Source organism: Podarcis filfolensis (assembly GCF_964270895.1).
Source record: "Podarcis filfolensis genome assembly, chromosome: 15".
Taxonomy (NCBI): Eukaryota; Metazoa; Chordata; class Lepidosauria; order Squamata; family Lacertidae; genus Podarcis; species Podarcis filfolensis.
Window position 1 is genome coordinate 15926972 of NC_139618.1, and position 71222 is coordinate 15998193.

The 71222-nt window shown below is 45.4% G+C and overlaps 2 protein-coding genes and 1 long non-coding RNA gene across 4 annotated transcripts; 1 reads left to right on the forward strand and 2 right to left on the reverse strand.

The window, feature by feature from the left end:
• Positions 1-22367: 22367 nt before the first annotated feature.
• LOC310749889 lies at positions 22368-27051 on the reverse strand. 2 transcript variants are annotated; one of them, XR_014541859.1, is made up of 4 exons: positions 27012-27051; positions 25471-25527; positions 24396-24519; positions 22368-22762 (listed from the first exon to the last, which is right to left on the reverse strand). It is a non-coding gene; the product is annotated as an uncharacterized lncRNA (long non-coding RNA). The 2 variants fall into 2 exon arrangements; XR_014541860.1 differs by lacking the exon at positions 27012-27051 and adding an exon at positions 26747-26827.
• A 2567-nt stretch (positions 27052-29618) lies between these two features.
• LOC310749919 (eotaxin-like) lies at positions 29619-42417 on the reverse strand. Its single transcript, XM_083587234.1, is given in 7 exon segments — positions 29619-30756; positions 31605-31627; positions 31631-31639; positions 31643-31725; positions 32190-32246; positions 41476-41528; positions 42249-42417. Coding segments are annotated over 6 exon segments (327 nt in total). The 5' UTR covers position 41528; positions 42249-42417; the 3' UTR covers positions 29619-30653.
• A 9233-nt stretch (positions 42418-51650) lies between these two features.
• Positions 51651-54709, forward strand: LOC310749895 (C-C motif chemokine 5-like). Its single transcript, XM_083587217.1, has 3 exons — positions 51651-51863; positions 52840-52951; positions 54119-54709. Exons 1-3 carry the CDS (start codon positions 51788-51790, stop codon positions 54204-54206), a joined length of 276 nt encoding a protein of 91 aa, XP_083443343.1. The 5' UTR covers positions 51651-51787; the 3' UTR covers positions 54207-54709.
• Positions 54710-71222: the final 16513 nt, after the last annotated feature.

Here is a 71222-nt window from a genome sequence, read left to right on the forward strand (position 1 = left end):
GCACCCACAGTTTGAGCCAGTGATGCTTCTGAATACCAGTTGCTGGAAACCACAGGATCCTGCTTGTGGGTCTCCCATGATAGGGATCTGCTTGGTCACTGTCAGAACAGGATGCTGGACTAGCCTGCTTTGGCCAGATCCAACTCTATGCAGGTTTCTTATGAATGGCCCAAGGTCAACCAGTGTAAGTTCCCCTCTACACTTGACTCTGCTATCGTTTTGCAAGGGCATACCAGGAACTGTAGGTTTGCTCAGTTAAAGTGGGTTAAAAGGCTCTGTTGCCTTGGCACCCGAAAAAAGCACACAGAAGATGAGAGGAGCTAGACTTTCTGTGGTTGAGAAAGTGGTGGGGAAATGCAATGAGAAGCATATGATGAAGGCATGACTAAGGGCAAGATGCATAAACACCCCACCTGCAAATCACGATGAAGGATTGTGGTCATGTAACCTCCCCACAAAACAAATCAGAACAAATGCTCAGTATGAACAGAAGAACATAAGCAGAGCCTGCTGGGTCCGGCCAATATTGGCCCACCCAGCCCAGCATCCTGTCCTCGCAGTGGCCACCCAGATGCATTTTCTGGAAAGCGGAACCCAAGCACAAGAGCAGCCTCCTCTTCTGTGGGTCCAGCAACTGGTATTCAGAAGCACTGCTGTCTCTAACATGGAGGCAAAGCCAAGCCATTATGGCTAGTAGCCATCAGCAGCCCTCTTTGTCTAATTCATCTAGGTTGAAGGCCGTCACTGCCTTCGTGGGAGGGAGTTTCATAGTTCAACTATGCACTGTGTGAATACGATTTTATTTTACCTGTCCTGAGAGGCCATAGGATGTGTTCACATTAGGCACCAGAGCACAGTGAGGTGTTGTTTCTTAGTGCATTTCAATCCTCACCCCCAGCTGTTCACATCAGGACAGCTCAATTAGCCTCAGGTTCATTCCAGGGGGTGTTGGCTGGGCTGGGGTATCTTTACCCCATGCAGAAATGTTCACCCCTTGGTTAGATACAGATCAGGAATGGCTTAACCCTACACTTTGGAACTCCCTGCCACTTGACATCCGGCAGGCACCTTCAGTGTACTCTTTTTGGCGCCTGCTAAAAACATTTTTGTTTTGGACAAGCCTGTCCAGTAGTTTAGAAAGTTGACATGGGTTTTAATTTGTTTTTAGTTTGTTGTTATTTTAACTCTTTGAAAGTCTTAAATTACTGTTGTTCATTCTCCTGATTGCTTCATCTTTTTCGCGAACCACGCCTAGCTTCTTTTCCCACAGTCAAATGTGAATCTGATGAAATAAACAAATAAGGACCCCAGTTGGTGTGAAGCTGGGGTGAAAAACAAGGAATCAAACCAGTCATATATTATAAGAAATGTAAGGACATAAGAATGTAAGAAGAGCTTGCTGGATCAGACCAATTGCCCGTCTAGGGCACCATCCTGTTCTCACTGTGGCTGACCAGATGCCCCAGCAAGCAGGACCAGCCTTAAAGGTCCACCTTTAAAGTCATCTGGCTTTGTAGCCATCACTACCTGCTGTGAGAGAGAGCGGCAGAGTTCTAACTCTGCTCTCGGTAAAGTGTTTTCATACTGTAAACTGCTGTGTGATCCTTGGATGAAATTTAATAAATAAATGAATACATTCATCCATTTTGCTGCATCGATTAAACTAAATTGTTTTATTTGGATATTGAACAAATGTGCAATAGATTTGTTACTAGGTTTAATTTTATTATTTTAGCTCAGTCGGTAGAGCATGAGACACTTAATCTCAGGGTTTTGGATTCTAGACCCATGTTGGGCAAAAGATTCCTGCACTGCAGAGGGTTGGGCGATCAGGGTTTCCCAAACTTGGGTCTCCAGCTGTTTTTGGACTACAACTCCCATCATTCCTACCTATGCGGCCCAGCAGTCAGTGATGATGGGGACTGTAGTCCAAAAACAGCTGGAGACCCAAGTTTGGGAAACCCTGGATTAGACTACCTTTGGGGTCCCTCCCAGCGCTACAATTCATCATCTTCCTTAGCGGGTTGTGCAAACCGCTCTTCTGAATGATGCTTTCTATAGGCGAGGGTGGGCAGCACTGAGGACGAGTTTATGGAATTAAGGAGGGGTGGCCCCCCAAATTTTGAGTATCACTGGGTTAGAGAAAGAGTGTTGCTGCTGTTGTTTAAACCTGAGGCAGACGACAGAATTTATTCATTCTCTTTTCTCCCTCGTATTCTTTTTTTTAGAAAGGAAAAGGGGAAAATACAACATATCTCGTGATTCCTGCTGGCAGGAAGCAAGCTTTGCACAGCTGCCCTGGAAATTCCTAGCTTTTAATGAAATGCAAGGGAATGGAAAATAGTCTGATTTCACCTACCCTGTATGTTTTATCGCACTGGGCCTTATTTTTTTGCCAATGAAGCATTTGAACTGCATTCTCATCAGCCCCAAGATGGTGTCCCATCCTTCTAAAAATAAGATTATGAGAAAAGGGAAGAAAGAACCGGAATTGAGCAGCGGAAGAAACTCAACTGAGATATGATGGAAGTTCTATTTTCCCATTCAACGCTTTAGAAAAAAACCATCGGAATAGACTCAAATAATGGATTCTGATGCAAAAATTCAATGAAAGGGCCTCCTTAGCAGTTTCCTGCTTTTCTTATTGTCAGGGACCGTGCTGAGGAGGGCCACACTGAGGAGGAATGGTCGGAGCCTCCCCATCCCCCTGCTCCTGATCAGGATCCTGAATCTTCCCAGGAGCAGGAGGACAGTATGGATTTGGAACAGTGGTTTGCAGAGGGACATAGTTCAAAAGGCAGAAGCTGGGAAGTACTGTGTGGGGAACAGCTAGGAGGAGAAGAACTGGGAGAGAGAGAGAGTAAACAGACTCATTGTCGCTGGAAAGCATCCATCCACTCAACCCAAGGTCAAGGAGAACAGATAAGGTGGCAGCACAGAAAGCACAGTGGTTGTGAGATCAGGTTACAAGACGCAGAAGTGAAGTGGGTGACTAGGGTGAAACCCTTAATTGGGAGTACCTTCATTCCTAGGAATGGATTCTTTGTTCTCTCACTGTGATCATTAAAATTTCGAACTGGCGAGAGACTCCTTTCGCTTTGTTCTGCTTATCTCCTACCAAAGGGAGGAAGCAGCCGAGTCCCTGAAGCCTGACACTTATGCTACCATTTGCTGGAGTTTAAGGCTGGGGATGCAGGTGGCGCTGTGGGTTAAACCACAGAGCCTAGGACTTGCCGATCAGAAGGTCGGCGGTTCGAATCCCCACGATGGGGTGAGCTCCCATTGCTCGGTCCCTGCTCCTGCCCACCTAGCAGTTCGAAAGCACGTCAAAGTGCAAGTAGATAAATAGGTACCGCTCCAGCAGGAAGGTAAACGGCATTTCCGTGTGCTGCTCTGGTTCAAAATAGAGAGTATCCAAAAGGAGGGATGTATCATGTATGCCACCTTGAATCATAGAACTGTAGCATTGGAAGGGGCTCAAAAGGACATCTGGTCCAACCCCCTGCAATGCTGAAACTGTGGAGCTCCTTGGAGAAAAATGTAGGCTATAAATGCAAGTTTTTATTAAAAGGATTTTAAAAACCCCAGAGAAAGTCCAACATGCTTCCACCAATTATTGTTTACTGGTCTTTTTCAGCCACTGCCCAAAGCAAAAACAGTATATCACATGAATCACGTATACTTGACATTTAAAAATAAACTAAATGGAACATATACAATTGCATATGAGCCTACATAACAGGGTCTTTTGAGTGGTGGCTCCCTGGTTGTGAAATGCCCTCCCTTACAAACTTTCAGGAGGAATTAGAAAACATTCCTGTTGACTGAGGTGCATTTAGTGGCTGTTTCCTGGAAACTCTGATCTCACTGGATGGCAGAATGCTTTCAACTAACTGCGTTTCAGTTTTTTAAAATTGTTTACAGAATGTTTTAATCTTCTCTAGAACGTTTTTCCTTTGTTTTCCTTTTTAAATTGTATATATTTCATAGAATTTATACATTGCTTGATTGTAAAACAATAACACCCAGAAAGATAAAACAGTAAAATCAAGAAAAATTCAGAGCAATAGTTTGAAACATACAAAAAGCTAAAATGAAAATATTTTTAATTTCATAAAATTTATCAAAATTTCACAAGATTGTGCATCTTTTTTTGCCACCCTGGGCTCCTTGGTGGCGTGGGGTGGGGGCAATGGTGGGATATCAACTCAATAAAGAAACATTTTTTTAAAAAACCCAATATGTATACCGTATTTTTCGCTCTATAAGACGCACCAGACCACAAGACGCACCTAGTTTTTGGAGGAGGAAAACAAGAAAAAAAATATTCTGAATCTCAGAAGCCAGAACAGCAAGAGGGATTGCTACACAGTGAAAGCAGCAATCCCTCTTGCTGTTCTGGCTTCTGGGATAGCTGCACAGCCTGCATTCGCTCCATAAGACGCACACACATTTCCCCTTACTTTTTAGGAGGGAAAAAGTGAGTCTTATGGAGCAAAAAATACAGTACTTCAATTTGAAAACAGCCCATAGATTTATTTCCCATTCTCATTAACTGGTGACTCAAAATATGATCTGAAGGCAAGAAATGACATGTTTTATAAAATTATCATACATATGTCTTGTTAATTGGGAAAAAACTCAACGACTTTCGCTTGTAAGGATGACGGCGCAAAAGCAGCTCCAGGCAGCATATTGGAATCTTCTAACCCTGGAAGAGAGGAAGCAACTCCCTGTCTTGCCAAATCCTTTGTTTTTTCCAGCGTGTTTTGAGACACATTCTCTTTTGCTTTTCGGGAACACAATTAACGCCATCCCATGTGGGCCGGGGCAGCGCTTGTTAGAATAAAGTTATAAACTGGAACAAAAAGGCAGCCGGTTCCTGCCCCCTCCCCCCTGCTTAGCCCTCTTAGGCCTGGGGCAAATGTACCCAGACCCCCCCTCCAAATCTGCACAGACTTGCTTTCATGGAAAGTATATCCATGGAACAAATCCATCTAGTGAAATGGGGCAGAGGTGCGCACAGTCTAGGGAACAGGATGGGGAAGATCTGGCTTGAATCTGTATGCAACTTCACACCAGCTTCTGTCCTGCTGCAAATATATATATTTTTTAAGAAGATCCTCATTAACTACCACCCCACCTGCTTCACAGGTAGCTCACCTGAGCTTAAGGGGGAATGTAGAGAGCTAGTGTGGCATAGTGGTTAGAGTCATAGCGGTCAACGTTTTCCCTTTTTAAAGGGAAATTCCCTTATTCCAAATAGGATTCCTCACAAGAAAAGGGAAAAGTTGACAGCTATGGTTAGAGTGTCGGACTAGGGCCTGGGAGAGACCACAGTTCAAATCCCGTCTCAGCCATAAAGTTCATTAGGTGATTGGGGACCAGTCACTGCCTCTCAGCCTAACCTACCTCACAGGGTTGTTGTGAGGATAAAACCAGGAGGGAAAGAACCATGTCCATCACTGCTTGAGCTCCTTGGAGGAAAAGGCAATGCAATACAGGTAACTCACAATTTTGCAAAAGCATTGCAGGAGATCTTGGGGTCCCTACCAGGCCCCGGTGGTGCAGGTGGTTCCGATAGATTGCGAACCACCTGAAAAAGTCTTGTGCTGCTGTTTTCTGCAGATGCAATGGAGGCGGCGAAGAAGGCCCTCTTCGCCGTCGCCATTGCCACTTGGTAGGCTCGACGTTGAGCCTGTCCGGTCTGATTCAGAATGAGTTTTCTGCCACCGGCGCTCTAGCTGTCTCAACGATTGTTTCATCGCCCTCAGCTCCGGGGAAAACCACAGGGCTGTCTGGGCTCCATGCAATCGGAGAGGGCGCTTCGGTGCCTAAGCTGGGATAGCTCAGTCAGTAGAGCATGAGACTCTTAATCTCAGGGTCCCGGGTTCAAGTTCTACGTTGGAAAAAAGATTCCTGCATTGCCGGGGGTTGAACTAGATGACCCTGATGGTTCCTCCAGCTCTACAATTCTGTGAATTTGGCTTTACGCGCTGTCTCCCGGAACATAACCCCTGCATAAGTTGAGAATCGGCTGCACATAAGAGAGGGGCAAGATGGAGGATGACTACATTTTCATACTTGTTGCTTGGTTGAAGAACTACATGCCAAAATTAAGAGGAAAGGGGGTGAATTTTGGTTCATCCCCAGAAAGTATGCATCACGTAAGTCTGTCTTTAAGTGCTGGCTGAATGGACTTTGGGCTACTCTTGCAAGACTTTCCTTCTAAACTCCTCCAGTTTTGGATGCCTCCCCATAGCTTCTTTTTCCACGACAGCCAACTTGTTGCATCGTACAAAACTTCTGTGCAGTCTTGACTCACACTCAGAGGGCTGCTGTAGTTGATGAGCAGGCAGAAAGCAATTTCGTGAATGGAGTTAAAAATTCATTGAAATCGGCGGTGACTGAGCAAAAACGTGATTGGTGAGTCACTTGAAACTCTGCATTTCATTGAGAAACAGGCAATTCACTTCCCATTCAGACCTCAAGGGCTATCCCGGGTGAGGCTTGTCGGAAGGAGCATCAATGTTTCCACAACAGCGTCTTTCCCCCAGAATTGGCACCATTTGCTTACACCTGAATTCTTGAGTGCTCCGACAATAGCACTCTAAAGATGTTGCGTTCCTGGGGTTCTCCTTGCTATCACCCTGTCAGTTCATCCCACCAGTCTCTTCTAAGCACCCACAATTCCCTCAACCCTTCTTCATAAGGCTTGGTTTCCAGGCTCTTATCACAGTGTTGTAGAGTTGGAAGGGAACCCGAGGGTCATCTAGTCTGACCCCCCTGCAACGCAGGCATCACAACCAAGGCATCCCTGGCAGATGGCTAACCAACCTCTGCTTAAAAACCTCCAAGGAAGGAGAGTCCACCATCTTTTGAGGGAGTCCATTCCACCTTCAAACAGCTCTTACTGTAAGAAAGTTGCTCATAATGTTTGGTTGGCATTTTCTTTCTAGTAATTTGAATCTGTTGGTTCAGGTCCTCCCCTCTGGAGCAGGAGAAAACAAGCTTCCTGGCTGTAGCCCTTCAGATATTTGAAAATGGTTCTCATATTACCTCGCCAGCATCATCCTCCAGTATACCTGAAGGAGTGTCTCCACCCCCATTGTTCTGCCCGGACACTGAGGTCCAGATCCGAGGGCCTTCTGGCGGTTCCCTCACTGCGAGAAGTAAGCTTATAGGGAACCGGGCGGAGGGCCTTCTTGGTGGTGGCGCCCACCCTATGGAATGCCCTCCCGTCAGATGTCAATGAAATAAACAACTATCTGACTTTTAGAAGACTTATGAAGGAAGTCCTGTTTAGGGAAGTTTTTAATGTTTGAAGCTTTATTCTGTTTTTAATGTTCTTTTGAAAGCAGCCCAGAGTGGCTGGGGAAACCCAGCCAGATGGGTGGGGTAGAAAATAATAATAATAATAATAATAACAATAATAATAATAATAATAATAATAATAATTATTATTATTATTATTATTATTATTATTATTTCCATCTCCTCTTCTCCAGTCTAAACATTCCCAATTCCATCAACCATTCCTCATAAGGCTTGGTTTCCAGACCCTTGATCATCTTGCTCTCCTTTCTCTGCTCACCTTCCAGCTTGTCAGTATCCCCCTTGAACCAAACTGGACACAGGACACCAGGTGTGGTCTAACCAAGACAAAAATGGATGGTGCTATGACTTCCCTTGATCTGGATACTAGACTTCTGTTGATGCAACCTAGAATTGCATGAGCTGTTTTTTTGCTGCTCCTTCACACTGTTGACTCATGGTCCACTAAGACCCCGGCCTAGATCCTTTTCACACATGCTGCTGTCAAGCCAGGTGTCCCCGATCCTATATTTGGGCATCTGATTATTCTTGCCTAAGTGCAGAAACATAAGTTTGTCCCTATTCAAATTCATTTTGTTAGTTTTTGGCCCAGTTTTTCAATCTGTTACGGTGATCTTGAATCCTGATTCTGTCTTCTGCAGTATGAGCTACTCATCCCAGGTAGCACATGCAGAAGGATCTCAGGTTCAATCCCTGATAGCATCTCCAGGTAGGACTTGTAATGCCTCTTGCCTGTAACCCCAGAGAGCTGCTGCCAGTCAGAGGGCCTTCTTGGTGGTGGCACCTGCCCTGTGGAAGATACTGAACCTAGATGGATCCCAATGGCCTGAACTCAGCACAATTTGCAGCTTCCTACAGCTGATGTTCTTGCCGGTACCATGACGGCTGTGGAAATCCAGAACAGGTGCCTGGTGGAAGTTTGGGGGATTGTTTGATCCAGTGACCCTAACCTGACTTGATCCTAATGAGACATTGTGGATGGGAAAATGTGTTGATCTGCATGGAAGTGGGGAGCAGGAAATGGGTGCTGGATGGGCCTAGGTGGCCCAACTCTTGGAGGTTTTAAAGCTAAGGTTGGATGGTCACCTGCCAGGAATTCTTTAGCTGTGATTCCTGCATGGCAGTTGGACTAGAGGACCTTTGGGAGTCCCATTCAACCTTACAATTATCTGTTTCTATGATTCTCCCCTCCTTGGGCTACTAATCTTTCTCTCCCCCACCCCTGGGGCTCAGAAAGCTCTCAGGGTCCCAATTTCACCTCCCCCATCCTCATCCGGGGTTCTCCAGCGCCAGCTCCCATTCAGGATCCAACCACCCCCTCCATGACACCTCCATAGGGCTCATGAAACACCCACATATTGTCAGGGTGACAGGGGGGAGGAGGTGATTCAGTGGTCCAATGGAGATCTCAGAGACCGGCATGTGTCTGATTTGAAGGGTGAGTCATCGCCACCACAGCTGTTTCATTCCAAAGGCATTGCTCTCTGGAGGGGCTCCTGTGAGCCCTGAAAGGATCCTCACACCTGGGTGGCTTGGCAGCCTACAAGCAGGGAGGTGGGGTGCAGGACAGCAATGCCAGGAACTCTTCCTCCCACTTGGATTGTGAATGGCAGCACTGCAAAGGACCCATTGTTTTCCTTCTGACACTAGACACCCCCTCACCAACCCTATCTCTCAGAATTCCAAGCAGGTCTGCCAGGTTTTGCTATGTGGCTCATTATTCCTAGTCATAGCCGGAACAGTGGTCCCAAGAAGCAACGATAAGGGCAAACTGTCTGGAATTTTCCCATAAGGAGGCCAGGCTGGGGGATTTTCCCAGGGATGCAGAGTGCTGCCAGAGCAGTCTGAAGCCTTCAGGGTGGACAGAGAGAAAGATCACAGCTGTAGACAGGGCTTTGGGGAGAGATGTAAGGCCCCACCTCGAATTCTCAGCTCCTTCTCTTTTAAAGCGAGCTTCTTGTGCTTTTAGTGGGACAGAATCATAGAAATGTGGAGTTGGAAATGAAAAGAAGTGAATAAGATAAAATAAATAAATTTCTGCAGCTTGCTGGCACTAAGGTGAGATGACTTGTTTAAAAAAAGGGATTAGCGACATTCACGGAGACAAATTCTTGTGCTCGAATTCTCCTTGCAGGTTCCCCATAGCGGGCATCTGGTTGGCAACTGCGAGAACAGGAGGCTGGACTAGATGGGCCATTGGCCTGATTCAGTAGTGTTCCTGTGTTCTTATGTTTGGAGGAAGAGGAGGATTTTATCAATGGTTGTTAGCAGTGATGCTGCTATGGAACCTACATGTTGAGGGGCAGTCTACCACTGAATGGTGGTGGAGAATATCAGAGAAAAGGTGATGCAGTCATGCCCTGCTTGTGGACTTCCCAGAGACCTCCTGTTGAACAGTATGGAATATATAATGTTAGACTAGACTGGGCTGCCATCCCCATCACTACCAGGTAGTGTGGCCAACCTGTTTACTCTAGCACAGCTGTGCTGACTGCAAGGGATGATGGGAATTGTAGTCCATACGGAGCAGGCTTAATCCAGATGGCTTAATCCAGCAGGGCTCTCCTGAGGTCTTTTGCTTTATTATTATTTATTTCATAAAAAATTACACACCACTTGATTTACTAAAAGATGTAAATCAAGAAAAGTTTGCAATACTTTAAAACATACACAAAGTTAAAATACTAAAAGCAGATTAAAATTCACACCAGCTTTCTAAGCATCTGGGCAGGCTTGTCTAAACAAGAATATTTTTAACAGTGAAAGGAATATGGTGAAGGTGCCTGCTTCAAATCAAGAGGCAGGGAGTTCCAAAGGGTAGCCACTGCCACACTAAATGACCGAGTTCTTACAAATGTGGAATGGGCGTTCTGTGACACCTGCAGTAGTGTCAGTTCCGCCCATTGAGGCAGCCTTTCCATTACGAGGCAAGTAGCTGCTGCGTTTGAGATGTCATGATGGAGAAAAGCGGACCTTCCCCTCCCAGGAACTTCAGAGCCAATACTTTCCGGAGGCCAACTAGCTCATCGACTGACTGATTGGCTTCCTTCCTTCCATCCTTCCTTCCCCTTTTTTCTTTGGCCTGCTCTGGGGGAATTTCCATGGGTCTCTGGTTAGCTGCCGTGATGCTGACCTGGCAATTCATGGTGTCTGCTTTGAGCTTGGCTGGCTGAATATTTGATGACATACGGGATCACTTGCCAGGATGGAAAAAGTGAAAAGAAGAAGAAGAAGAGCACTGCACACACAAATAAATTAAGTGACCGATCGTGAGGAAACTCCAGTTTGTAGTATGGTGAAACAGAGAAGCTGTTGCAAAAGATGAAACAGAGAAGCTGAATTAGGTATTGATACTAGTGCTACTTTAGATAAGAACTTACCTATTTGTATGATGCTAATGACTTTATCCCTTCATGGATCACTGCCTTGTTGTGGCGAAAGGGGCTTGAATAACTTCAAGAAGCTATGAGCTGTGCCATGCAGGGCCACCCAAGACGGACAGGTCATAGCTGAGAGTTTAGACTAAATGTGATCCACCTGGAGAGGGAACTGGCAATCCACTGCAGTATTTTGCCAAGAAAACTCCATGGACATAAAAAAGGAGAAACTTTGAGAAGAAAGTGAGAGTTTCCAGGGCATGCTCTGGTTCATGGGGTCATGACTAAGATGACGAAGATGAATAAACAAAATGACTTTATTTGCCCATTTTGTAGTCCTGGTGATTCCTGCTCTCCTTTTCATATTCCTTATTTTGTTGTATTCTTAGCTGCCACCCCAATCTCTAAGTGGTGCAAGATTTCAGGGGTTCCCGATGCTCACCCAGGGTTCGGTCTCCTCGAATGAGGAACAGTGGAGACTGTGGTATTTTTAGGATATATGGTTTTATTTACACGTATATACAACCTGAGCCGAAGACGGATGGGCTCACAGCATTAACACCCCCAAAAGCCTTGTTTTCCCCAGAGCCAGAGCCTTGGAGTCACACGTAAATCCAGCATGCCTCTGTATCCCAGCATCTCTGCCTGCAACCTACTTTTAGCTCAGTGAAGCTGAATGCTGGAAAATTCAGGGCAGATAAAAGAAAGTCCTTCTTCCAATAAGGTAAAGGTAAAGGGACCCCTGACCATTAGGTCCAGTGGTGGCCGACTCTGGGGTTGCGGCACTCATCTCGCTTTAGTGGCCGAGGGAGCCAGCGTACAGCTTCTGGGTCATGTGGCCAGCATGACTAAGCCGCTTCTGGTGAACCAGAGCAGTGCACGGAAATGCTGTTTGCCTTCCCGCCGGAGTGGTACCTATTTATCTACTTGCACTTTGACGTGCTTTCGAACTGCTAGGTTGGCAGGAGCAGGGACCGAGCAACGGAAGCTCACTTTGTCGTGGGGATTTGAACCGCCGACCTTCTGATCGGCAAGTCCTAGGCTCTGTGGTTTAACCCACAGCACCAATAGCGCAGAGTTAAACTGTGGAGCTCACTTCCACAGGAGGCAGTCATAACCACCAAGCTAGACGGCTTTAAAGGAAGATTTGACAGGAGGGACCAGTTGGTTAAAGGGATTCAGGTCGGAGCCAAACAATATAAACTGAGAGCATTTGCAGATGACTTAGTACTTACATTGCAAGAGCCAGAAGCTAGCACGAAAAGAGTTTTGGAAATAATTCAAGAGTTTGGTCAAATGGCAGGATTTAAATTGAATAAGTCTAAGACAAAGGTTTTGGAGAAAAATTTGACACAGATAGAAAAGGAAAGGTTCCAGAATGAGACAGGGTTGACTGTGGTTAAAAAAGTGAAATATTTGGGTATAAATATGACAGCTAAAAATGTGAATTTGTTTAAAGATAATTATGAAAAAACTTGGAGAGAAGTGAAAAAAGATTTGGAGATTTGGTCCAACTTGAAGCTTTCCTTGTTAGGCCGTATTGCAGCTATAAAGATGAATGTATTGCCAAGAATGTTGTTTTTGTTCCAAGCATTGCAAATAATTGATAAAATGGATTGTTTCAAGAGGTGGCAAAAAGACATATCTAAATTTGTCTGGCAGGGCAAAAAGCCCAGAATTAAATTTAAGATACTAACGGATTCAAAGGAAAGAGGGGGGTTTGCCCTGCCAGACTTTAAACTTTATTATGAAGCGGCAGCTTTCTGCTGGCTGAAAGAATGGCTACTTCTTGAAAACACAGACATTTTGGATTTGGAAGGTTTTAATAACATTTTTGGGTGGCATGCATATTTGTGGTATGACAAGGTTAAAGCACATAAAAGTTTTAAAAATCATATTGTCAGAAAAGCACTACTAAATGTCTGGGACAGATATAAAGACTTGCTGGAAAATAAAACTCCAAGGTGGCTGTCGCCAATGGAAGCTAAGGCAGTTAAAAAGTTAAATATGGAGCCCAAGTGGCCAAGATACTGGGAAATTTTGGAAAAGGAAGGGGACAAAATGAGATTGCAGAGTTTTGAGAAATTAAAAGGGAAGGTGAGAGATTGGTTTCACTACCATCAAATTAATGAAGCGTTTAAACTGGACAGTAAAATTGGCTTCCAGGTGGAAAAATCAAAATTGGAGACAGAACTGTTAGAACCCAGTACTAAGAACTTGTCCAAAATGTACAATCTGCTGCTGAAATGGAATACACAAGATGAAACGGTCAAATCGGTCATGATAAAATGGGCTCAGGACATTGGTCATAATATTTTGTTTGCTGATTGGGAAAAGTTGTGGACCACCGGGATAAAATTTACGGCATGTAATGCCTTAAGAGAAAACATTATGAAAATGATATATAGGTGGTACATAACCCCAGTCAAGCTTGCAAAGATTTACCATGTGCCTGACAATAAATGTTGGAAATGTAAAGAAACTGAAGGTACATTTTTTCATCTTTGGTGGACCTGCCCGAAGATTAAGGCATTCTGGGAAATGATCTATAATGAACTTAAAAAGGTATTTAAATATACTTTCACCAAGAAACCAGAGGCCTTTCTCTTGGGTATTGTCGGCCAAGGGGTGTTAAAGACGGATATAACTTTCTTTATGTATGCTACAACAGCAGCTAGAATACTCATTGCGAAGTACTGGAAGACGCAAGAACTACCCACACTGGAAGAATGGCAGATGAAGGTGATAGACTATATGGGCCTGGCAGAAATGACGAGCAGAATCCGAAACCAGGGAAGAGAAGCAGCGCAAGAAGAATGGAAAAAATTCAAGGACTATTTAAAGAAATATCATAAAGTTAATGAAAGTTAGAATGATGTTGGACTGGAAAGTAAATGGTTACTATTAGCAATGGTTAAGACAAGGAAAATAAGGAAGAATAGTCTAAATTTAAATTAAAACAAGGGAAGATTTGCTGAACAATCGATAAGAATTTGGAATACAGAAAGGGGAAGCATGAGGAAGTCGGGGAAGATAGGATATGAAATTAGGATATGAAATGATACATTTTTTTTGTTTTGTTTTTGTTTTTGTATGTTTATGTTTGTTGTACTGTGTTTTATGGAAAAATAAAAATATTTAAAAAAAAAAAAAGGAAGATTTGACATGTACATGGAGGAGAGGGCTATTGATGGCTGCTAGCCATGATGGCTTTGCTCTGCTTCCACAGTTGGAGGCAGCAGTGCTTCTGAATCCCAGTTGCTGGAAACATCAGGAGGGGAGAGGGCGCTTGTGCCAAGTGTCCTGCTTGTGGGTTTTGCATTCAGGGAATCTGGCTGGCCACTGTTAGAATAGGATGCTGGACTAGATGGGTCATTGGCCTGACCCAGAAGACTCTCCTTATGTTCTTAGGTTCTAATGAGTAAATTGAAGTCAGTGTTGGTGCAGGCTGGTGTAATCTACACTGACTGGCAGCTCCAGATCTTTCCCAGACCGACTTTGGGATGCCAGGGCTTGTCTGGCCTATTCTGGGGCCCTCTGCATGTAGAGGAAGTGCTCTGCCAGGAGGGAATGGGGCAGGTGGGAAAGAGAAATTCAGTTCAGTCTGCATTTATCAGCAAAAATTCCAGATTCATACTTTAAAAAATAAAAATGCAAACTGAAACACTGGACAAGCATGTACGACGTTACAGTCTTTTTGTCCTTTTTAGTCACTCTCTGTTCTATATGTTTTATACACTTTTTTGTTTCCTTATATATATATATATGAACAAACCAGAAACACAGAACCACCCTGCAAATTTCATACTGCTCTGAATTTTGCAGTGGAGCTCTCCAGCCGAAGAATTATTTATTTGTTGCATTTGTGTCCCAACCTAACCCTTCAAGGAGCTCAGAGTGGTGTACCTCCCCATTTTATCTTCACAACCACCTTGTGAAGTAGGTTAGACAAAGAGGCAATGGCTGGCCCCCAAGCTAACCACCTAGTGAGCTTCACGGCCAAGTGCGGGGATTTGAACCCTGGCCTTTCCCAGGTCCTAGTCTGGCACTCTAACCACTGGCTCTCCAAATGCATATTATGAATATAAAGCATGCCTAATTATGTATATATTCATGATAATAACACACCAAAATGCATTATATAATGGGGAGATTGTGGGGAAAAATTGCACGCAAAAGTATGTCTAATAGGAGAAATTCACTGCTGAATTCTCATGAGGAATAGTTTTTTTGGTTTTTAAATCGTAAGCAGATGTGGAAATGCCGAGAACTGAGCTGGAAGACGAGAAGAATGAAAAATGGGAAGAAAGCGAAACAGAGAAGTTTTGCCGCTCCCTATCTACTGCTGAGTCACAGCCCTCTCCCCAAATCTCCTCTGCTTGGCTCCAGGCACAAGCTGCATCCTCCTCCTCTATCCTGGTCTCTTGCTCTCCTGGTTGTTTTTCACAGCTGCTTCCTCTGGTGAGCAGCACCAGGTCACTGAGTCAGGAGGCCATGCTCCCTTTCTGCGGGATTTTCCCAGACAGCCTCTTGCCAGCGAGGTGTAAATAATTCAGGGCAGGCAGCGGCTCTCTTCAAAGCCGCAAACGAATCTGAAAGAAAACCCCGCAAAGCCCAGTCAACAAGCCCCTGTGTAGGAATAATAATTTGCACAGAAAGCCTTTGTTCTCCCTGCCCCCCCAACCTCTTTATTTTCACTTTGGAGCCTCCGCTATGAACCCAGCGAGTAAATCAGGCTTTGTGACAATCCTGGCAGCTCCAGGGAAAAGGAGGAACGCAGAGTCCTCTCCTGTTTCAGACACAGAGGCCTCGTCTGCATTACGCATTCCCCAAAAATCCTGGGAACTGTAGTTTGCTAAGGGCACTGAGAGTCTTTAGGAGACCCCTATCCCTCAGACAGGCCCCCAGGGTGCTGCTATTTTCCCAGTGAAATTCCCTCACATCCTAGCCAATCCGGGTTACCCAATCCATGCCCACTTTGGTGCTTTTGCGCAAGCAAACCTTGCCCTCCCAATATTTCTATGGAACTGATAAACATAACTATGTTCCTAGATCTGCCAAATGCCTCTGGTCGCGTCATTCTTATGACAAGCATGATGGTGACATTTCCAGGAAGCAACACCTGCCACTCAGCGCCTTGGAATTTTTTAATAGACATTCCTTAATCACAACAGATCTCTGCAGCTGATCAGATTTCTGTGGCTCGTAAAATGTTTCGACTTGCATGTTTTCCAGCTCAGTGCAATGGCAGCCGACGCAGAGACCCAGCTTTGATTCATGGAAAAGCAAACATATCCATGTAACCGCTGCATTCTTGGTGCTTTGTGAGCAAATTGCGAAGAGCCCCAGGAGATGTTGAGTCCACGCATTTGCCAAGAATCCCTTTTCAGAGAAGAAGAAGAAGAAGAAGAAGAAGAAGAAGAAGAAGAAGAAGAAGAAGAAGAAGAAGAAGAGAGGGCTTGCTCCAAAATCCACCATGACGAGGAGCACCAAAATGTCCCAAAAGAACATAAGAAGATAATCTTGGGCCAGCCAGTCTTTCACTGTGATCTAAAATGGGGTATAAACAGTTTGATTTTCCATGATGTGCAAACTAGGCCAGAGCCAGTGTGGTGCATGGGAGACCAGTGTTCTAATCCCCATTCAGCCATGAAGCCCTGGGCCAGGGGAGGAAGAGAACCATGAGCTCCTTGGAAGAAAAGTGGAACCTAGGAAGCTGCCTTAGTATAAGTCAGACCTACTGGTCCATTGCCCTCACTGACAGGTAGCAACTCTCCAGGGGTTCAGGCAGGATCTTCTCCTAGCCCTATCTGGAAGTGTCGGGGTGTGTGGTTGAACCTGGGACCTTCTGCATGCAAGGGAGGTGCTCTGGCACTGAGCGACGCCCCCTTCTGCTCCCCCAACAGCCCGTCAGCACCCCTCTGGGCTGCTGGGGATTTTCTAGGGGAAGATGGATGAGTACCAAGATGATGTCTGCATGCTGCTCATGGAGCTGATCTCTGAAATGGTGGGTGCCCAGCATAAGCACCTGGAGAGGAAGGGGGCCTAGCCTCACACGGCTGCCTCACCTTCATTCCTAGGGAGAGAGCATCCTGACTAAGAGTGTTAAGGGGAAGAGAGGAATTTCCAGCCTGAATTTGCCCTCAGCTTGTATTGTTTTGAATATTCGGTTGGAAGCCGCCCAGAGTGGCAGGGGAAACCCAGCCAGATGGGTGGGGTATAAATAATAAATTATCATCATCATCATCATCATTAGCCATGACCTTGCAAGGTAGCCTGAGGCCAATCACTCTTCTCATCTGCAACAGTGTGTGTTTGTGTGCGTGTGTGTGTGGGGGGTGATACTTCTGATCAACCTTGCAGGGCTGTTGTGAGGATTACTGAGGTAGTGTAAGGAGCATCCATTGACTGGTTTGAAAGAGCTGTCTGCAGTAGGACAACCTTTAACTGAAGAATTGGTTAGAGTCGTTGTTTAAATAATAATAATAATAATAATAATAATAATAATAATAATAATAATAGTAATAGTAATAGTAATAGTAAAGTTAACTTATGGGGATCAGCATCCTTTAAGACACAAACGCAGGATCAAAACGTGACTAGCCGCAACTTGTGAGAGCTTTCTTCCATGCCTTTCCTTTGCTGCTCTCCAGGCTACACCTTCGTGCTGCAACGACGAAGAAGACTTCTAGAGACAGACGATTTGTTGTGCTCCCAGAGCACAGAAATGCAAGAAATGCCTATGGAACTGCATTTATAAAAAATGCGCAGTGAGAGAGGCGGCAGCAGCAATAGCTCCTCTTGACCACCAGAGAGCAGTGGCGTAGCGTGGGTTGTCAGCACCCGGGGCAAGGCAAGTAATTTGTGCCCCCTAACCCGTGGATTTGCGCCCCCTAACCCTAACCCCCAGATGTTGCGCCCGGTGCGGCCGGCCCCCCCTGCACCCCCCACGCTATGCCACTGCCAGAGATCGCTGCAGCGTCGCAGTCAGCGGTGAAACGTGCTCATCCAAGAGGTTGACTCTGATTCCTTGCCCCCATTTATTTATGTATTTCTCTATTGCGACATACTGGAATGTTACAGAAGACACCCATTGAAAGAAAAGAAAAGAAATGCTAACTTTCAAATTGGCAATTGCAAGAGAGATGATTGTACAATCTTGGAAAGAAGGGAGGGTCCCTCCAAGAATGGTTTTGTTATGTCTGCAATTGGCAGAGGAGCCGACTCAACAGATGTGAGCTTCCAAGAACAGATGAATAAGAGAATGACTCTGCAGCTCGATGAGATATTCTTTTATTTAATGGATACATTGCCGGGTGTTGGACTAGATGACCCTTGGGGTCCCTTCCAGCTCCACAATTCTATGATTCTAGGAATAAAAAAGCATCCCAATCAGCCCCATGCTCACATTTGTCAAACAGGGGCATCATCTTCCTCCTCTGGAAATGACCTAGGACCCCCCCCCTTGAAATATTTTATTTAAGCTTTGGGCATGAGACTATACAAACCACAGTTCCCAGGACCCTTGTGATATATGATTGCTTTTCTTTATTACATTTAAAGCCCACTTCCTTCTTCAAGGAGCTGAAGGTTCTCCCGTTCCTCAGTTAATCTCCACAACAACCCTGTGAGGTAGGTCAGGCTGAGAGGCAGTGACTGGCCACAAAGGTCACTCAGTGAGTGTAATGGCTGAGTGGGGATTTGAACCCTGGTCTCCCAGGTTCTAGTCCAACAATCTAACCCCTAAGCCACACTTCAGATGCATGGTATGGATGTGGCAAAATTATGGCTGTTTCTATAGATGGAGCATCTGCAAGAGGTCTTCCTGTTTCAAGCCTCAGCATCTCCAGTCAGTGCTGGAACTGAAACCCTGGAGAGCTGCTGCCAGCCAGCGCAGACAATACTGAGTTAAATGGACCAGTAAGGTTGTTTCCTGCGTTCCTATTCAAATCAATCATGAGGACTGGAATCTTACGTTATTCTTTGGGGAAAGGCCATAGCTCAGTAGCAGAGCACCTGCTTTGCATAGAATCATCGTTTTGTCGAGTTGGAAGGGACCCTAAGAGTCATCTAGTCCAACCCCAGGAAATGCACTGCAGAAGATCTCCCAGTTTCCATATTCAGCAACTGCAGGTCAGGCTGAGAAAGACCCTTGAGACTGAAACCTTGGAGAGCTGCCTCTACCAGTCAGTGTAGGCAATACTGAGCTAGATAGACCAACGGACTCACAGCTCCCCATGTTTCTATGAGAACAGGGCATTCCCCCATGTTTCCGCTGCCAGAGGTGGCTGGCTGAGGAAGAGGAGAGCAGCCACCAAGAGCCTGCCGGCGATGCAATATCCCTTTTCCGTGGGCCATGGCCGGCTTCAACCCTGCGTGATTTGTGGCGTGTGGCTAAATATATCCCCAGAGGAAATCAAGTATTGCACAATGACAAAAGGGGTTTTGCTCTACCCTTGGTTCCTGGCCCTGTAGAAGCAGGAAACTGTCCTCGAAAGCCGAGGCAGCAGGAGGAGGGTGGAAAAAGGAGAACCAGGAAAGCCCTTTTCGTTCTTCTCTTCCCCTTTGCTGTGACTGGGTCTGAAAAGTGAGGGCATTTTGCTTTGAAGGAGGCTTCCATAAGATGGGTCAGGTCGATGGCCTATCTAGTCCAGCATCCTCTTCTCCCAGTGGCCAACCAGATGCCTCTTCTGGGAAGCCTACAAGCAGGACCTGGGCACAGGAGCGCTCTGCCCTCCTGTGGTTTCCAGCAATTGGCATTCAGAGGTATTATGGTCTCCAACTTGTGGAGGTAGAGCATAGCCTTTGTCGCTAGTAGCCGTCAATTGCCTTAGGATCCTCCATGATACTCCTGTTTTTGTTTTAATAATTGTTTTATTTGATTTTCAAAAGGAAAGGAAAGGAAAGGAAGGAAGAGAAACAAGAAACAAGAAAGAAAGAAAGAAAGAAAGAAAGAAAGAAAGAAAGAAAGAAAGAAAGAAAGAAAGAAAGAGAAACAAGAAAGGAAAGTGATAAAATTACCTCTAAACGTCTTACACATTCACATATTGAGATTACTCTGATTACTCGAGATTACTGACTCCCCCCCATCCCATCCATGAGTCTTTTTATTTCTATTTTCATCTGCATATCAATACTTCTCCAAAATTTCCATCTTCCTAAATTATCTGTAGTTTCTATTACATTACAAGTGCATATAAAAGCCTGCTAATGTTTCAACCTATTTGCAATGATTTAGTATATACATTATGAACTGTAATGGCATTAGGGGTTGCTTGTGCGTAAGTTACCGCCGCTCTGGGCCAGGTTGCCTGGTTAAACCGTTTCTCGCTGGACAGCCATCCACTCCTTGGCTGTTCAGTTGCTGGCAGAATCCGTCAGTGGGCGTTTCTTGAACTTCTTCCAGCAAAGAAGTTCTTTGACGCCAAGTCTACGCCTACTTTCCCTGCGCGGAAGTCTTCTGCGCAGGGTGGGTGTGGGTAGCGGAGGACCTGTGCTCTCCCCGCTGGTCTCCAGCGAAGAGTCCTGGAGCCCTCGCTCCGATTCCCCCCTCAGCCCCCCCTTTATCCCTGGTGTTACGCTGATTTCCTTCCCCAGCTGATGAGTCTCCTCTCTCCCTGCTTGGCCCTTCTCCGGCATCGCTTGGGAGACCTGCCTCCACTTCTGGCTCCGATGTCAGTTCCCTGACATGAACATTTCCCATTCCTTTTAAAATTTCTCTTCTTCTTGATTCCTGAGCTTCCCAGTTAATTTTGCCGTTTCAGCATAGTCCATCAACTTGAACTGCCATTCTTCTTTGTTTTTTTTCCCCAAAAATGTTTATTAAGATTTTCCAAAAAGACAAAAAAGATTAAAAAAGAAAAAACAAAAAAGGAAAAAAACAAAAAAACAAACACTCATCTTTTACAACCTTTTTTTCAATAACATATTTCCATGACTTCCCCACACCTCCCTCTCTTGTATTCCATTTCCAATTATTAGTTCAACAAGTTCTTATCCCCAATTTTTAACCTTATTATATTTAATTCATTATTGTATTTAATTCATTTTATATAACCAATTTTAGCTTATAAACATCCATCTTTGTACCTCAGTACCCATTCTTTAAATCTTTTTCTAAGGTTGACCCCAATACCCTTCCACGAATTCCCCCTTTTAATACCCCTGACAAAATAGAATAAAAAATCAAAATATAGTTATACACCCTTTAGGTTCCCAATCCCCACCCCCCTTTTCCCGGTTTTGATCCCCCACCAATATCTATCATCCTATCTGCAATCAGCCTGGAGATCTCACGTCCGAGGCTCGTAATTCTCTCTCAATTCCTCTCTGCCGGTTTTTTTGATAGTCCTTTATACCAAAAACCAAAACTCGGGGAAGCTCTGTCTCAGTAATGTCCATTTTTCTTCCAGCCAGATCTCCATATTAAAAGTGGAGCTCAAATCTTGTTTCAAACTGCCATTCTTCTTTGGTCGGGGTTGTCTCTTCCTTCCATCTCTGGGCTAGCAGCATCCGGGCAGCCAATACTCCTGTTTTTTTCCGATGCTCTGAATAAACTTTAAACTTGAACCTCAGAACATGAACCTCAGATTGCAAAACTGTCTCTAGCCCTATTCACAGCATCAGTGATACCACTTGAACTTTAATTACTTCTGCCCAAAGAATCCGACAGTTTGTTCAAGATGCACAGAATAGTAGCTCTCTGCATGGTTTGCTATCATTTCTCAGCACCCATAACAAATTACACTTCCCAGGATTTTTTGTGTGATGTCAGGACGTTTATGGTGGTGCAGGAACACTTAGAATGTATGTTGTGGGCTAAAGCGTTAAAACTGAGATGTGGAAAATGTCAGGGAACTGCCATCGGTTCAGGAGGGAGAGAGGAAAAGCCGAATGGATTATAGAGAACCCCCATGGATCGTGGGGAGCAGCTCCTCTTCAACGGAGGAGAGTAAACACGCCTCCAGTGGAGAGGGGCTGCAGGAGTCGGAAGTGGCTCCATGCCTGGGAAAAGCGGGGAGGAGAGGGGTCCTCCGCCATCCACACCCTCCCTGAGCAGAAAGCATCCGCGCAGAGAGGGGAGGCGCAGACTGGGCGTCAAGAAGCTGCTTTGCTGGGGAAAGTTTAAGAACCACCCACTCATGGATTCTGCCAGTGATTGAGCCAGCCACGGGAGAGTGGGGCTCCGGACAGATAAGGTTTATTTTGGCAGCAAAAGCAAAGCTTCACAGCCAAGCAGGGAGATATTTGCTTGCTTACTCTCGAGCAACCCCTTGGAAACATTACAGCAAATATGGAAGCAATGAGGAGAGGCAGGGGTGAGATTTGGAGATATGCTTCAAGGTCCAGACTATGGGAAGTCTCGAAAAATTAATAATTATAATTTGGATGACAATTTGGTCTTTTTTATTTTAGTTTTTTGTTTTAATTGGATTATGATTTGATATGTTAATTGGATGTTTTTTTATTGGAAATTAATAAAAATGATTTAACAAAAAAATAGAATGTATCTTGTGGGCATGACCTGTTTCCCCCCTCCCCTTCCAAGATGGACCCAGGAGGAAGTCATGGAGCTCCTCCCCCCACTTTCTAGCTCAACCCACTTCCTTTTGGGATTCCCAGAGAAAAGAAGGACTCAGCAAGAGACAGAGAGGAGACCTCTCACATCTTTATTTTTTGAAAGAACCCAGCAAGAGAACTGACCTGCCGACAGGCTCAGAACAGATAAGCAGCAATTGGTCTAAGATGGGATACAGATGGCTGTAGCTATGTGTTCTCAAGCTCTCTTTCACTCAGTTCAGAGGGCAAAGTGCTTGCAAAAAAAGAAAAAAAAGAAAAAGCTACTTAAATATGTAAATTAATGTGCATAAATCAACACATACAATTTGGTATGGAAATAAATTCATCCTGCAGCCGCACAATGGAAATCAGGCAGAGCCACGATGGTTCAGGAGGAGATCCCATGCTTTGCGTCTAAGAATCTCACAAGTTTAATGGCCCATTCAGCTTTTGGGTTAGCGCAGAGCTGCTTCTGGATAAGCAAAATAAACCTGTCAAGGAAAGGAGAAGCCATAAGAGCATAATATAATCCCTAATGGCTCAGGTTCATCTCAACCAGCCTCCTGTCCTCCTAGTGGCCAAACAGATGTCTGTAGGAAACCAGCAATCGGGGCCTGAAAAAGAGAGAACCACTCTAGTGGAGAAGCAGGGGCGTCACAAGGGGGGTGCGGGGGGTGCGGTCCACCCCGGGTGTCATGCCTGAGGTGTGTGACAAAATCCCCCTGGGCGGATCACGAGTGGCGTGATTGTCGTCATGAAAATCCACCCTCTGACTGCACAAATCCGCCCGGCGACCAGCCTGGCACCCCCTGGCGGGTGGCACTCGCATCCCCGTCGGGCGGTTTTATGCGATCGGTGGTCAGATTTTCATGATTGGTAGGCGGCGCTGGCACCCTCAGTGGGCAGTGCTTGCAAATCCTGGCTGGCAGTGCTAGCACGGTTTCATGTGCTCATCGGTCGGATTAGGAGATCTGCGGGCGTATCTGTTTTGTGGCCAACCCTCCCTAAAAGAAGCTCAACAACTCTGGGGCCTGCAATGTGTGTGTGTGTGTGGGGGGGGGGACACACAGTTTTTTTTGCACCGGTATCACCTGCCCTTGCTACGCCTCTGTGGAGAAGCATCCCGGTTCCATCTGTCAGGGCAAAGCATCCTCATCATGGCTTGGTGGCCATCAAGAGCCATCTCCTCCATGAATTTATCTAATTCTCTTTTACACTTTCTCTTCTACGTTGGTGGCCTTATCTGCCTCCTGAGGGAAGGAGTTCCATTGTTTAATGATGTGCTTCGTGAAGAAAGACTCTTTTCTCTGTCCTAGGAGGACAGAGGGTGTGGTCACATTATGGCCTAGTGTTATGAGAGAGGGAGACTTACAACAACAACAATTTTATTATTTACTAGCTGGGTTTCTCTACCCATTTTCTAATGCCAGGCATCATTTTTATAAACTCCTGTCGTGTCACCTCTTACTTGCTTTTTCTCTGGACTAAAAAGTCCCAAATGCATTTTCAATGGGCCACTGAACAAGGGCTATTTATTTCTCCATTATTTCTCTACTTCTAAAACTGGTAAAACAGGCAGGCAGGTCATCTTCCTTGTTAAAAGGCACCAGGCCTGCCCTCGCCACAGATCCCATGTTCTCAGCGGGGTGTAGAGCAAATTCATTTTGCTCACCATTAAATGCGAGCCAGCCAGCCAAATCCCCACTTCCCAAAGCAGCACACCCACCTTAAACACTTGGACTTCTCTGAATTTTGGATACAGTTCTCCAGTGCAGACAAAAATGTCTCTGTTAGCGAAAATAATATACAAACAAGCACTCTTTCCTGGGGAATTCACATATTTTGGAACAAAGGTGCACCAGAATGTCTGCAAATGCTGGATTTAAGATGGGAAAATAGAGAGAAATTGAAACTGAAGGATCTGCCCTTCCCTAGTGGGGAAGCAAAATCAGTCTCAGCTCCTTCTTTTTCCTCCGACGCACTCCTGATTTTCTCAGTCTATCGTTCCTGCTGCCCAAACCCAAACCCAGCTCCCAAATGCTTAAGTCTTTGCTTCCCACCTTTCCTGATCCCCCACCATTAGGCAACTGACACCTTGACTTTCACCCATTCCCCAAAACTTACACCACAGAAGGCAGAGCGCATTTAGGGTCGGGGTAGAAATAATCCACTACGGCATTGGGTACCACACTTCCTGGATAATGGGCAGTGCAGCAGCCAGGTGGGGCATCCCGTCGAGCCTGGAGAGCTGGGGAGAGCAGGCATTGCTATTCATATGTGAAATGTGTAAGATGCCCAAGAGCTAAAGCTATGGGAGTTTATTTGCATCAAACATCCAGAGACATCACCATCCACTTGACTAGAGGATAGCACCCCTTGTCTCTCTCTGTGTGGAGGCATTTATGTTGAAAGACATCAGGGCTGGGGTCTGTGTGGGTCTTCCCTTCTACCAGGCCTCCCTGTCTTTCTCTCAAATCCAGGGCCATATCCTTCGCAGCCCTAAACATTAGGGAGAACATTCAAGGGTGGAATGGATTCTCTCAAAAGGTGATGGACTCTCCTTCCTCAGAGGCTTTTAAGAAGAGGTTGGGTGTCCATCTGTCAGGCACTGCAGGGGGTTGGACTTAACAAGGGTGGCCAACTCCCAAGAGACTGTGATCTACTCACAGAGTTAAAAACTGGCAGTGATCAACCCCCTTTTTGGGGGTTCAGGTCAAAGTTGTTGAGCATCCTCATACTGTGGAATGCATCCTCATACTGTGATGATTATGAGAGGTTGTATATTATTATTATTTTGTGGCTGGAATGTATAAAAGGTAAAGGGACCCCTGACCACTGGGTCCAGTCGCGGCAACTCTGGGGTTGCGGCGCTCATCTTGCTTCCGGGTACATACAGCTTCCAGGTCATGTGGCCAGCATGACTAAGCCGCTTCTGGCAAACCAGAGCAGTGCACAGAAACGCCGTTTACCTTCCCACCAGAGCGGTACCTATTTATTTACTTGCACTTTGATGTGCTTTTGAACTGCTAGGTTGGCAGGAGCAGGGACCGAGCAACGGTAGCTCACCCCGTTGCGGGGATTTGAACCGCTGACCTTCTGATCGGCAAGTCCTAGGCTCTGCAGTTTAACCCAAAGTGCCACCTGCGTCCCTGGCTGGAATGTATAGTACTGTACAAATTGAAAAGTCAGGTTGACTCACGCAGAGCTGCCACAGCAAGGAGTAAGGCAACAGTAGCCCCTGAGATCTTCATACTGTCTGGAGAGGAAGAGGAGATTTCAGGACCATTTCAGAGGCCTCCTCTGCTTCTGTGATGCTCATCACCTAAAGCTCCTCCACCTCTCCTTTGAGATGCCGTTCCCAGCTCTGACCCAATACCAGACACTGAGTCCTCAGAGGACAACCAGAACACAGATCCAGGAGCAGGCAGGGTCCCCTCTGAACAAATGCTAAGCCTTCCAGGCTGAGAGACCTGCTTAAGAAGCCCTGGAGCTGTCAGAGGAGGAGGTTGCAGGGAGTTGGGCTAGATGCCCTGTGGGTATCCCTTCTAACTGTACAATTCTATGATTCTATGAATCTCTCCCTCTCTCCCCCTCCCTTGGTCCTTCAGAAGGCCACGGCTGAGCTGAAAAGCAACAGCACAGCATGCATATCCAAGTCACCATGGAACACTTGAGTAAAATGGGCCTTCTCATGAGTAAGCAGCCTACTCACGAGTAAGCAATCCCTGGAACTCCTCTGCTAGCAGTTGTGGTTTGGTGTGGTCTAGGAGGCCAGAGTCTAAACTGTATTCTGCTTTAGCCTTTCAGTTGCTGGGAGAAACTCAGGTCTTTGATGTTTTCCTGAAGGGCAATTTATTGCAAGAGTCTTTTTTCTGCAAGGTGGGATCATTTTATAGGGAAGTTTCCTATACAGGGAAGTTTTCAGTGTTTGATATCTTTCTGTGTTTTAATTTGTTGGCAGCTGCCTAGAGTGACTGGTGCAACCCAGTCAGATGGGTTGCATATAAACAAACAAACAAACAAATAATAATTATTTCTACTGCCAATCAGGCTTATACAGTGACGTCCTCTGTTCATCTGACTTATGGCCTCCCCATCTGGATCTTAGGGTTTAATTAACTAATTAACTAATTTTCAGAATTTATATACTGCTTTTTGTTATCAAAAAATACCAGAGTGGTTCACATCATAAAACATGACAGTAATCTCTAAAAAAAGAGTACTTAGAAGTGAAAACAGCAAAGGCCTCAAAGGCAATAGCTTTACTAGCAGTTGGTAAAAGGCTGGGTAAATAAACAGGTGTTTCACTGATGGCGAAAACGCCACCGTTGGTGACCTCCAACTCTCAATAGGGAGAGTATTTCACAGGGTAGGTCCCCTATGAAATGGCTTAGTTCCCAAGTGGCAGGAGCTTAGTCTGGGTCCCTTAGAAAGCTACAGGGTTTGTTACCCTGTGTGAGAAAGCAGAGATCTACCTGGAAGCCAGTATTTGATCAGTTGAATGCAAAGCTTGGATGGATGTCCTCAAGTGATGGCTATTCTTTGCATCCCAGGACAGTCCCACATAGAAAGGGTTGGCTTGCCTGCCTCGTTTTCATTCCAGACCTTCCATAATTCTGTTCTGAATTTCCTGAATTCACTGTGTTCCTCTTCTCAGAATACTTCCCACTTACATTGTAACTGCCTCCTTCTCCAAGGTCAGTTTTTGGAACAAACTCCTTTGCTACAAAGTCCTCCTACCTTTCACCTTCAAAGCCAGTTGCTCTCAGTGCTGCGCTGAACCTCTGTCTCCTCCCCCAATTGCATCTTCCCCTTATAGATAGGCAGGAGAGGGCAGGGCCTGCATCCACCCCAACCCACATCCTATCACAATTCCTATGCATGCTTGATCCTTGGTTAAGGAGGTTACAAAATGGGATTGGCCAGCTGTGTGGAGAAGACAATTAATGGCGCCTTGTGAGAGGTGGTCAGTCTCAGCTGCCTTGAACCATAGAACCAACTCTTGAACCATAGAGTTGAAAGGGACCCCTAGGGTCATTCCCTTGCAATGTGGGAATCACAGCTAAATAATCCCTGACAGGTGACCATCCACCTCAGTCTAAAAACCTCCAGCAAAGGAGAGTCCACCACCTTCCAAATACATCTGTCTCACTGTCAAACAGCTTTTAAAGTTCTTCCTAACGTTTAGTTGGAATCGCCATTCTTGTCATTTGAATCCATTGGTTCTGCTCCCACTCTCTGGAGCAGCAGGAAACGAGTTTCCTCCATCTTCTGTGTGACAGCCCTTCAGATATTTGAAGATAACTTTCACCTTTCCATCTTTTCCAGGCTGAACATACCCAACTCCCTGTGGCCATTCCTTAATTTTTTAAAAATAAGGAATGGGGAAAATTTATAACTTATCTTAAAGACCACTGTAAACAGTTAAAATCGTTAGTAGGATTGTAATATCACTTGTAGTTTAAATTCTGGATACCATGGAGATGTAAAAGATTTGGACTACCATAAAAGATGAGGAAGGAAATGATAAATAATAGGACCCACAAAGGGGAGGATGGAAGTCCAGGGGATTCATTGGAATCTTGTTTTGATGATTCATGTTTGATATATCTCTGTGAAATTTTAATTTGAAAAACCAAATAAATAAATTTATTTTAAAAATAAAAAAATTACAATAGGTTGCAATAACTATCAATCAGTCACACTCTTTAAGGGCAAGGAACTCAAGGGAGTCGGTGATAGACAGTCCCCCAAAAAGTGGGAATAAAAGGAACGTCTTGTTCTTGATAAGAAGAATCCAATAGCCCACAGTCAGGCAATAACTTTATCAAGACCAATCAAAATGTCACAAAACAGTAAGCAAGACTTGGGGTTTTCCTCCTGTGCTCCCTCTTCAGGCTTCATGGATTCTGCAGAATGGGACATGTTCAACTCTCTGGCCACTGGGCCGAAGCCATGGGTTTGTTCCTGGTACAAGGAGCTCCAGACCTTCAAACAATGAGTTTGTTCCATTGAGGTCAAGGTGGTTTGCCTGTTACGAAGTAATCAGAATTTGAAGATAGAGAGTAGGCCTGTTTGTGTGCAAGAAATGGGGCAATTGTGGGATCTCTCCACTAGATCACACATTGCTTTTCTATGTTGCAGTTCAAATATCACCAGTGAGGGCTGAATGGCCATGTCTTTAAATACAGCACCTCCTGGTGTCTGTTTATAGATTGTCTGCTTTGAGGACTTCAGCTGGAGGGAATAAATTGATCTTCACAGAAAGCTGAACCCATAACCATTCATAGATGCTTTGTATATTTTTGGAAGGTGGATATTCAGGAACTTAGAGAGGAGTGGAATCTGGAGTTCAAATGTGCCAAACAAACTATGCAAGGGGAAATTGCTTTTAGAATATGTACAGAACATTTTACCTTCCCTGGTTGGAAGAAGACAGATGATGCAGACATCTTGCTTGACAGCAAGCCATACCACAAACTTCTGCATTGAAATCCCTTTTGCTGTACAGCTCATGGTTCCCCTCCACAACCCAGCCCAAAACCAAAACCTAGCCTGTCCCATTAAATACAATAACTCAACCAACCACACATTTTGGGGGCAAGGTACTCAAGGGAGTGGGTGGCAGTCCCTAAAAAAGTGGTGTTGTGGGAATGAAAGGGACCTCTTGTTGTTCTTGATAAGAAGAATCCAATAGCCCACAGTAAGGCAATAGCTTTATCAAGACCAATCAAAATGTCACAGAACAGTAAGCAAGACTTGGGATTTTCCTTCTATGCCCCTTCTTCAGGCTTCATGGATTCTGCAGAAAGGGATATGTCCAACTCTCTGGCCCCTGGACCGAAGCTATGGGTTTGTTCCTGGTACAAGGAGCTCCTGGCCCTCAGGGAAATGTGTTTGTTTCCTTGAGTTCAGAGTGGCTGACCTGTGATGAGGTCATCTGATTCTGAAGATGAAGAGCCTGTTGGTATGCAATAAATTGATTGAGTGTGGGATCTAGATCAAATTTTGCTTTTTCTATATTGCAGCTCAAATATCGTTTACTGGAAAGTGCTGAACGGCCAAATATCACACCTCTTAGTGATTGCTTATTGATTGTCTGCTTTGGGGGTTTTGAATGGAGGGAATTATTGGGTTTATTTTTATTGATTGATTGAATTTATATACCACTCTATACCTGGAGGTCTCAGAGCGGTTCACAGAATAAAATCAAATATAAAACCCATTCCATCATCAAATGTGTTTAATTAACTCTAAACCCCTCCCTCCCCTTTCTGATCCAACCCACGTCATTTTGGGATTTTCAGCAAAGAGAAGGACACAGCAAAAGACAGAAATGAAGCCCATCACATATTTATTTTAGGAACAAGTCAGTAGGAGAACTGATTTGCTGACATGCTCAGAACAGAGAAGGGGAAGGTGGTCTAAGCAGCGATATAGGAGGCTGGACTTGGGTTTTCTCAAGTTCACTTTGTTCAATGCAGAGGGCAAAGCATTTGCAATAAAAAAAAAGGTACTTAAAGATGTAAATTAACACGTACAATGAGATAGGGAACTGGATCCGTTTCGGAGCCACAGTCTGGAAATCAACAAGGTGGTTTTTCAAAGTTTCTGGTAGGGTAGTAGATGGCTGTTTGCACGAACAGAAACCCCCAAACAGTGTATACATAAGCTCCAACAGTTCCCAAGAAGAAATAGGGACACCCCACCCACCATCCTGCTGCCTCTCGCACCCTCCTGCCACCACTCACTTGGCTGCCAGCTTACCAGCTCATGTGTGTGTGCTCCTGCCAATGTCTGCCACCATTCATCGCTGCTCACCCTTGTGCTGGTGGGGGCTGCTTGCCTCCCTCCACATGCACAAGGAGGGCCACAGTGCCTTACTTCCAGAAGCAGCACTGTTTTCAGGAAGCTGTGGTCCTCCTCATTTGCCTGTGGTGGGCAGCAACTGACCAGCAAGCAAAGGTACAGAACCAAAGCACATGTGTCTTTTGGTTCCCCTTGGCTGAAATCCTGGGACATCCCAGGATGGAATCAGAAGCTGGGGCAGTTTCTGGAATTCTGGAAAGACGGGACAGTTGTGTGTTATGGTGTCTATTGTACCAAGGTAAGAAAGGGACACATGTCAACTTCAGAGCGAGAAATGTCCTTATTTTCATCTGAGGAACGTTGGAGGGTATGGTTTAAAGTGGTATGATCCTGATTTAAATGCATAGTGCCGACAGGGCCTAAGACTCTGTTCAGTGTGAAGGGGCCAAAACTTTGGGGAAGGGGGGAGAGAGGGAGAAAGAGAGAGAGGGAGAAATTCCAGCAAAGCAGCCATGGTGTTGCTGAGGTTCAGGGTAGCTTCTCCTAGGAAGGGCTCTGCAATTGGTGCCAGTTTCAGCTGCAGGTATCTTCAAGGCTGTCTATGTATTCCATGAGTTCATGGACCCACGGCTGATCCAGGTCAGCACACCTGAATTTACCATGCTTGAGATGAAACCTGTCAGAGAAAGTAGCAAGCACCCACAGTCGGCCACTGAGTATACCCTTTTAATTCTCCATTAGCCCAAGGACCCCACTTTAATTGGGTAGTCCACCTACCACAATGCAAGGCACCGAGATGGGGCAGAAATTTGTTCTGCTCACACCTGAATGCCCACCTACACAATTCCCACTTCCCAAACCAGTATGCCTGCTGGAACACAGCTTGCTTTCAAAAATTGCTCTGAATTTTTCCATATATTTCTCCCATTAAAGAATGGACACAAAATATCTGTGTTAGTGAAAACGATGTTCCAAACACACACGCTGTGCTGAGGGATTTGCTTGCAAAAAATGCATATAAATCGGAGCAAAAGGGCACCATAACGTCTGCAGGTGTTGAACTTAATGCATATATAACTGAATGAAACCGTAACAACAAAACCAGTAATGCTGGAAAACTGAATGAAACTGTAACAACAAAGCCAGTTTCAGCCAATGAAGCTGCCTTTTGATGAGTCAGACCATTGCTCCATCTAGCTCAGTAATGTCTACCTGACTGGCAGGAACTCTCCAGCATTTTCACGCAGGGGTCTTTCCTAGCCCTACTGTAGAGGCTGTTGGGGATTGAAGCTGGACCTTCTGTATGCCAAGCAGATGCTCTTACCACTGAGCTAATTCCTGCTCTTCCCTCCGACCCCCTAATTATCTCATTCTCTATTCTGGCTTCTCTGCTGCCTTCCCCTTCCAAACAAACAAACAAATGGCCCCCAAATGCCTAACCCTTTGTTCACCATGTTTCTTCAACCCCTTCCCTGCCAATTGGCCAACAGCCCTCCTGCCTTTTGTCCGATCCCAAAAACTCACTCCACAGAACGCAGGCAGTAAGGTCAGCTGAGGGCTTAATCCTCGACTTCCCTCTTTGGGATTGGAACTTTAGAGTTGCTTAGGCAGCAGCCGGGAGCAGGAGTCCGCCGACCTGTAAGGGCTGAGAAGAGCAAACATCATGGCTGAGTTACCAGACATATTAGGTCCTGAGCAGTGATTACACTGGCAGATCTATTTCATAAGATTTATGCACTAATTGGTTGTAAAAAGAAAACAAACAAGCCCTCAAAACTCTTTACAAAAAGGGATAAAGCAATAAAACGATCAATTTTAAAAATGAATAACAATTTAATTATTTTAAAAAGTTAAAACAACAACACATTACAAACGGATTTAAAACTCGTATCAAGTTTTGGCCGGGCTTGTCTAAACAAAAATTATTTTTGCAGGCGCCCAAAAGAGTACAGTGAAGGCGCCTGTCTGATATAATCTGATCTGATTCCTGCTCCATCTGACCTCCATCCCCCAGGACCATCAAGCCCATGGAACGAACACGATCAACTCTGGTGTGAGTCCCAAATCTCCTAGAACAATTATCAAGGGAGAGGGGAGGAATCAACTCACGTGCAGTAGCCAGGAGAAGGAGGAAAGTGACGGCAGCTCCAGAGATCTTCATGCTGCCTGGAGAGGAAGAGGAGATTTCAGGACCTTTACAGGAGCAACCTGGACTTCTGTGATGCTCAACACCTAAAGCTCCTCCTGGGGTCCCTTTGCATACCACTTCCAACCCCAGTCTGGTTCCAGACACAGAGTCCCCAAAGGACAAACAGGACACCCACAGGTCCAGGATCAGGAACATTCCTGTGAAATCAATGCTGAGGATGCCCTTGAGGGGGACCCTCTGGGTTGATGAAGACCCCCAGAGCTATCAGTGGAAGAAGAGAGTCCCCCCACCGCAGTCCTTGAGAATTCTGGCACCAAAAGGTTCAGGTCCAGGCCAAGGAGCAACAACATACAATAATAGAATTGTAGAGTTGGGAGGGATCCCAAGATTCAGCCCCTTGCAATGCAAGAACCACAGGATCCCAGAAAGATGGCCACAGTGGCGTAGCGTGGGTTGTCAGCACCCGGGGCAAGGCAAGTAATTTGCGCCCCCTAACCCGTGGATTTGCGCCCCCTAACCCTAACCCCCAGATGTTGCACCCGGTGCGGCCGGCCCCCCCTGCACCCCCCACGCTACGCCACTGGATGGCCACCCAACCTCTGTTTAAGGACCTCCAGTGAAGGAGAGCCCACTGCTTTCTAAGGAAGTCTGTTCCACCATCAAACATATAAAGGATTGGGCTTGTCTACTACTTTTTAGCTATAAATCTTTCACAGTTCTGTCCTGTATATCTGGAGGTCCCCTCGCTTTCCCTCTTACCTGGTATGGGTAATCACCTCCTTCTCCAAGTTCAGTTTTAGGGGTCTGGTGTGCTACAGATTTGTCCCACCTTTCACCATCAAAGTCAGTTGTGTTGAGCCTCTGTCTCCTTCCCCAGCCACACCTTTCTCATATAGGTACCATTATCAAAACCAATCAAAATGTCACAGAACAGTAAGCAGGCCTTGGGATTTTCCTCCTACGCTCCCTCTTCAGACTTTGTGGATTCTGCAGAAAGGGACATGTCCAATTCTCTGGCCATTGGACTGAAGCTGTGGGTGTGTTCCTGGTACAAGGAGCCCCAGACCCTTAAGCAATGAGTTTGTTCCCTTGAGGTCAATGAAGCTTGCCTGTTACAAAGCAATCTCAGCCTGTTTGTGTACAAGAAATGGGCTGATCGGTCCATTAGACTAGATCATATATTGCTTTTTCTGTGTTGCAGGTGAATGCTCAATGGCCATGTCTTTAACTACAGCACCTCCTGGTGTCTGTTTATAGATTGTCTGCTTTGAGGACTTCAGCTGGAGGGAATAAATTGATCTTCATAGAAAGCAGAAAGCATTTGCCTTTTGAGGGAGAGGCAGGGATCTTGAAACACCCTCCCCTTGAAATTTTGTCTATTTCAAGTGGAGATGAATGGCTTAAATTGTTTTTTAATGCTTAAATTCATGTACTGATGGTTTTTCTACTCTCAGTGTGAACTGCTGAGGTTAACTTCCTTGATTTACTTTTCCTGTCTTTCTCATTTCTTTGTTAAATGTGTTCAAGCAATTCTAGGGCCCCGCTGCCTCCCTTTTCTGGCCCATCCCGCTTCACTTTGGGATTGCCAGGGAAGAGAAGGATTCAGCAGAGATGAAGCTCATTGCCTATTTATTTTTCGAAGCCAGCAGAAGAACTGAGGACCCTCTGATGTGTAAATTAACACACCAAAGAAGTATGGAACTGGATCCATCCTGCAGCCACATATTGGAAATCAACAAGGTCATACCCTCTGACATTTTGTGACAAAAATTTGGGGCGCCAGGGCACTCCCAAACCACCACCCCAACTCCATCGCTCACCCCTCCCCTATATTTCCATTGCTGTTTTTGGGCTCCTGCTCACAAGACGGTGCATCTCCAGATGCAGCACGGCCTGTAGCAGCCGAAAGCAGCCTGCAGCAGAAAGTCACTGCAGCCCATGCCATGCTAGGAGACGCCATGCAGCCTAGAGCAACCTCTGGGAAGATGGAGCCTGTGCTGCATCTGGAAAATCAGGGCATCCCAGACTGGGATCAGAAACCAGGGCAGCTTCTGTCCATTTGGGATGTCCCGATTAAATCAGGACTCTTGAGGGGTATGCAAGGTGGTTTGTAAAAGCTGCTGGTAAGTAGATGGTGCTTTGCATGAACAGAAACCCCAAAACATTATATATTGTAGCAAGGTAGGAAAGGCACACTTGCCAACTTCAGAGGCCACTTTCCAGGAGAGTCTTTCATAGAAGCCAGGCTGGCTGCTCTCACTTTGCTGCCCTGATGGCCTTAGAGTCTCAGAGTTAAATGAAGCACCAGGTTTTAAAAATCTCTGCTCTCTGCCTTCAAGAAGAGCTAGTGGAAATGTCAACTGAGCATCCTGTAATCCTGCTTAGACTGTTAGAATTCCTGCTCCATGTTTGCAGTCATGGGATTTTTGTCTATCACATGACGGTGTATGTTTTGACTCCACAGAGTGGGAAGTGACGGAGACAGGATGTTTGTGTTACTGTACTCCGTGAAGTGGGACTATTGTCCATTGTTCTTTCTCTTTGCTGTCTGATGCTAGAGAGAGAGGGAGCCATGTTGCAGGGCTCTCTCTGTGTTTTATATGTAAATAAAGTAGATTAGCCAAAATGCTGAGTTGCTGAGGTCTGTTACGCAAGCTGGGAAGACTCTGCGGTTCCCTAAGTGTGCTGGTGTCTGTTGGCATCAGTCGCTGTGATGTTTGGGCAGAAGAAAGCTTTTGAAGCTCCCGAACAATCGACCAGGAAGGAGGGAACATGCCAGTCGGGCATGTGTCTCTGCCAGGGTCCTACTCGAGTGTAGGCTGAGCTCCTGACATAGACTACCTGCTCTTTCTTTTCTATAAAGACATCTTTTCTATAAACACAAGCCAGCATTCCTGCTGGCTTCTTCCAAATATAAATATGTGATGGGCTTTATTTCAGTCTCTGCCTTTATCTCTTTCCCCCTTTTGGACTTTAGGGTGCGAGGCAGGGGGCAGGTCAGTCCTCGAAGCAGGAGGGAGATATACTGGCAGTTCTGGTTCAAGGTGAAGCTTTAGCTAAAAGGCTAAAGAAGAACATCCATGCTTTGTCTGGTTGGCACAAGACACAAGCCAGCTCTTTCAGAGAGACAAAGAGTGTACTATATTGTTCTGGTCGCCTCACCTCAGAAAGGAGTTGGAAAGTTTCAGAAAAGGACAACCTGATAGAAGTTTATAAAATCACACACATCATGGGGAAAGTGGATCGATAAAAGTTTTCCTCCCTCTCTCCTGACACCAGAACTCATGAACATCCAATGAATGTTGGAAGATTCAGGACAGCTAAAATGACTACTTCACACAGCGCATAGTTAAATTATGGAACGTGCTTCCACAGGAAGCAGTGATGGCCACCAACTTAAATGGCTTTAAAAGAGGATTAGAGAAATTCACGAAGGAGGAGAGGGCTATCGATGGCTACCAGCAATGATAATGGTCATTATTTATATGCCGCCCATAGGACTGGGTTGCCCCAGCCACTCTGGCAGCTCACAACAAAAAATAGTAAAAGTACAATACAGCATCACACACTAAAAACTATACTTAGCCTCCCTAGTTGGAGAAAGCAATGCTTCTGAAAAACAGATGCTGCAAGTCGTGTGTGTGGGGGGAGTGCTAATGTGCTTGAATCCTGCTTCCTGGTTTCCCATAATGGGCAATTGGTTGGCCACTGTGAGAAGAGGAGGCTGGACAAGATGAGCTGCTGGCGTGATCCAGCAGGCACCTCTTACAGTATGTGATTATGTTTTAGAGAGAAATCCACTGGGGTCAACTGGGCGGTGGCAGTGGGGTAGGAAGCGGTGATGTGGCCTTAAGAAGTACCTCCTTGGGTACTGAAGCTCAAGCAACCACACTCATTTTGGACAGGTTAGTCAGGGAGCAAGGGAGCAAGGCCAATCACATATCCTTCAACAGTCGATGAAAATAGGGACATTTCTTGCTCCCCGCCATTTCTTGCTGACCCTCCTTGACCCACCATTTTTTGGTCCTTCCCTGCAGAACATTTCCTATCCGAAGAAGGGCAAGTGCCACCAACACCACACCAAGGTGACACAGCACACACACCCTCCGCTGTCCTGAAAAAAATCCCTATTTCATTTCATTTCATGGTAGATTTACAAAAAAGAAAAACACACAGCCATAAATAAATTTTAGAAAGGGGCAAGACGTATTGCGCTCCACTCTGCTCCGCTCCCTCTTTCTTCCCACCCAGGGCAGCCCTGCCCTCTGCCTGCCCCACAGAGCTCATGGGTCATGTGGGGCTGGGCCTCAGTGGCAGTGGCCTCTCCTCCGACTTGCCCACTTTCCAGCAGCTGTTTCGAGCTGCCCAAGGGAGTGGAAACAGGGATGTTCCAGGATTAAATCAGAAGCTGGTATGGTTTTCATAATTCTGGGACTTTCCCTGGAAAATCAGGACAGTTGGAAGGTATCTAATCCACGTGTCACAAAATAATGAGTAAGGTTTAGAATTCTGCTCCTACACGCCCTCTGAAGACTGCCCACTATGTGGATCTTGCAGAAAGTGACACGTCCAACTCTCTGCCTGCTGGACCATAGCTTTGGGGGTGTACTGGCCCTCAGAAAATGACTTTGTTCCCTTGGGATCAAGTTGGCTGACCTGGAGAAGCTGGGGGCCACTCCAGACACAAGATTTGTTATTTTTAGTTTTGACAGTGCTAATCAGCCAGGACAGAACGTTCTTCCAACAACCTTTTGTCTAAATCCTTGATCCTGGCTGGTTTCCTACAGGCATCCAGTTGTCTACTGTGAGACCAGGAGGCTGGACTAGATGGGTCATTGTCCTGATCCAGCAGGCTCTTCTTATGTTCTTATGGTGTTGTCCATTCAAAGGCCTTCATGGCTTGGGAGCCCGGGACCTGTAGGACACCCTGCTCCCAAATCAGCCTACTCAGATCTTAAGGTCCTCTATCACCATCAGAGATCAGGGATACAAGGGGGTTCACTACATTGTTTTCTTTCATCATGCAAGACACGTCATTTTAACATGCAATTTTAGCATGTAAAATTATTTTTAAATTGCAGGGTTTTAAAATATCTGAAACATGCATGTGAATGTTTTTTAAATCTTTGTGATTTCTAAAACAAATAAGCAGATCTTTTAGATTCTTCATTGTAAACAGCTTGGGGGGTTCTTCTGTCAACGTCTCTAAGCTTCTAGCTTAACTGTTGATGTTCCCTGCTCTTACAAGTGAGTGATTAACCTTAGATCACATGATTAAGGTATTGAATTGCAAATTGCCATTTTGAAGGGAGCTGTGTTTAGTGGGGTTTTTTTGTTCCAAGACACAGTGGGAGAAATATGTGGAAATGAGTCTCTCTGGAAGAGAATAAAGCTCCAGGCTAATGGATACTGTACGGAGAGAGGCTTTTGATTCTAGGCCTGTTCGGAGTTGTATTTCTAAGATGATGCTGAGCCTATGCTTGGACAACCATATGTCTTATGGAACTACTTGGATGTATTATTGATTTCTTTTTGTATCTGTTTTGAAGAGGTTCTGGTTAGTAAAGCTTTGAATCATATTTATGGGTCTGGACAATTTTTCTTTCAAAATGAGTCAGTTTTTTTATGCATCCAGTTGCTTCAAACTGTGCAATATTAATAACTGCAACATTACCCTCCTGGTCTGGGATTGACCTGCCTCTCCCCTCCCACCCTTTCCCAGTCCAACCCGCCTCCTTGTGGGATTACCAGAGAGGAAAAAGACTCAGAGAGACACAAAGCAGTTTGCATCTTTATTTTTGGAAGCCAACAGGAGAACTGATCTGCAAGTATACTCAGAGCAGAGGAAGGGCAGGTAGTCAAAGCAGGTATACAATATGAAGCAGTTATATGTTCACAAGCTCTTTTTCATCAGTGTAGAAGTGAAAATGTTTTTGGGTAGACCTGGTAGTTTGTGTGCAAGTCCCATGCACCAAAGGGTATGGAACTAGATTTGTCCTGCACTACATGATGGTCTTTCGAAACTGCTTGTAAATAGACAATTGTTTGCGTGAACAGAAACTCTGAAACAACGTCAATTGTGCCAGGCAAGTACACTTAACTAAGAAAAGGGCATTTGACAAGTTCAGAGATCATTGCTGGCTGCTCTCAAATCACTCCCTTGATAGCCACAGAGACCATGGGATGAAGACTCTGTTCAGCCATTAAGGAGTCATAATTTTTTTTGAAGGTGGAGAGAGATAGGCAGAAAGGAAGTTCACCAAAACAGCAAAGAAGTTGTTGAGGTTCAGGGGTTCCTTTTCCTTCTGAGGAGTCTGTAGTTGCCAGGAGAAGGACTTTCATACAACTTATCCACATGTGCCACAAGATCATGCACCCATTCATCGTCTGGATTAGCACAGCCGATCTTACCATTCTTGAATCTGAATCTGTCAGGGGGAAAAGCAGGCATTTACAATGTGCTACAGAGAGGACCGGATTTAGGATGGTGTCATTGCATTTGGTGCCAAGACTCCAAGCTTTCATTTTTCAAACGTCCTGCCATTGTAAGTGGGTGTGTGTGTAAAGGGCGGTGGTGGGGGGAGGGGGGGAGGGAGAGAAATTAATTTTGTTCCCAACTTAATGTCTACCTATCAAATTCATACTTCCATATCCAATACAAGATGTGGCTTGCCTCCAAAATTTCATGTTTCTCTGAATTTTGCCATTCAGTTTTTCAGCAAATTGGAGCATGCAGATATGTTCATATTGGGAAAAATCAGGTGCAAAAATACTTCCTGTTGTGGAGAAGCAGCTTGCAGAAGTGCATGTAGATTAGAAGACCTTCATTTAAATTGGGCAAACTGAACATAACTGTAAAACCAGGCAAATGTGAAATGGAGAGTTTCATCCACCCCTAGCTGGGCATCGTAGCAGATCCCATGGGAACACAAGAACATCAGAAGAGATTTGCTGGATCAGGCCAATGCCCCTTCTAGTCCAGCTTCCTGCTCTCACAGTGGCCAACCAGATCCCTGTGAGAAACCAGCAAGGAGAATGTGAGCAGCAGCCCCCTCTCCCCTCCTGTGATTTCCAGCAACTGGTATTCAGAGGCATTGCTGCCTCCGACTGTAGGGGCAGCCCATAGCCATCATGGCTACCAGCCATTGCTCCATGAATTTGTCTAATCCACTTTGAAAGCCATCCAAGCTGGTGGCCTTCACTGCCACCTGGGGGAATGAGTTCCATATTTTGACTTTCTGCTATGCTAAGAAGTCCTTTCTTTGATCTGTCCCGAGTCTTCCAACATTCAATTTCAGGGAATGTGCACAATTTATAGTGTTATGAAAGAGGAAGGAAAGCATTTTTCTTTCCACTTTCACCATTTTTTGAACTTCCATCATGTTACCTCTTACCTTTACTAAAACTCCTGAATGTTTTTCAAAGTGGAGTCACTTCCTGTTCCAAGGTGACAATTTCTCCCTATCTTTCTGATTTTATGTCTCTCTTCTGCATCCCTTCCCCCAACCTCAGAACTGGCCTCCAAAGCCTTAAGCGTCCCATCAGCTCTCTTCACCCACAGTGTTGAAGCATCCTTAACCAAGTGTTCTCTCAGCTTTGACCCTGCACCAGAAACTTACACTACAGCATCACTCTTGCATGGATAGGTGAGGTACCAATAGTCCTTTATCTGGTCCTTTGGGAATGGTTTCTTGGCATATGTGGCGCAGCAGGATTTTTTGGATACCACAGCTGTTGAAAGCAGGAGAAGGCAGGCACTGTTATTTATTGACTGCTTTTGTTGGATACTTAATAGCTCTTGCTCGGGGAGGTGAGTTGCATTGGTCATCTTGAAGCATCACTGGACACTCCCTCCCCCTTGCCTCTGCAGGGAGGACTTTAAGCTGAACAAGCTGGAAAGGGGAGCCTCAAGCCTTTGGTTGAAATGCTGACTCCACTCCCCCCGCCAAGCCTCTTTATCTCCCTCCCCCCAGACTTCCCCTGGCCCTTAAAAAATAATAATAATACATTTTACAGTTTATAGACTCCCACTGGTTTTGCAGTGCTTCCTCACTGACAGTGGACAGAGGTGGATGTAGGGGAGCATGGTCTCAGTGGGCATGGAGCCTTGGGGGCACTGCTGAGAATGCCACAATTATGATTTACAATGGAGCATGAGAGGCAAGGGGGTGCAGAATTTTGGCATTGCACAGGGTGCTGCTGAAATCTGAGACTCCAGTGTCTGCCACTGCAGTGGAGCAGACTTCCTTAGAAGGTGTAGGAGTCTGCTTTGCTGGAGGCTTTTGAACTCAGGCCACCTGTCAGGGATTCTTGAGCTGCTATTGCTGCACTGAAGGGGGTTGGAGAAGATGGCACCTGATGTCCCATCCAATTCTATGATCCTATGCTGAAAAGCAGGGGAGGGGAGCCTCAAGTTGTGGGTCGGAATGCAGAGCGCCCTCCATGGGCCTTGCCTCTCCTTAGTCCTCCTCTGCCCCTGCTTTGAGTGGTTGTGCCTGGCTGGAAAGCACCCTTGCTGTGGAATGGGAGAGAGAATTGAGGGCTGGGCTAAAACCACAACACCTCTCCCTTTTCCCCCTGCTTGGAATTCATAGGTTATATCAGTTGCTCTGCCCCACTTTTGCGGGCGGCTACATTGCTGGTGGTTCAAATCCCCGCGATGGGGTGAGCTCCCATTGCTCGGTCCCTGCTCCTGCCAACCTAGCAGTTCGAAAGCACGTCAAAAGTGCAAGTAGATAAATAGGTACTGCTCCAGCGGGAAGGTAAACGGTGTTTCCGTGCGCTGCTCTGGTTCGCCAGAAGCGGCTTAGTCATGCTGGCCACATGACCCAGAAGCTGTATGCCGGCTCCCTCGGCCAATAAAGCGAGATGAGCACCGCAACCCCAGAGTCGGTCACGACTGGACCTAATGGTCAGGGGTCCCTTTACCTTTACCTTTACATTTGGTGCCACTGGGCATGCGGCCCCAGGAAGGTGGCCAACAAGGGAAGCCCCTCGCATCTGAAAGTGGTCTCCCATCTCGCCTTAAAAGTTTTCAGTGCCAATCCTCCAGTGGAACCCAGGGGCAGGACCCATGGGAATGGAGCAGGGGTGGGTCTGAGTCAGACAGGAAAGGACCATCTTGGGGCTCCTCATTTCAGAGCACCCCTAAGTCCATCAGGGCCCAGGGAGTGGCATGACACCCTTCACTGGGGGTCCCAACTCTGGTAAGACAACTACCAGGGGAGAGGAAAGGATTGGACTCACATGGAATAGCCACAAGAAGGAGGAAGATGAGGGCAGCCCCAGAGGTCTTCATGCTGCCTGGAGAGGAAGAACAGATTTAAGGACCATTCCTGGGACTCTTAGCTTCCATGATGCTAACCTACTAAAGCTTCTTCAGCTCTCTTCCCAGCCCCAAAATGGTACCAGATACAGAGTCCTCAGAGGACAAAGAGGACACCCCACAGGTTGAGGCCACCGAGAAGCAGGCAGGGTCCCCTGAAACCTGGGGATGTCCTTGTTGCAATGAGCTCCTGGCTCTCAGGAAATGTGTTTGCTCCCCTGAGTCAAAAGTGGCTGATCTGGAGAAGCTGAGGACCCCTTCGGGCTGGGGGTTTCTTGCTGGTGCCTTCCTTGGTCTGTTCTTGACACAAGAATAGCCCAGCCCAAGCAGGATTTATCCTGCTTGATTAGTTTTTTCTGCAATGCTTCCCCAATGCTAACATGCTATTGCTATCTGTGCTGGGAGCGGGGAGAGAGAGGAGGGATTTTGGGGCAGCACATTATTTTTTTCAGTCCTTCTGGCTCCCCTTCAGTGTAAGATCTTTGGGCTCAACTACCCTCAGAGATTGTGAAGCTCTTCTCATTCACTGGGAGGTCACAAAGAGTCCTCTATTTCTCCCAGAGGAAGTTCAAGGCTCTTCTCGTCACAAGGTAACCCCACATAGAAAGGTTTGGGTGTGTTTGCCTCTCTTTAGTTCCAGACCGTCCACAGTTCTGTCCTGTATTCATGGGGTTCCCTTCACTTTCCATCTTACCTTGTAGTCTCCTTTTCTTCCAAGGTGAATTTGTGGATCTGCTATGCTAGAGATTCCTCCTACCTTTCTCCTTCGAGTCAGTTGCTCTCAGTGCTGCACAGATCTCCCGTCTGCCTCCACAGCTGAACCTTCTTTTTGTAGATGGGGAGGGAGGAGAAGGACATGCACACACCTCAGCCCACATCTCTTCCCAACCCTCTTTGATGTTTGATATTTGTCTTCCTTGGCTACTGGGCTTGCAAAAGGGGATTGGATCCAGGAGGTGAGTGAGAAGAAGGCTGGTCCCTGTTGCCTTGAAGGAAGCAGTGAAACCCTGAAGATTGCAATAACTACTGGTCAAACATGTTCTTTTGGGGAAAGGTACTGAAATGATGTGGGTGGCGCTGTGGTCTAAACCAGTGTTCCCCAACCTTGGGCCTCCAGCTGTTTTTGGACTACAACTCCCATCATCCCTCGCTAGCAAGACCAGTGGTCAAGGATGAAGATGGGAATTGTAGTCCAAAAACAGCTGGAGGCCCAAGGTTGGGGAACACTGGTCTAAACCACTGAGCCTTGGGCTTGCCGATTGGAAGGTCAGTGGTTCGAATCCCCGTGACAGGGTGAGCTCCTGTTGCTCGGCCCCAGCTCCTGCCAACCTAGCAGTTCAAAAGCACGTCAAAGTGCAAGTAGATAAATAGGTACCGCTCTGGCGGGAAGGTAAATGGTGTTTCCATGCGTTGCTCTGGTTTCACCAGAAGCGGCTTAGTCATGCTGGCCACATGACTTGGAAAAACTGTCTGCCGACAAACGTCAGCTCCCTCAGCCAGTAAAGCGAGATGAGCACCGCAACACCAGAGTCGTTCGCGACGGGACTTAACTGTCAGGGGTCCTTTACCTTTTTTTAATGAAAGGAGTGGGTAGTTATACAATCCTCAAAAAACAGTGTAGTGAGGAATGCAAGGGAAGCTTTTGATGTTCCATAAAATGAACCTCCAAACCCACACTTCACCAAGATCAATCAAAATGTCACAGAACAGTAAGCAAGCCTTGGATGTTCCTCCAACGTTCTCTCTTTAGGCTTCATAGCTCCTGCAGAAAGTGCCACATATGACTCTCTGGCTGCTGGACTGCAGCTGGGGGGGGGCGTGTCCTTGGTACAAGGAGCTCCTGGCCCTCAGGGAAGCTGACTCCTGGTGAAGCTGAGAGAGGCAGCACAGTGTTTTAGATGTCTGCTTGGTACAAGGAAATCCTGGCTCTTGGGAATTGGGTTTGTTCCTTTGCTGACCAGGTTGCTGACCTGGAGAGGCCGATGGCTTCTCAGGACTCATTTCTTATTGCACATCACCTGCAACTTCAGTTTAATATTCATTTTTGTGAGACAGGGTGCGTGAGCAGGCTACCAGTGAGAGAGAGGGTGGGATTTGTGTTTAAGACCATTTGGCTGTTCAGTCTGTTGAACGTTCTGTTTGTGTGAGGAGGAGTGGTGGAGACAGCCACCCCAAGAGCATTCCAGAGAGCGGTGTATGGAAGAGAATGAGGTATTGGACTGGTGGTTTGAGACAGGTCACACCCCAGAAGAAGAGGAAAGGAGTTGGGATATAATGGGTGAGGAAGAACAGGAGCAAGGTAGCAGCGAACAGAGGCAGGAGTCATACATGTTCGAATCCATGCAGCAGCCAAGTGAAACACTGTCTCTGGAAAGTTTGTCAGAGCCACCCCCTTCCCTGAGAACTAGACATGCTCTGTGTCTCTCAGAACAGAAAGCCCAGAGGAAGTTGGCCCTTAGCAGCCACCGTAGGCAGCAGGAGGAGTCTGGTCACTAGGAAGTGGTGGTGGAACGACACTCCAAGCAACGTTGGTTTGAGCGTGAGGGTGTTTCCCCCTGTGTCTTCTTGTGTGGAAAAATAAAAGAACAGAAATGCTCTTTCTCTGCATCTCTCATTTCCTGGGTAGATAGCCAGGAACTGTCAACAGCATCCTCACATAGGGTGGCTGTGATTGGGGGGGGTTAGGGGGCAGACACGCTGGGTGCCCGCTTCATGTGTGTCACGAGTGACATGCGTGTGATGTCACATGGCAGGAGGAGGCCCGACGGGGCCAATCACACCCTCTGAAAGGCACAGCAGGGCCTGCCGCAGCTGCAACGTGCTCCTCATGAAAATCCGGCAACATTTTAGTGAGAAATTCTTCTACTTATATACTTATTTGCATGCAATTTTGCAAAGCGATTTCTCCTAAAATGATGCATTTTCATCAGGCTCCAGCAGAATGAGTGGATGAGACCAATAGTGGATCCGGTGGTCACTAAGGCAGTATCTGCATATGCTTTAGAGGGAAATGAAAGGCAGATGGGGCTCATCAACCTGGGAAGGCAGCTCATCCAGTAGAAGAAAAACTCTGACCCTAAACCACCACTGCCTTGAGGGACATCTTTGGGAGAAGAAAAGACTAAGGAGTAAACCCTACACAAATCCAGAGTTGAGTCCCTAAGATGGCTGGATGGTGCCTTGTACATCTCTTTCCAGCAATTCCTGCAGCCATATTGCTGCAAACATATTGCTCTGCTTTCCTTTGGACCACATTGGCGTCTTGTCATCTGGGCAGCCCAGGACCGCCATATATACTGCCCAGGCTTGCACCCTCAGGGCTGCTCATGCACTCCATTGTCTCTCGAGAGAGATGGATGCCAACAAACAACATGAACTACATTTACAGTGGTACCTCAGGTTAAGTACTTAATTCGTTCTGGAGGTCCGTACTTAACCTGAAACTGTTCTTAACCTGAGGTACCACTTTAGCTAATGGGGCCTCCTGCTGCCGCTGTGCCACCGAAGCTCAATTTCTGTTCTCATCCTGAAGCAAAGTTCTTAACCTGAAGCACTATTTCTGGATTAGCAGAGTCTGTAACCTGAAGCATATGTAACCAGAGGTACCACTGTACTATTATGTGCATTTTTATGCACAATTTACCCCAGGATATTTGCTTGCTTGCAAGTTGCTTGCCCTGGGCAAGATAAAGCCACTGACAAATTATCTCTCTTTCTCTATATCTCTATCTCTATACTGCAGATTATGTGGCTTCTCATGAGCACCCATGGCAAAAGGGAAGAGCAAAATAAGAAGGGCATTCCGGTTCTCCTTTTCCCACCGTCCTCCTGCCCTGGCTTTTGAGGAACCTTCCCTGACCCAGGCCCGGGTGAAGTGAAACTGCTTTGTTATGGTGTCTTTGATTTCCTCTGGGGATATATTTAGTCACATGCATTGCAGGGGGTTGGGCCAGAAGACCTTTGGGGTCTCTTCCAAATCCACAATTCTATGATTCAGAATTGTTCTTGGATCTTCTTGTGCTTGGATGTTCTTTGTTGAATTCTCACGATGGGCATCTGGCTGGCCAGGGTCTTGGTCTTGGCGGTTAGGCGTTGGTAGGGGTATTGTTATTTAGACGTGTTGTGGGGGGGGGAGGAGCGCATCACCTCCCCCCAAATATTGAAGGGTGGTCTGTTAAAGGATCCCGGGGGGCGTGGCCTCGTCCGAAGCCTATGGAGGCCAGGGCCTAAAGTGCGCCCCCGAACGGTGACCCCGGGGGAGTTCCTAGTTGACGTGCATCAGCAGGGCTCCCCCTGCTGGAGTTAACCCTTCCCGGTCTTCAAGCAATCAAGCTGAAGCCGGATAGTGAATAGGACCAATGCCTAATCCAATAAGGCTCTTACCTGTAACCAATAAAGTTTTGGCCTATTTAAGCCCATTAACCTTATTCACTGGTGTCCTGTGTCTTTATTTTCCACCGGGGGGAGGTGGGAACTTGCCACGCAAACAGTGTCATCTACTTCAACCCTCTGCCATGCAGGAATCACAGCAAAGTAATAATTTTCATGCACAAACTGTTGTGGCTCTATGATCAATCCTTTTTCATGAACTCAAAAGCCCCAAGTGATGCACCCTTTCCTTGGTCTCCTTCCTCTGTATCGTGGGATGTCCATTCCCAGTGAGGAGCTACGTGTGTAGAAACTGCTCTCCTTCTCATGAAAGGTTCTTCCTGTGAAATGTGCCTCATCTTACACCAGCCTCCTTCAATTGCTGCCTCCTTTGATTGTGCCCAGCTTCCCCTTTCTTGTGAACCACAGATTGATTTGCCACCATGATATCATCTCCTCAATTCTGGAAATGGAAAAGCTGAATGTTCTCCCCCCTTCTGGTGACTTCAGCCAAAATCCTATATAAGAAGAATCCTGGAGGAGCATCAGAGCAGCTGAGAAAGCCGTTTGGACAGTCCTCAAATCTTCATCGCTAGACAACATGAAGATCTCTCTGGTTGCCATCACTGCTCTCCTTGCCATGGCCTTGTTCGCCAAGGCAGCTCCAGGTATTCCTCTCTCCTTTCTCTCTGTTTGATCATCCTAGGAGAGTTGGGGCTCCCTCAGGGGTTCGTGGTGCCTGCTGCTGGTCCTTAAGGGGTATGGAGATGCTTCAAAATGAATTGCATTGAGAAAGTCTGTTTAGTACAATGGTTATGCCCAAGAGAATGACATTTTGGGTTGGACTTAACAGAGCTTTTAGCACCTGTTCCTTGGCCTTGATAGTCCTGAAGTTGGGCACTCGAGGAAGGTGGAGAGCAGGGGCTGGTAAGAGGAGAAGGGTATTCCAGGGGACCAGATAGATAGTCCTGAGGGGCCACATTCAGACCCCAGGCTTGATGTTCCCCGGTCCTGCTTTCAAATGTAAGGGCTATGGATAGATATGGGGGGAGGGTAAACCTCAGCTCAAGCAGACGTTCATGTCTCTGGTGATAGTTGCTTATTTTTTATTATTTTTATTTTTAATTTTTTTAATTAATTTTCCAATATTTACTACAGCTTTGCCAATTACATAGATTCCAATTAATATCAAAGCAATTCCAATTAATTCCAAATTTATACTATATTATCAAAGTGCGAGTGAAGCCTGTTCCTCCCTTCCCTGGGAGGAATTTCCAAGAATGATTTACCCTCTATCATTCTTGTTTTTCTTCACCTTCGATGCCCACAATGTTGTGGGGGCTCCCTCCATTAAGGCGGATAGGAACTGGAAACCCGCCACTTGTTTTTTTTAATGAGTTTTGTAAATAAATGACAATACCTGTTTTTTTCCACCTCTTATAGCTGCGCCAGACACATCTCCCTGCTGCAATAAGTATCCCAAGAGCGTATTCCCAAACAATATTGTGAAGAGTTATTTCCGCACCAGCAGCATATGTAATCTGCCTTCTATTGTGTAAGTTTCGGGTTCTGGGCAAAAGCCAAGGGTCCAGTGGGCTAATATTGTCCAAACAGTGGTGGGTGGATACAGGTGATGAAGAAAAGTTCAAGCATTTGTGAGCCAGTTGAGTGTGAGGGAGAATATGGTAGAGGAGGCAACAGAGAGATGGAGAAAATTATGAGAAGGTCAGGCTGAAATGGATAAATTGTCACCTTGGCAGCAGAGATTGGCTACAACTCCCCGTTAGTTGTGGAGAAATCTGTCAATTTCTCTCAGTTTTGCATTTATTTATATTTTTTTTAGCCTGAGTGGAAACTTGTAGACATTCTGGAACATGTTTTCCTCAGTCTTTGCATTTTTGCAAGGAATTCTCCCCTAATGAATTGCATTATTACCGTATTTTTCGCTCTATAAGACGCACCAGACCACAAGACACACCTAGTTTTTGGAGGAGGAAAACAAGAAAAAAAATATTTTGAATCTCAGAAGCCAGAACAGCAAGAGGGATCGTTACGCAGTGAAAGCAGCAATCCCTCTTTCTGTTCTGGCTTCTGGGATAGCTGTGCAGCCTGCATTCGCTCCATAAGACACACAGACGTTTCCCCTTACTTTTTAGGAGGGAAAAAGTGAGTCTTATAGAGCAAAAAAATATGGTATATGTTATTCTCTCTCTCTCTCTTGTGTGTGTATAATATGCATTGCAATTTCATACTGCAAAATTCAGGGAAGTGCAAATCATGAAGACAAATTGCATTATGTTGAGCGTATTGGTTTGGGAAGTGGGGATTTGAGTATCCACTTTAGAAGTATGAGAAGAACCAGTTTCTGCCCCATCTCTACACCCTATCGCAGGCACGGGGTCTCTATTAAGGCTGGGCCTGATGTCTGATGTAGGAGATGAAATACCCACCTGTTTTTCCCGTCCCAAAAGAAGTGAGGCCGTCAGGCTAATGGAGAATTAAAAGGACACATTCAGTGCCACATGGTAAATGTCTGTTTCTTTTCATGACAGGTTTATATTCAACAATGGCCTATCAAGCTGCGCTGACCCAAATGCCCAGTGGGTCAAGGATCTTATGGAATATCTTGACAACAAGAACAAACCCACCAGCTGAACCTCCACCACTCCACCTGGTACCAGTTGCAGAGCCCTGGCTAGGAAAAGGCACATCTGAGCCTCAGTGGGCCCTGACATTGACAAGCACTCCTTTATTAGCTACATCATCTTATGTGATAAACTTTACACTGTTTCAGGGAGTTCTGTTCCTGCAAACAGCCGTATGTTTCCAAGCAACTTTGCAAAACTGCCATGTCGATCTCAAGCCTGTCACTACATGCCCCTATTTATATGTGTTAATTTATACATTTTAATTTATATATTTTAAATGTATAATTTATATATTTAAAAAACATGTTTTGTTCAAACTCTTGGCTCTTTTCCCTTCCCTGGTTCTGCAGGGCCAGGAACCAAAGCCACTTCAATGAAACTGCTTTGTCATGGTGGCGTCTTAGATTTCCTCTGGGGATATATTTAGCCACATGACACAAACCATGGCAGGGGCAGAAGAGAGGGGGAAGCCGGCTGTGACCCATGAAAAAGGGATCTTGCATCAGTTCTTGGTGGCTTCCTTGCTCTCTGGCACTTGAAATAGTAATCCCTTGAGACTTCCCTCTCTGGGGAGAGGGTTCCACTCTGTGTCCCATGATGACCCTCTTGCCAAGGCTCGACTCAGCTGGAAGTTGGCATGAGTCATTTATTTCCTCCTGCCTCCATGGGTACCTTGAACACCATAGCCATGGATCAGCACCACCCCTTCAATCTGCCACAAGCAAAATGGGTGTGGGATTCAGGCAAGTGCTATTCAATAGAAACAAGTGCAAAGTGATGCATGTTGGAGCAAAAAATATTTATTTCACATAAATGCTCATGGAATGTGAACTGGAGGGGAAGGACTAGAAGCGAGACCTTGGGCTCAGAGGACGTAGTTTCATGAACCTGTGGTCGTAGAGTGTAGCAGCTGTGGAAAAGGGAAAATCCATGCTAGGCATCATTGGGAAAAGAATTGAGAATAAACCTGCAGAGATGATAACGCCATTTTACAAATCTATGGTGCAGCCACAGTTGGAATGCTGTGTGCAGTTCTGGTCCCCTCACCTCCAAAAGGATATTGTGGAGTTGGAAAAGGTGGAGAGAAGGGCACCAAAAGTGATCATGGGGATGGAGGGGCTCTGTTATGTACTAACCTTGGATCCTAGAACAATAGGCAAGTAGGATCCTAGAATGCAACAACTGATTGGCTTGCAGGAGAAGACCAATCAGGCTCCAGGAAGAAGTTAATCAGCCTATTAGGCTGGTAGGATTGTAGAATGCAACAACTGATTGGCCTGCAGGAAAAGACCAATCAGAATCAGCCAATCAGACAGGACTCATTGTGTAAATAATGTATAGTAAAAGCCTGAGGTTTGGAGGGCAATTCAATCACTGTTTTACAAGCTGCAATAAAGAGTATGAAATCACTACAGGACTCCGAGTATATTTCAGGCTCCTCTATGCATTAGGGTTGCAGTGTTCTGGTCATTTTAGTTTAGAGAAAGGGCATGTAAGAGGATAAATGACTGGTCTAGAGCATGGAGCGAGTGGAAGGTGGGACATTTTCTTTCCTCTCTCATAAGAACACAAAAGGTTGACACCCAATGATGCTGAATGTTAGACAGTTTTGAAGGATAAATGAAAAGACTTCTCCACCCAGCACATAGTTCAACTATGGAACTCGCTTCTGCAGGTGGCAGGTATGGCAACCCAACTTAGATGGCTTTAAAAAAGGATAAGGCAAATTCTTGGAGGATAAGGCTCTCAATGACTACCAGCCATGATGGCTCTGCTCTGCCTCCACAGCCGGAGGCAGCAATGCTTCTGAATACTAGTTGCTGGAAAGACAGGAGGGGAGAATGCTCTCGTGCTGAGGTCTTGAGGGCTTCCCATTGGGGCATCTAGTCTGCCACTGTCAGAACAGGGTGCTGGACCAGATGGACCACTGGCTTGCTCCGGTAGGGCTATTTCGAGGTTGTTATATCCTTCAACCAATCTCACCTCTTGTAATGAGAACAAACACTCAGAAGGAAAATGCTTTGGGAGAACTGAAGACTGGTTTGATCAGCAGCCAGAAGATTCATCTGGTCCAGCATCTGGATTCCAGCTGTGGCTACAAGATGTCTCTATTGCACAAGCACAGCATGAAGGCAAGAGCTTCCTCCTTTCCTTCATCTGTGAACTTCACTGGAGAAGTGTTGGGGGGGGGAGGTGGCTTGTGAGGTCCCGCACCATGGGGAGATGGTCGTTTGGATTAAAACTGCAAGCTGAAAAACTATGAAATGGTGTTCTGAGTCGGCTTTTTGCGGCTCTAAAAAGTGTCCTTGGCTGCTGGATCAGGTGAAAAGTGAGCCCTCTAAGTCCAATATCCTCCTTTCCTCACAGTGGCTGATCAGAAGCCTCTTCTTCTGCAAGAAGAGATTCTGACTGAGCATTTGGAATAACTTTCTGATGGTAAGAGAAGTTTGACAGTGCAACAGACTCCCTGGGAAAGTGGCGGACTCCCCTTCATTGGAGACTTTTGAGCAGAGGCTGGGGGTCCGCCTTTGCTGTGATCCCTGCATTGCAGGAGTGTGGCCCTTGCGGTCCCTTCCAGCTCTAAAATTCTCTGATTCATCTGGGAAGCTCATAAGCAGGACCTGAGTACCGTTGCCTGATCTGAATCAGTCTCTGGTTGCCACATCTAGGTCCATCAGCCCCATATACCTGGTTTTTCTAGAACTTTCCTGATATTTCCGAAACTTCTGAGGTGTCCATTTATTCAGAGATGTGAGCAGATGTTAAGGAGTCAGAGCTGCATCAGAAAAGGTGCTCTTTAATCCATTTTTTGGGGAAAGCCCAGCAGAGGGGACCCTGGCAGGTGCCTTGTGATGTCCCCACATCCTGGCTCCAGGCCTTTTAGGGCAGTGTTGCTCCCCTCACCTACTGAGCGCGTGCAGTAACGATTTATCACCTTCTTCTGCTTCCTCTTGCGTCCAATGATTTCCTCAACCCTTCTCACGTAACTTCCTTTTCTGCTAGCGGCAGAATCAGTTGCCCCATGACCAACTCTGGAGGATGAAACTCTGGTGTTTCCACCTCCACGGACGACACGGACACTCACTCTTTCCACTGCGACAGTGTCCAGAACCTTATATAAAGAGAGACTTGGTGGACAGGAAGGTAGAGAGCAGCGAAGCAGCACCGGGAGACTTTGAGAGACGATCCTCAGCTCCACTCAGCATCTCCAGAAGACATGAAGGTCTCCGTAGCTGGCCTCACCTTCCTCCTCCTCCTCCTTGTCTCCTTGTCTCTGACCGTCGCTGCCCAACGTGAGTCAAACCTCTTCTGCTTGTATATCTCGAACTCAGAACTTTAAAATGAGGGACAGAAACCCTTTTAAAAATAGGGGGAGAATAATGGGTGATAAAATTTGAAATGAGGGATATCATTTGGCAGGGGGTTGTTGTCACTGTTGTCATTATTATTACTTAATTAAACTTATTAGTCCCTTTAATTTTTACAAAAGGAACTCAAAGTGACTTACAACAAGGCATACACAGCACATCCATTCAAACCAGCATAAAACAAAGCGGGGAGGGGCATAAACTTAGTCACTTAAAAAAACAACAACCTAAAAATAACTTACAGCAATGAATGAATAAAACATGCATTAAAACCAGCATGAAACAAAAAAACAAGAATCTAAAATACATTCAGATTTTTAAAAGGCAGGTTTTAAACATCCTACCAACACAAAAAAGCCATAGATAGCTATAAACCAAAAGCCTGATTAAATAGGAATGTGTTTGCCTGGTGGCTAAAGTTATGTAACTATATTAGCAGGCAAGCAGGAAGAGCACCCCACAAATGGGGAGCTGCCACAGAAAAGGTCCTGTTCTCCTGTTTTGCCACCTTCTGGTTCTCCTGTGGAGTGGCCAATGCAATTTGGTGCAAGATGGCAATCATCCGTAGAAGAATTATGAACCTTTGAGAGTTCATAAAGCTATTCTGGGACTTTGATCTATCCCGTCCTCTTTCTCCAAAGAGCTCAAGGTGGTGTGCATTGGACCAGGGGGGATTTGAACCCTGGCCTCCCAGGTCCTACTCCCAACAACAACAACAACCCTGTAGGGTAGGTTAGATGAAGAGGCAGTAAACTGGCCCTCAATGTCACCCATTGAGATTCATGGCTGAGTGGGGATTTCAACCCTGGACTCTCCCAGGTTCTACTCTGACACTCTACTCATTACACTGCAGCTTACGATCATATGGTTAAAACTGATGCCTGCCTTTTGCAACTTCCAGGTGGTATGGACGCGTCTCCCTGCTGCCCCAGATACAACCCCAAACCGTTCCCAAGGAGCATCGTGAAGAGCTTTTTCCGCACCAGTTCGCACTGCAACCGTCCTGCCGTAGTGTAAGTTTCGGGACTGGGCAGATGCCAAGCGATCCGATGCCCAAGAGGGCATTTCTGTGTGGTCTACTTTTGAACCCAGGAGGCTGCCTTATACCAAGTCAGACCATTGGCTCATCTAGTTCAGTATTGCCTACACTGACTGGCAGCAGCTGCCCAAGTTTTCAGTCAGAGAGCATCTCCCGCTCAGCCCTGCCCCTGGAACCTGAACCTAGGACCTTCTGCATGCAAGGCAAATGGTTTGTCTCTGAGCCAGGGCCCTTGATTTGCTGCATTTTTATTTCGCACTAAAATGTATGCCGTAGGTGAACAGACAAAGCTTTCTTTAGGCTTTAGGGGGCTCCTGTACTTTTAGTTAAAAGGGTCCTGTTTGCACACTCTACCCCTTCTTCTTGTTGATGGTGGCTTGGGGACTGAGTAGCCTCTCTGAATTGCTCCAATGTCCATTTTGTCCGGCCTTAATTACTGATTTTGTCACCCCCTTCATTTCAATAGTGGCCATTAGCTGTAAAAAAAATTGAAATGCAAAAGAAAAGAAATAAATGCCATGAAATTAGTCATTAAAGCTCCTCAACCAACACTGGGGCAATTGAGGAGCAATTCATTACTAATCCCACATCTGGAATTAATAAAAAGCAAGAAATGGGTAGAGCGTGTGAACAGGAAACTTTTAATTTACACTACAGGATGGGAGCAAACCAGAGAAGTCTCACCTGTGACAGGTGTGGCTGGTTGTGGTTCTGCCTCCCTGCCAATCAAGGGCACGATCCATGGCAAACATGATCCTGTGGTCAGCTCCTAAAGTGTGAGGCAAGCTCCCATCTCTCCAAATGGCCACCAACTTGGATGGCTCTTTGAAAGGCACAAATTCATGGCTAACGATGGCTCCTAGCCACAATGGCTATGCTGTCCCTCTCCAGTCAGAGGCAGTAGTGCTTCTGAACCCCAGGAGGGGAAAAGGCTTTTGCACACGGACCCTGCTTGTGGGTTTCCCATTGGGGGCATCTGCTTAACCACTGTGAGAACAGGATGCCAGAATAGATGAGCCCCCTTGGGCCAGATCCAGCAGGTTCTTCTGATGTTGTTATAAAACGCAGGAGCCTCTCACAATGGAGAGAGCCAAGTGCAATAGAGAGGGACTCTGTAAACACCTGTTTCTTTCCTTGACAGGTTTGTATTCAGGAATGGTAGATCGGGCTGTGCTGACCCCAAGGCCGACTGGGTGAAAAAACTTATGGCATCCCTTACACCAGAGTGAGAACAACCCACCTATCCGTCAACCATCTGCATCCCTGCCTCTGTCCTTCTGGTGCCAGCTGCAGATCATCTGCTAGGAAGAGCTACCTTTGAGCCACAGCCTCATTCCACCTGTGCTCCTGCTGTTTCTCTGATTCCCACCTACCCAAGGGACCCACCATCGCCACCCAGATTGAGGTCCCTCGGGGCCACTGTTCATATCAAGCCATCCATTTTCAGAGAAGGGCTTTCTCAGCGAGAAGTGGTCAGAGGATGAGAAGATGCCCTTTCTTGACCAAATCACAGAATCGCAGGATGGTAGGCTTGGAAAGGACTCCAGGAGTTATCTGGTCCGACTCCTGCAATGCAGAAATCACAGCAAAGGAATCCTCTTCCTTGATACAAGTCTCCGTCTTTTGAAGAGCCTTTGGAAATAACTCTGTGGCTTTCTGGTATGGCTGAATGTCAGGTTCATTACTAGGCCACAATATTTGCAGCCATGAGGAAATCTACACATACACACAGAGAGAGGGGGTGGTGGTGGTTCTGAATGTTCAAATTCAGTCTTGGTGGTCAGCCTTGCACATTTGCTGATCAGTTTCAAAAAACTGGTCGCAAAGTTTGATTCTGAAAGATGGTGAAGGAAAACAAACACTATCCCTCCCCCTGCCACCCCAAAACATATTTTAGGACCAAATTCATGCTTTAGATAGATAGATGATAGATAGATAGATAGATAGATAGATAGATAGATAGATAGATAGATGATAGATAGATAGATAGATTTGGGAACACATATTATGTGGCTGATAGAATACAGGGTATGATCTTGAGCTCCAAAATATCCAAAGTGCTTTCAGGATCACTGTCCTTCCTGGAGAGATGCAGATTGGTCCATAGAATTCTCAGCAAAGCACCAAACTCCCATTCCCAGAATTCCTTGGGGGAAGCCACAGCAGTAAAAGTGGTATAAGCTTAACTAAAATGAAATTTGGAGCAGGTTTTTGCTTGAGGTGGGGTTGTGTTGCAAACTAGAGTCTTGCAAACTAGAGGTCTCTCATGTGCATGCTCCCACTTTTGTGAATCCATTTCCATACCTGTTTGTATGTGTTTATTTATATATTTAAGTACTCCTCAAGCTCTTTGTGAGATTTAAAAATAGTGTGTTTCCTATTTGTACTGTGTGTGTTTTTTAAAAAAATATATAATTTATTTCATTGTTTTATGAACCGCTTTGAGGTTTGTTTGTTTAAAAAAACCCCAATCAAGCAGTATATGAATTTCATGGGGAAAGTACTTATACTGCGTTATTATAAGCTATCCTCACTATTTATTAATGCATGTCTGCAAGTCGGGATTTCCTCAGCTCTCCTGCTGCCTTCCAAAAATAAAGATGCAATTTGATTTTATCTCTGTCTCGTGCTGAGATTGTCTCTTCTCTGGCAATCTCAACGTGGAGTGGGCTGGAGGGTCCAAAAGGGGTGGCAGGGGGAGGGTACCTGGAAAAAGTCTCCCTCAACCTGATGGTGTCATTCAGATCTTTTGGACTCCAACTCCCATCAGCCCCAGCAGGCATGTTGATGGAAGTAGCAATCCTGCAATCACCAGGTTGGGGAGAGGTTCATAGGTGGCCTTGCAATCTCAGGTCCAAATCCAAGGTGTGTTGCTACCAGAAGAGCCTTCAGGGCTATCTGACTGATGGACGTGAAAGCCAATTCCTGGGCAGGCAGCAAATGTCACTCGCACCCAGGTCCGCCCCATAGGAGGAGCCCGGCAGCCTGTTCTCCCAGCAGCCAACCAGATGCCCCAGATGCCCCAAAGGGGAGCCCACAAGCAGGCTGTGAGGGTCAAAACCTTCCCCCAACCTTGTTCTCTGCCATTCTAAGCTAGACTGACTCTGCCCATGGAGACTGCATTCAGGAAACATAGCAACTTTAGGAGAGCCCTGCAGCAGCTAGACCAGGCCAAAGAGGGCCCATCTAGTCCTCCTAGAGTCTGACCAGATGCCCCAAAGGGAAGCTCACAAGCAGAACCTGGGTGCAATAGCACTTGCCTAATTCTGTTCCCCAGCACCTGGTCTTAAGAGGTATACTATTGGTAGCCATTGATAGCTCTTCTCGTCTAATCCTCTTTGAAAGCCACCCTAGTTGGTATGGGCTCAGGACCACCATCTAAATCAGTGGCTCCCATGTTTTTTGGGGGCCACTGCTTCCTTGGTTCCGTAAGCTCCTCCCCAGTGCCCCCCACCCTATAAAAAGCTCAGAATAGTGGTTTGAACGGGACTTCCGGGTTGGTGCCACTGTTTAATGGCGGATTCCCTCCGAGCTCCGGAGGGAATCGGCTCCGTAGCGTCTGGGTCTGGCCGCTGCGGCGAAGCGGGGACCCTTAAAATCACAGGCGCGGATGCCTGTGAACACAGAGACTCGGCGGGCACCATTTGCGCCCCCCCAATCCGCGACAGAGCCTTTTTAAAGGCTTCGGAACGGAGGCAGGGTAAGGCGTGGTGCTGAGAGTACTCCCTCGTCTACGGAGTGAAGCCGCAAGCCATTGACAGAGAGCGCCAACTTCTTCTAAGAGTGATTGGATCCTAAAACATCAACCCGTGAGTAATACGGAGATTGGAACTTTAAAAATTTTTTTATCTTGGATTTGGAACGAGCGGGAAGGGGCTAAAAAGGAAGTCCACCCCCCCCTCTTTGTAAACAACTTAAAGCAAAGGACTGGGCAGCTAAGGTCGAGAGAATCTGTTTCTTGCTTTTTTTAAACAAAAGATCCTGACCTCACGGTTTGGACATTATAAGAAGATATTCTGGAGGATAAAAAGAATTTTGGGAGCTGAAACTACACCCCCCCCTAGACCCGGGAACGTCCGATGAGAAAGCCTGTTGCACGGAAGATTTTGACAGCTGTCAAGTGAGCTGCTAGTCAGCTAGTTGTCAGCTGGAAAAAGAGAACATTGTTTCTGCTGTTTTTGCTGGTTTATTCGGGATAACTTGTTGAAAATAAGGTTGATACAAAATAACTGGACTTTTGGTTTTTGAGCTGAAAGGAAGATCAAGGAATTAAATCCCCCTAGAGGGGTAACAAGGATACTACATTACAAAAATGGCTGGAGTGTCTAAATTCCAAGCAGAATTGGACAGAGCACTGGTTCTCTTGGGAAACTTACAAGATGAGTACGATGCTTTGTCTACAGAGGTATCGCTATTACACTGGACAGTAAACAACAGCTTGGAGTCTGATAAGGATTTGAAACAGGAAGCCTATTCAACTGAACAAATAAATGAAACCGAAAGTGTAGACACGATGGAGCAATATGTTCTTTTTGAAGAAAACGAAGGAGGAGATGGAGGTTTGCAGGAGTCAAAGGAGAGCTACAATATGAGGCCTGACATGATGATAAAAAAGGACAATAAAAACTGGATGCGGAAAGCCTGGTTTGATTGGGAATTTGGAAAATGGAGAGATCCTCTTTTGAGGAGATCTGAAGACCTGAGGATTATAAATTTGTTGAAGGTGGAAGCTGGAGCTGTGGGGACATTTGGATTTGAAAGAAATTTGAAACAAGAGTTGGAATACCCCATAGGCTTTGCTTTTGCTTTTAAGTATGGAGGACTGGCTAGAAGCAACACCGATTCTGTTGGGCCGGAGCCCCTCCGAGACCTGGGGCTTAACATCAAGGTCTATCAAAGAGACCGGCAGAAAGGAACTGAGAGAGACATAAGGGCCTCGGACCTGAGATCTCCAGGCTAAATAAATAATATAAAGACTGATGGATATTGGTTGGGGACTGGAACCGGGAGAAGGGTGGGTGGAGGTTGGGAATCCAAAGGGTACATAAGGATAATTTGCATTGCTTTGTTTGTTTTATATTTTGTTAGTGGTAAGGAAATTGGGTAAACCGTGGAAGGGAAATTTTGGTCGACCTTAGGAAAAAGGTTTAAGAATAAATTAATGAGGTATAAGTATTGATGTGTAATTTTAATAAGGTGAAATTGGTTTTTTTTTTCTTTTTTTTAAATTAAGTGAAAATAAGGCTGTAAAAAATAAATGGAGGAAATGGAAAAAATAAGTAAAGTAAAATAACAGTATGTTAGAATAAATGTTTAAGTTAAGGTGAAGAAATAAGTTAAGGACTTGCTGAATTGACAATTTAAATTGGAATACAAGAAGGGGAGGTGTGAGGAGGTCTGAGAAACAAGGTTGAGGAAAATAAGTATCAGAAACTGTATGTGTTTTTTCTATTTTTCTGTTTAGTTTCGAATATGCTTTTTTGTGTTGTTTTTATTTTGTTTATTTTTTTGTTCTTGTTTGTTGTGTGTTTTGTGAAAATACCAATAAATATTTAATAAAAAAGAAAAAAAAAAAAGAATAGTGGTTTGAACGGCCCACTCAGGAAGATAATAGCACCATGAAATTCATAACTGCAATGAAAATTCAAAATAGTAATAACTAAGTAGATGTTTTATCTCAGCATATTATGAAAGGATAGTTTGCAATGGGTATGCATTTTTGTGTATCTTTGAATAAGTATCAATAAATAAAAATTTTAAAACATGGACCTGTGCCTAAAAAGTGTGGGGGAAAACATGTGTGGATAAGCTCCCCATATGGACATGGGAAGACCTTATTTACTAGGCTAAATGTAATTTATCAGTTGCTCTTCTCTCTCTCTCTCTCTCTCTCTCTCTCTCTCTCTCTCTCTCTCTCTCACACACACACTTTGATTTCCCCCTTGCTCTTCTTTTTTATTGTAGCATATTGTTTTGTACATTTTAAAAATAGTAATAATGGTTTTTTTTAATTGTTTTTAAAGCCATCCCAACTGGCGGTCATCACTTTCTCAACCTTAGATGTTCTTTAACTACAACTCCCATCATCCTTGACCACAGGCCATGCTAGCTAGGAATAAAGGGAGTTGTAGTTCAACGACATCTGGGGAATCCAAGGTTAAGAAAGGTTGCTTCATCAGGTGCAGAGTACCTGAGGCTGGTCACATTATTTTGGCACCTGAGGCAGAGCACCCCACCACCACCTGTCACCCCAGATACAAATGCCTCCTCTGGAAGCAAACAGAAAGCAATGAAGGAAATAACCAAGGATTTGCTGCCTCCTTGTGGCTGCATGAAGTGGCTGCCTCACAGATTTATAGAATTGTAGAATTGGAAGGGACAACCCAAGGCAGGAATTGCAACTAAAGAATCCCTGAGAGATGATGACCCATCCTCCATTTAAAAACCTCCAATGAAGGAGAGACTACCAGCTTCTGAGGGAGTCCGTTCCACAATTATTCTCAGAAAGTTCTTCCTAATGCTTAGTTGGAATCTCCTTTCTTGAATTGGTTCAGGTCCTCCCCTCTAAAGCAGCAGAAAATGAGCTTGCTCCATCGCTCAGGTGACAGCCCTTCAGATATGTGAAGAAGGCTCTCGTGTCAACTCCCAACCTCCTCTTCTATAGGCTAAACATCCCCAGCTATCCCAACCATGCTTGGTTTCCAGACATCATCTTGGTTGCCTTCCTCTGCACACCTTGCAGCTTGTCAATATCCTTATTGAACCGTGGTACCCAGAACTGGATGGGTACCTAGGACTTGCCTAGGACTTGCTTATCGGAAGGTTGGCGGTTTGAATCCCTGCAACGGGGTGAGCTCCCGTTGCTCGGTCCCTGCTCCTGCCAACCTAGCAGTTCAAATGCACGTCAAAGTGCAAGTAGATAAATAGGTACCGCTCCGGCGGGAAGGTAAACGGCGTTTCTGTGTGCTGCTCTGCTTTGCCAGAAGCGGCTTAGTCATGCTGGCCACATGACCCGGAAGCTGTACGCTGGCTCCCTCGACCAATAAAGCGAGATGAGCGCTGCAACCCTAGAGTCGGTCATGACTGGACCTAATGGTCAGGGGTCCCTTTACGTTTACTTACCCAGAACTGGACATAGCACTCCAGGTGACCTCACTTGGCCTCAGGACTGGCCCACCCATGACACAAGATGAGCACACCACTCAACAGTCTTGATTTAAGCAGGACACCCCAGAATTACAGAAGTCAACCTGAAATGTCCTGCTTTTTGTCCCGGCACTCTGGCATGAGTCAGCTGGCTCGCACCAGAGCACCAGACTGGAAGACTCTTGTTTTCTGATCTCACACTTTTGTTTTTAATGCTTGAAGTTTTATTCTGTTTTTAGTGTTCTGTTGGGAGCCACTCTTATTATTATCTAAAAGCCTTAATTACCTTTTGAAATTTTAAAATGGTTGTTTTTAACTGATCATTCCATCGCTCTATTCTTTTTGTAAATCAAAATACGCACCAACACTATACATGTCTGGGTAGGCTTGCCTAAAGAAAAGATGTTTTTAGCAGGTGCTGAAAAGAGTAGAGCAAAGGCGCCTGCCTGATCTCAAGAGGCAGGGAGTTCCAAAGTGTTACTGCTGCCATGCCAAAAGATCAGTTTCTGACAAATGAGAAATAGGTATTATGCGACATCTTCCACAGATTGAAGCGGTCGAGTGGGCATGTATGAGGTAAGGTGATTTCGTAACTATTAGCAAACATTAACCAAAGACAAATTCTAATAACAGAAAAGTCTTTCAGGCAAGCCTGAGTCACCTGGGCAGACATTTCTGTGATGCACAGATTCATCAGACAGAAGAATGCTTGTGTGTTTCTTTAGAAAAACAACCAAGGCAGGGAGCCATGAATGTGAGGCTGTCTGAAAGGGCCAGCTCAGAGGAACTGGAATAGGGAGATTCAAGGAAACGGTGCTGAGAGGCCCCTGCCAACCTGGTGCCCTCAAGACATTGTTGAACTATGGCTCTCATCATCCCTGCTGGCTGGGGAGCAATGGGGGTTAGTTAGTTATTTAGCACATTTGAGCTCTTCAAGCAAAAAGTCTCCCAGAGTGGCTTGCCTCCCATTGATTAAAGCAAGCTGTGACCTGCAAGAGGAAAGGGATGGGTAGGGTAGAGGGGGCAAGGGATCCGATTCGGTATCTCCAGGATTATGGCCTTTAACCTTTCCATTTTATAATGACAATCCAGCATCTAAGGTAGTTAAAGATTCCAAGCCATGGCAAAATACTGGCTTAGAAAGCCTAGAGATGATGTTGCAGGGTCAACTTATTCTGACAACTAAAGAGGTCGCAAATACCTTGGAAGGAAGAAGAGCTCCACTCTTCCAATATTTTAAAATTAGAGGTGCGTCCTCCTCCTTCATACAAAAATATGAGGAAGTCAGGAAAGAGAATAGATGGGAAATTCTTTCATTTGGACAAAGGCATAATCGCAAAATTCTATGCGCTTTGGTTAAACTTGGATCAGAACCAGGATACGTATATGAGAAAATGGGTACGGGATTTGGATCATAGTCAGGAAACTGTATTTGGGCTGACTTCCATTCTAATACAATTTCAGCAGATTTAAAGGAGAAGTATTTAAAATCCTCTGTCAATGGTATTGAACACCTTATAAATTGAATTCAATAAACAAGTTAGGGTCAGATAAACATTGGAGATGTGGGTTAAACAAACAAAATCTCATACATATTTTCTGGAAATGTTCTCAAATAGAACCATCTGGAAATCTGTTCAGGCTAATATTTCTGATATGTTAGTACACCGTATACCCTTGGAACCTAAAATATTTTTGCTTGGATATCTAAAAGATGTTCTTCCAGAAAATGTTCAGTCTTATTTACCTGCCTCATGAGACCAGGGCCCTGCAGGATCTGGTTTCGTTCCACAGGGCCTGTAAGACAGAGTTGTTCCACCTGGCCTTTGGCTTGGAGCCAATTTGATTCCCTCCCTCTCTTTCTTTTTTCTTTTCCTTCTGTTCCTGCGAGGAGGCTACATTTTAATATTTTAATGTTTCAATATTTTAATGTTGTATTTTAATTTTGTTTTTAAGTTGTAATCATTCAACTTGTTTTTATTATTGCTTATAAGCCGCTCTGAGCCCGGCCTTGGCTGGGGAGGGCGGGGTATAAACTATTATTATTATTATTATTATTATTATTATTATTATTATTATTATTATAACTGCTGCTAAGATTATAATAGCTAAAATAGGGGGGAAGCATATCTCTTACGATATCCAAATGGACTGAGAAAATGTGGCCTGTAGTAAGTATGATTAAACAAACTTATTATAAAAGAATATACCATATTTTTCCATCTATAAGACGCCCCCATGTATAAGACGTCCCCTATTTTTGGGGACTCAAATTTAAGAAAATGGGGGAGATGGCCCAGAGTATAAGATGCTCCCTAATTTTTACATTATTTTTAAGGAAAAAACCTAGTCTTATACACGGAAAAATACAGTATATTGCTATGAGTTGGAGTGGGGCAGACTCCTCTAATCCCTGGATTCAGCAAGTGTTAAAATCTATTCAAGCCAAGCTAGCTTTCTGTTGAAGTGATGGGGATTAAGGGGTCCAATGCGAGATGGCCCCCTCCCTCAACTCGCAGATCTAAGTCTACTGACTGCTGTTTTGCTCCAAATTGCTGGCTGGAATTTCCTTCTTTTACTGACCACATGGACCTGCAGGGAACTTGGACCCCGATGAGCTGGGCTGTTGAGTAGTCTCTCAGCCCAGAATTTTCCTTATCAGTGCCAATTCTTAAACCATTGCTCTTATGATGACCAAGATCCTGAGAAACCCTTTGTGGCTGAATTAATCCTCTCATTCTTTGGAAGCAGCTGGCCAGAGACCCGCCACATGCTTATCCCCAAATAAGACACTGGGAAATTTCTCACTGCAATGTGGGAAATTCCAGCCAGACTGTCAAAAGCACACCCACTGCCTCCTCCGCTGTCCTTTTTGGCTGGGCCACAAGAGGGTTCAGCTGCTGTTCAGGGTCGGGGGGCATTCACCTCTCCTTCAGGCGTAGTTTGTTGTGTTCCCGTAAAGGAGGTGTCAATCCTGAGGGCTGATGCGACAGGAGGCTTTTTTTGGATTGAGTTAGCCAGCTTTCCCTGGATTCCAGCCCTGTGAACTGGTCCATGATTAAATGCCAGAGGCATGAAAATAGTGGAAACGCAAATCATGTCCTGGGTCAAGAGTCCTCTTGGAGCCTGACACTGATGTCCAACTCTCCTTGGACTGAGGGAGCAAGGTCCTCTATTCTGACTTAAACTTGGTTCTTTTTTCCCTTTTTCCTTTTTTGCAAATATACCAGCATGAAACGCACCAGCATGAAACGAAACACAGGGAATCTAAAACACCTTCACTTTTTTAAAAGGCAGGAGAGATCTGAATGGAGCCAATATTCCTCTTTGTTATTCCAATGTTTGAGAACTTGCTTTATCAGAAAAGTTGACCAATGATCTATGTGTTTCCAGGGGACAATGTAAAAAGGATAGATTTGCAGAGGTTTGGTTTGGTTTTATTACACATGTAAATAAGGGGGAAATGTGGCGTTCTTCCTTAAGGAAGAGGAATGCTTCTCAATGGATTTGGTTGATTCAATAAAATATGAGAGTATATTATTGAATTCATCCCAGTCATGCCAATGAGGTTTTTTTATTTCATTCTGTGTTTAAATGTATACACAGTCTTCTGTTTTTATTGTACCAGCTTGATGTGTGCTTTTGTTGCAGTTGTTGTCAGCCCAATGATATCTATAAAAATAAATTTTAAATTAAATAAATATGAAGCAGGATTAAAACACCCTGCCCACTGAAGGAGGCCACTTAAGAAAATAAGAAAAGCCTGCTGGACTAGGGAAGCCAAGGAACCACCAGACATCATGAGCAACACACACACACAGAAAAAACCAGCACCCTCTCTATCCTCCAGGCAGGCAAGAGGCAACATCAGAGTTCAAGGATGGATCATAGCCAGGCCAAAACACATCAAGGAAGGGTGCAAAAGAAGGGTGGTGAGGGGTTTGGGGCTGAGAAGAGGGTATGGCCTGGGGGGGTGTCCCTGAGGGTTGTGGAACTGCTGCTGGTTCCCAAAACAGCCTTTGAATTGGTGTTGGGGGTATCCTTTCTTCCATCATCTGTTACACCATGATGAAAGGAATGGTTTGCACCGGACAAATTCTTATTCTAACAAGAGTGGGGATGAATGTTTCTCAACAAGCACAACTGATAGTGTCCCTAAGTAACATCCAACCAGCAAACAGGACACTGGTCTGGCGAGCTGAAGCACAAAATCCGAGTCCTGCTCCCAGGAACAAAGCTCCATCTTTGCTTGCTGGCTGGCCTGACAACTCCATAGGAAATCAGATATCGGGCTTCTGTTATCATGTTCGAGATGCTGTTTTCATGATTTTATGGTTTGTGAGGTGCTGTCAGGAGTTCTGTCTTTAACCTGTCATCTGCCACCTTGACAGTGGTCACTCTAGAAGGCAGCCTGCCCAAAGAAAAAAAAGGAAGAATTTTTTTTTTAATTCCTGCATTGCAGAGAGGTTGAACTAGAAGACCCTTTGAGTCGCTTCCAACTCTACAGTTCTATAATTCTAAAGCCAACTCCTAGTCAGTGGTCCCTGCCCTTGGCGGGGGGGGGGGACCCATAAGAATTTAAGGAGAACCTTGATGAATCAAAGGGGGGCAATCTAGTCCAGAGTCCTTTGCTCACAGTGGCCAACTAGTGGCCTGTGGGAAACCAGTAAGCAGGATTTGAGCAGAAGAGCACTGTCCCTTCCTTCCTGTGGTTTCCAGCAACTGGTATTCGGAAGCATGGCTGCCTCCATGCCTAGTAGTCGTCAATAGCCCTCTCCTCCTCCGTGAATTTGTCCAGTCTTCTTCTAAAGCCATCCAAGTTGGTGGCCATCACTGCCTCCTGTGGGAGGGAGTTCCATAGTGTAACGATGCACTGCGTGAAAAAGGACTTTTGCTTTGCTTGTCTTCCAACGTTCAGCTTCATTGGCTGTCCACGAGTTCTAGCCTTATTATGAGAGCGGGAGGAAAACTTTTCTCTATCCATTTTCTCCATACTACATATCATTTCATAAACTTCTATTTTGTTGCCTTTCTTAAAGGTAAAGGGACCCCTGACCATTAGGTCCAGTCGTGACTGACTCTGGGGTTGCGGTGCTCATCTCGCTTTACTGGCCGAGGGAGCCGGCGTACAGCTTCCGGGTCATGTGGCCAGCATGACTAAGCCACTTCTGGCGAACCAGAGCAGCACATGGAAACGCCGTTTACCTTCCCGCTGGAGTGGTACCTATTTATCTATTTGCACTTTTTGCTTTCGAACTAAAACAGGGGTCAGCAAACTTTTTCAGCAGGGGGCCGGTCCACTGTCCCTCAGGCCTTGTGGGGGGGGCAGACTATATTTTGGGGAGGAAAAAAAATGAACAAATTCCTATGCCCCACAAATAACCCAGAGATGCATTTTAAATAAAAGGACACATTCTACTCATGTAAAAACACGCTGATTCCCCGACCGTCCGCAGGCTGGATTTAGAAGGCGATTGGGCCAGATCTGGCCCTTGGGCTTAGTTTGCCTACCATGCTCTAAAAAGTCCTGAACACAACAACATTTGCTCTGTTCTCTTGATCATTCCCGTTGCCCTTTGCTGAACCTCAAACATTAACATGGACTGCTCTGCCAACTTTCTCTTCGTCCCCAGTACATCGAAACTGACATGTTAGCTGCTATCAAGAGAATAGTCACCATTTCCCCATTAACATTCTCAGCACGGCCTTCCGAGTAATTCATAAATGCATTTATTTGATTCCTCGGAATTTCATACCCCTGTGATCTGTTTAAGATCATCTAAAGGCTGTAGAAAGATGAACATACACTCCACCTCCTGTGCCTTCCCTCTGCTGGCATTTAAACATTAGCCACAATTCATAGCTATCTTGTAATTTCTAGAGAAATTCTGCTATTCGATCAGAGCCGGCCAACCCATGGGGCAGGCTGAGGCAACTGCCTCAGGTGGCAGAAGCCCAAGAGGTGGCACCTTCATGGATGCCCCATCTGCTCTGCTGCCTCTTCCACTGGCAGAGAAGTGGTGCTGGCAGCAGCAGCAGCAGTTTTGGGTGAGATCTTATGAGATCTACCAAGATCTCACCCTGAAGTCATGGCCACAGCAGGAACCAAAGGGTTAAAGCCCCCTCCTTGCATCTCCTGCTAGGATCCAGATCAAGACCACTGTGTGTGTGTGTGTGTGTTTTATAGAGGGCAAGCTAGGAAGGAAATGCCATATGCAGTTTGGACCACATTAATAGAATCATGGAGTTGTAGAGCTGGAAAGGACATCTAGTCAACCCTGTGGGAATCTCAGCTAAAGAATCCCCGACATCCTCCTTGCTATACTTGCAAATAACATGTGTGAAAGGTACCTCTGTTTATTTCCCCCCAACAGGTTGAAGGGGCATATTGTAAGGAGGTGCTTGGGAACCCCCAGGTTTCTGTGGGTTTAAACAGAGGTGACTCTGATCCGAGACCAGGGAGAAGAGTTTGTGGAAGAAGATTGGAAGAAATTTAAAGACTATCTACAGAAATATTGTAAAATTAATGAATGTTAGAATGATGTTGGATTGAAATTAAGTGGTTACCAGCTGTAATGCTTTAAGAGAATATGAAAAAAAAAGGATTATAAATAGGTAATAATATAATGGTAAGGATTTGCTGAATCAACAATTTGTGGTGGAAGACAAAAAAGGGAGGTATGAGGAGGTCCGGGAAACAAGTTAAAGGAAAATAAGCAACTGAAAATTTATGTGTTTTTAATTTTTTTTTATTCTGTATTTTTGTTATCTATCTGTTTTTTCTTCTTTTTTACTTTATTGTAATACTTTTAAAAATCTTAATAAATATCCTATAAAAAAAACAAAATAAATAGAGGTGACTCTGTTTAATTTGTGTCTCTTGAAGCAATTTGCAAACTGAAACGCAGAACCATCCTTCAATATTCTTCTGAATTTTGCAGTGCACTTTGGCAGCCAAGGAATGTGGCCAAAAATCCACACGCTTGTGTAAAGTGTGCATAAAAATGCATGGATTGGTTAAAAAACACCCATAAAATGTGTGCAAGTTACCTCTGTTTGTCCCTCCCCCCAGCAGGTTGAAGGGTCACTTTGAAACTCCCAGAGTGTTGCTGGAGTCAACCCAACTAACTTCCGGAAGCAAGAGTCTCATGCCTGCCTGATCCTCATTGTAAGCGATAACCAAAACCATCCTCTTTGGCTTGTTGGTTTTCCTCTCTTGGGGATCATCTGGACATCTCATGAGAAAACAGTATGTTTTTGCTTATTCGAACACTGGGCATGGTGCATTCCCGACAAAGTTCAGAGAGGCCAATGTTAAATGAGTTGATTTTGCAAACTCATCTGTTGCATCGCGGCCATTGACTGGCAGGAGCCGGGTGAAAAATTAACATTATCATTATCACCAGTCCCAAAGTAAAGTCACCTCCAAGCCACCTGTTTGCTAAGCCTTCAAGCCTGATTTGTTTGCAGAGAGATTAGACAAAGCTGCCTACTTCATGAGCGTTCGCTCCGATTTTGTTTGTGGGGAGGCTAGATGGCATGACAAGTGTTCTCCTGAGCTAAGGAGCGAGAAGAAATTTGGCCCAGTTCATGCTTAAAGGTGACTCTATTTAATTTGTGTCTCTCAAAGCAATTTGCAAACTGAAAAACAAAACCATCCTTCAATCTACTTCTGAATTTTGCGGTGCACTTCCGCAGCCGAAGAATGTGGCCAAAAATCCACACGCTTGTGTAAAGTGTGCATAAAAATGCATGGATTGGTTAAAAATAACAACATCAGGCTGAATTTTTTTGGGGGGATTGCTTTGCAAAAATGTGTATAGGTTGCAAAACTGCATACATGAATGAGGAGAAGTTTGCACTAAAATCCTGATGAATTTTTGGGAGGAATTTTTCTTAAAATGTGGAGAATTGGGAGGGGGAAAGAGCCCCTTTGATGCTTCCTCTGTGCAAGAATGATTAGGCCAGCAGGTGCTCAGCAAAGAAGGGAACCTGTGAGAGAGCTAGTCTTACATCCTTCCTCTTTTGATAGTGGCAAAACTTCCTCTTCTCGCTTATCCGGTTCTAAAGAGCACCAAGAAATCCCCCTTTGGTTTCCTTTGCAAAGCCAAGATTTGTCCAGTCAGCACAGGAAAAGCAATGGCAGTTGTTATGTACTGAGTTGAATAGGATCCAAAATGCAGCAGTCTGATTGGTCCTAGAACAATAGGATTCAGAATGCAGCAGTCTGATTGGTCCACAGGAGCCACCCAATCCAGCTCGAGGTGGAAGTGAATCCGCAACCTGATTGGCCTACAGGAGAATCCCAGAATTAGCCAATCCTGTGGGGTCCATTGTGTAAATAATGTATATAAAGCAGACATTCTGGGGGAACTTCCATTCCTCCTCACCACTATGAGCTGAATAAAGAGCATGAAATCCACTCTCGACTCCGAGTATATTTCAGCAGTCTTGGTCTAGCCACCACTGAGCCCTGTGGAGGCCTCCTTGCCTCAGCCACCACCAGGTAGCCCAGGAGAGGAAACACACCTGAACATAGCCATTGGTCAGGGATTACTGAGCTGTGGCTCCTGCACTGCAGGGGCTTGGACTACATTACTTATGTGGATAACTCTTCCAGTGCTACAATTCTGCGATTCTTTGGTGGAGCAGTTCCCAGGAGGAACCAATCCTGTCCTGTTCCAGGACCAGGTTTGGCCCTGCTGGGTGGCTCAGGCATGATGCCCCAAGTGCCCTCCACGCCCGCCGAGTGGGTCCATATTCACTTGGGCATCTGCCCTTGGGCCCAGTAAAGTGTATAGAAATTTATTTATGTATGCTACTACAGCAGCAAGAATGCTACTCGCCCCAAAATGGAAAGGAGCAGAAGTCCCAGCAAAGGAAGAATGGATACAAAAACTTATGGAACATGCAGAAATGGCGAGACTTGCTGGAAGAATAAGAAATCAAGATAACAAACTTTTTTTATAAAAGAGCGGAAATGGTTTATTGAATATTTACAGATAAATTGCAAACAGATAAAAATGTTGGCAGGATTATTGTAACAACCTGCAGTTTCATAAGAGTATATATTTAAAGTAGATAATTAAATGAGCAAATTAAATGAATTTGGATATGCAGAATATACTTAAAAAATACATTTAAGAAACCGCAGAAAGAGGGGGAAGGAAGTCAAACCTTGAAATGTTAAAATGATTGTAAAATTAGTGAAATGCATAAATTTGAAAAGTATAAAGAAAGAAAAAAGAAGGCTGTGTCCAAGGCAGACAAGCAGAACCAAGTCTCAACAAAGACCAGAGATCATCTGGTCAAGGAAATAATGGAAGAGGGGGCTATTGATGGCTACCATCCATGATGGCTGTGCCCTGACTTCAGAGTCAGGGGCAGCAATGCTTCTGAATGCCTGTTGCTGGAAACCACAGGAGGGGAGAGGGCCTTGTGCTTGGATCCTGCTTGCCAGTTTCCCATTGGCGCATGTGGTTGGTGAGGACCTTCCTGTCATGGCCTGACTCACATTTTCCATGTGCAAAAGCTGGTTTGCCCAGAGGATCAAACTCCTTAGTCTGAAGGCCATTTGCCAGAAAGGGCACGTCAAAGCTGCAGTTTTTTGTCACCGAATGGTCGGTAGGATGACTCGACGAAAGCTTTCATCACAGATTTGGATTTGCAACTCTCCTCCTGACCCCACCCTCCCCAAAATAGAGCACTGGTCAGACATGAGTAAAAGTTCTAGGGTTGCTTCTAAAATGGGTGAAACAAATCTACTTCATGAACATTTGATTCAACTGAATGTTGGGGGATTCAGAAAAGATAAAAGAAAGTCCTTCTTCATGCAGCGCATAGTTAAACTACCAAGTCAATTTCTCCAGGAGTACAAGATCCCAAATCTATCTTTGCCTGTCCTTTAACAAATCAGTGCGTGAAAAAGAAAAAGAAATCATGATTGAAGATAATATTTGTATATAGAATGTAGCTTTGCTGGGTGTTATATTGGATTAGACAAAGTGGATACAGTATTGTTTTTATATAGCAGCCAGATGAAGAATCGGTAGTTCTTTACTTTCTGAATCTTATTTTTCTATCTTCCTCTTTTAACCTCTTTTCTATTCTTTTTTTAAAATTTCTTTTCCCCCTCTTCTCTACCCCCCCTCCCCGATAAAAATATTGGTTTGCTTAAGAAAAGGGAAAATATATTAAGCTTTGTATTTTTCCTCTATAAACCGTAATAACATTATTATTATTATTATTATTTAAAAAATGCATGTCCAAAGATGGAACCACAGTCAATTTTACAAAAGAGAGAGAGATGAAAAAGCCCAAATTCTTATGCAATAAATTTGGGTTGAGTAATCAAAACTTGAAAGCAAGAGCTAAGGAAGACTTTCTGTTTTGTTATTTGCTCAGTTACTCTGAACGCTATAATCAAAAACGAGTTTTCTCTAGGGGGGAAACCATCATACATGGTGGACATGTGAACCCAACAAACTCCAATTTCTCTAGAAAATGGGATCAGCCAATGTATTGATTTCATCCAACAGGCATGGGGGGGGGGGTCCTATGCCAAGTGGTGAAACACTTTCAAAACACTTTCTTTTCACTTTGGCGGAAGTGGTTTCAAAAGCCACAGAGCTCTAAATCTTGCCCCACTCAGCAGTGGCGTAGCGTGGGTTGTCAGCACCCGGGGCAAGGCAAGTAATTTGCGCCCCCTAACCCGTGGATTTGCGCCCCCTAACCTGTGGATTTGCGCCCCCTAACCCTAACCCCCAGATGTTGCGCCCGGTGCGGCCGGCCCCCCTGCACCCCCCACGCTACGCCACTGCCACTCAGTGACAGAAGTTTCATCTCTAACATCATGTTCCCAGAAATGCCTCAAGCCCTTATCGGAGCTAGGCATAAGCATCACAAGAATGTGGTCAATTTTTGATATTGTGCCTTTTTTCTGTGACCCTGGGCTGAACCATCAGCTCTTCAGAGAAAGACAGTGGCCTGGTCTTTGAACAGAAGTAAAGCTCCAAACTGGGATCTTTGATGCGGCTGAATCCATTTGCAGTGGTACCTCGGGTTACATACACTTCAGGTTACAGACTCTGCTAACCCAG

Bases quoted from the DNA above. Each gene is read 5' to 3' on its own strand.
- LOC310749895 (XM_083587217.1), top strand. From the start codon at position 51,788: ATGAAGGTCTCCGTAGCTGGCCTCACCTTCCTCCTCCTCCTCCTTGTC. The intron at 51,864-52,839 runs GTGAGTCAAACC...TGCAACTTCCAG, and splicing joins TCTGACCGTCGCTGCCCAAC to GTGGTATGGACGCGTCTCCC. The intron at 52,952-54,118 runs GTAAGTTTCGGG...TTTCCTTGACAG, and splicing joins TGCAACCGTCCTGCCGTAGT to GTTTGTATTCAGGAATGGTA.